The sequence below is a fragment of the Panthera uncia genome, chromosome B4 (genome assembly GCF_023721935.1).
Source record: "Panthera uncia isolate 11264 chromosome B4, Puncia_PCG_1.0, whole genome shotgun sequence".
Taxonomy (NCBI): Eukaryota; Metazoa; Chordata; class Mammalia; order Carnivora; family Felidae; genus Panthera; species Panthera uncia.
The window spans coordinates 125,439,224-125,511,312 of NC_064809.1; positions in this window are offsets into that span (position 1 = coordinate 125,439,224).

Sequence of the window (72,089 nt, forward strand, 5' to 3'; positions counted from 1 at the left end):
TGTTCTGATAAAACCCTGTGATGATATAATTTTTCTAATCAGAACCTTGTTTTTAAGCCATTCAATTCCTTTTTATTTGAGGTTGACTATACAGAAGTTACTTTCCATAGAGTACTACTGTATTTATACGTTCTTCTTAGGAACTCATTTCAGGTCTCCCAAAGAGGCCTTATTTTTGTTTCTTAATGTACAATTGATATAGTTGTATCACTTCATTCTGTATTACTGACATAATGTACTTAAATGTACAACAAATAGAAGGGATTTTAAATCTAGATGTGTAGTAGTTGAGGTATAAGGCTTTTGGGAAGTGGATATTATTAATAGCATTAAGGAGTCTGTTGTTATTGGTTCAGCTGCTGAGTGATGCCATCACTCCAGAGGGGGTGTGTGGTCACCCAATACTCTCAGTTCCCTTCAAAATTTGGGGTACTGGATGCCCCTTTGCCATTTGCTTTGAGTCTGAGTAGCTAATTCTGGGTCAACAGTAAAAGTTCCATTTGCTATCCCGCAACTCTTATTACCTTAACCTAATTAGAAATTATATAAGTCGATAAAATGTGCATGTAAAAGGAAATAGAGCAGTGTTTCCATAAAAACTAAGTTAAATCAGTTGAAGAAAACTTGAAAAGCCAAGTCATTTAAAAATGTTGTTCAGATATGTGTGAGATCATTGTAAGCGGCTGGAAAACAATCATAAAAATAGAGACCGAGCCTTCACCCACACTCCTTCACTCGGTCTCTACATCCTCATCCTGTTTTAACGGATTTGAAACTGGAAATTGAAAGGGAAAGGAGTTTTGTACAAGAAGATTGGGATTTCCAATTTGCAAGCCCCTACTGGAAGAAAGAAGTGCGCTCTACAGCAAAAGGGAAACAAAGGTGTGTTGATATGTTTTAGATTGAAATAAAACCTTTAAGGGGTGCATCTTTCATTTTTAAAGATTTTCTTCTTTCAACTCACTGGTTCTAATCATTCCAGATAACAGGGCTTTCACAGCAGCTCATGGCACCAGCTGCCAGCCTCCAGGCGCCTTGCAGACAATCTCTCAGCCAGTGAAGAATGTCACTGCCTTTCTCCTGCAGCCCCCTCCCCTCCTCCTCTCCTTTCCTGTCCCTTCTTTCCCCACACCGTCATTCTTCCCTAGCAATTGTCAAGCTCCCAGGCTCCTTTTGCATCTCAGGATTCTTGCGTCTGTTTCTGCTGCTGAGTAGCTGGACATGGAAAGCCATGATGACACAGTGGGGTTGGGGAAAGACGTGAGAACCATCTGCTCTTGGATCCCCCTTTGACTTTTTTATTCCCCATGTTTCTTCAGTATCCTGAAGTAGTAAAACAAAACAAAACAAAACAAAAAACAAAAACACCCCAAACAAAACAGATACCTTGTCCTGTATGGGTTAATATTGTAGCAATAGTCCTCACCCAGGATACATATAAGATTCCATTTTTTACACTACTATAATTTTTAATCTGATAAGAGTGGCTGTGTCTATTTCTTGCTCTACATAGACATTTTCTATTAAATTTGAAAGCACTTTGCCCAATTACGGCTTTGTAGTCCTTAGGTTTTATTTCCTTATCAGAGGGAACAAGGAGACAGACCTTCCTGCTATCTGTCTACCTATGTATCTAGTAACCTGACTGTATGCATGCATATATGTGTGTATGTATGCCTGTGTCTGTGTGCCCATCTTCTATAAAATGTAGTGTCTGACACACAGGAAGTGCCTGACAAACGCGTGTCATTTTTATTATCAATGGTGATCATTGCTGATGTAATCAGTTGATAGCAATGGTATCATTGCTAACAATTATTGTTATCAGCTAACACTGGTAACAGTGTTATCAATTGATTGATAATTGGTAATGTTCTGTGTAGCTGATCGTTTGGTCCAATCTGCTATTGGGGGTTTTTGGTTTTGTCTTTTGGCCAACTTCATCTTCTGGTGTCTTCCTACCCTTTAATCTGTATTTTTCCCACCCTGATCCCTAACTCCGAGCCTGCTCTGATCTACGATCTCCACGGGCTCCTGTTTCTTCTGGACTTGTATCCTCCAAGAGGATTTTCTGCTTTGCTTTGAATATGGACAAAAAAATAACACAAACATGCCTGTCCTCAGTGCCCCTTTCCTCCACTCTTCTACCCTCCAGACCAACAAGAATCTTTTGAGACAAAGTCTGAAATGTCACAACTTGCCTGTGTATCTGTGACAAGTATTCACACTCAGGTCTACGTGGCATGGCTGTTGGGCCATGTGTGGAACTAGCAAGGATGTTACTGACAACAGAGAGTTGAAGGCACTTCGGGCCCATCACTCTGGCTTCTTCTTCCACTGCCCAGAACACCCAGCTCCTAGTTCACTGAGGCTGTAGGTATTTTCCATCTACATCTCTGCTGGATCCACTTTGTCTTTCCAAGGCTGCTCCCTTTGTCGGAAGGCTTGCAGGCCTCAACTAGCAGAGATGGTGTGTGTTTTCGGTTTTGGAGACACTTGCTACCAGGACCAGTCTTCACTAGCACATGAGTATTTAGGGGCTCTCTCAGTTCCCGGGAGCATGATGCTCCGGGTCCTGAAATCCATACTATAAATGATAGGAAGGGGCGAGATCCCTTTCCACCAGTGCAGTGTCAATGACTTAAAATGGCCCACTGGTCCTTGCATGCTGTTCTTCAGCTCTCAAGATCCCTCACACATATGCCCCTCAATTCTCTGCCCCTTGCGTTGTCCTCCGGCAGCCATGAGTTGCTTGCAGATCCCAGGGCAAGCCTCACTGCCTCGTAGGGTCTTCCCTTTGCCCAGAAAATTCTCCTCTTTCTTACCTTGCCTTTTCAACCTATCCTCAGTCTCCTTGGCCCGAAACTCCTACTTACCCTTCAAGTCTCAATTTGGATGTCGATTTTCCCAGAAACCCTTCTCTGTTCCCCCAGAGCCTGGTGTCCTGCTTTGCTGCAAGCACATTTCTTAGTATTACAGAGTATTTGTCTTTTCACTTATTGGTCTCCCCCATTAGATAATAATTTTTATCAAATTAAGAACCATGTTTATCATTGTGTCCCCCTTGCATAGAGTGGGAGCCCAGTACAAACTCATGGCACAATAAAGGAGAGGCTACAACTAAGCGCTGTGCTAGGCTTGCTCTGGTCGCTCCAAGTGAGATCCAACCCAGTGGGGCCAGCCCCACTCTGCTGAATGGGGGACGACTGTCCAACTCAGGGCAGAGGCACCTTTCAGCTCCAGCAAATCTGTCCATCCAGGAGAGGCTCCATCAGCACGGCCAGCTCACCCATTCCAGAAAGGCATTCATACCAAGTCGGAGACTAAACACCTTACCAGTGACTGGCACCTGGATTTAGCCCAATAAGGAGAGGAGAGGAAGAGAAACAGACCTCATCACTACAAGGGTATTAGGCTTTGAGACAGCAAATTTTAGGGAATTAAGAAATCTAATCAGCCTGGTGCACTAAGAGGGAATCTGCAAACTCCCGGGTGTGGAAAAAAGCCCGAGTATCCTGAGGGAGATCCTAATTAAAGCACAGCCGATTACAATTCCTCTGAAAACGGAAAATGAAAGGACTAAGAAACATCTGCTGTGGATTCATGAAGGACTGCTCAAGGATGCAGAGTGCGAGCAAAAGAAATCCTTGACAGCCCTGAAGAGGCACAGAGCATGTCTGTTCTCCATTGGGCAAAGCTGGTGGGGGACAGGCCTGGTACACAAAGACAGTGGTTTAGGATGGTTTGGGTCAATGGGGCAAAACAAGAGAGACCACGGTTTAGTGGACATGACAGGGGAAGGCAAGACCCCCTGTGCAGACAAGAAGGGCTGAGTGATCCCTTCAGCCCTCTTCAAATTGCTTGGCAACCAGTGAGCTAAGTCTGAGCTCCACCCTTTAGTGGGAAGGGTTATGCCTGACACCCACTTCCCAAGGTCTCTGTGTGCTTGGCATCTGGACATTCCAGGGCTCCTCTAAATGTCTGGCAGCTAGGCTCAATCTGGTTGGTATCTGAGTCTAAATTGTTTATTTCTTTCTCTGAGGCCACTCTCATGCTCATCCCTTAAAAAGGCAGAGCAGCAGATAGGGGTCCATTCCCTGGAGCCCAGACCCACAGGTTGTCCAGCTGTGCCCAAGTCTAAGCACACCTGGCTGCAGGATGCAGAGATGACGGGAGAGCCATGAGCTGTTGCCCTTCTGCCTGCACATTAAGTGACATCCTGGGCTTTGCCCCAGGCCCTATCCCTGATAGATCTCCAAAGAGGAGAAGTTTAGACCTGATTAGAGTTAAGTGTTCAGCTATCCGCAGTGGAACCTTGAAATGGCTGAGCTGGAAGAGAACTCAGGGGTCCTATAGCTCCACCTCCCACAAATACAGGAACAAAAGTAAAAACCCTGATAAGATTTAAACAACAATTTCATACAAATAGTGATTTGGATGGAATTTCCAAAGGGTGGTACAGGAAATACATACTACTGAAATACAGAGAAGGGTGTAGACCGTGGCCTGGTCTACATCAAGGCAGAACTTTCAAAGGTCAACAAGACTCAGGGGAGCCCTCTGGGAGTGAAGGACAGGACATGAAAATTCCAAGACAGAGAGAGACAGCTTCTCAGACAGTAGCACTCAGAGAAATGGATGGAGCTTACTTAGCCCAATGGTGTGGTTATATCTCCAACTGTTCCAGTAATCTGAGGTATAACAAACTACCCCAAAACGTAGTGGCCTGAAACAACCACCATTTTATGGTAGTCTCCTGTGACATCTTTGCATCTTTGCTCAGGAATTCAGGCGGGGCTCAGCTGGATGATTCTTCTGCTGCACGTTGCATCAGCTACAGCCACACATGCTGGTGGAGGCTGGGCTACTGTAGGGCTTGTTCACAGTATGGCTTGTTCACATGCCTGATGCCTTGATGACGAGAGCAGGCAGGATGGCCTTGGGTCGCTCTCCTTTTCCATGTAGTCTCAGAGTCTGCCTCTCCCAATGTTCTCCTGCAGAGCAGTCAGACTTCTTACATAGCTCTCAGGGCTACCTGCTCGTGTTCCAGGAGACCCACACAGAAGCTGTCAGACTTCTCACATCATAGCCCCAGACATCCCCCGTGTCACTTTCATCACATCCTGTTAGTCAAGGGAGTCCTTAAAACTGGTATGGATTCAAGGGGAGGGGGAGTAGACCTCAGCTCTCAAGCACTCACTTCCGTAACAAATATTTACAGACCACCCACCCAGTGCCAGGCCTTTGCTACCTACTCATGGCGGCTGTAGAAGCGAATCACTCGTGTCCCTAACCTGGGGAAGTTCACATCCATGTGGTGAGATAAAAGCTAGACAAGGCAGGAACTAAATGGCAGAAGGCCGTAGAAAAAAAGTAGCCTGCCTCAGAGGTTGGAAAGCTGTGGCTTTTGGGCCACATTCAGCCTGATACCTGTTTTTATGAATAAAGTCTTAGCGAGCACTGCCATGGTCATTTACTCACATGCTGTCTACGGCTGCTTTTGAGCTACAAGGGCAGAGTCGAGTGAGTAGTGGCAACAGAAATCGTGTGATCTGCAAAGCCTAAAATATTTACTCTCTGCTCTTGACAGAAAATGTTTCCTGAGCTAACTTAAGAAGTGTGGTTGACTTCTAGGAACCATCAGTCCAAATTTGGGGCAATTGTTCAGAATTCTTGACTATGTTTGGATACTGATCCTTGATTTTCCCCTTACTTTCATTTTCAAATATATTTTTACTTCCCTTATGTTGTATATGTTCCATATTATGTATATTCTATACAATTTTATTTATCTAAAGACTTCTTTATGCAAGCTCTGTATTAGGTCTTCCTTGTGAAAGACTCACAGTCTAATAGTCGGAAAACCAAATACAGATATAACTATAATACAAAGCAGAAAACTAGGCAGGAATGTGAAAAAGGAACAAGGTTGAGACTAACCATGTGCCAGGCTTTATGTGTACTATTCATTTAAATGCCATAATAACCTAATGAAATACCTATTAAAAGACCATTTTATAAATGTGGAATTTAAGGGTCAGAGAAATAAAATAACTTCCTTAACCAAGGTTAGTTAGTAGGTGGCAGAATTGAAATTCTGTTATAGATTCATCATATAAGCTATCCACTGAGGTTTTATTTATTTATTTATTTATTTATTTTCTACTACTATATTTTCTATTTCCACAATTTGTATTTGGTTCTTTTTCAAATCTGTAGGCAATTTTTTTCATAGTTATCATACTATTGAGTCTCTTTCATCCTTTTTCTCTTTGAGTATCTTAAACATACATAAGTGGAAGCTGCATCTCCAATCTGGCCTTGGCCCCAAAACTGTCAGAAATGTGGATAAAGTGTAATATACTGAGGGCTAGAAAGGCGACTGAATTTCACTAAACACTGAGTTCTATGTCTGCAGAATAGTGGCTGTTATTTTTTGCTTATTATTATTACCCTTGGTTCTTCCATGGGATGTGATTCTGACATTTGCTCCATCGGCTGGGTCACATTGACATTTATTCCCGCTGTACTTTGTAGTTTTTCACTGCAAGCTTGTCTTCCGTGGCATTTGTTTTCTCTTGTGAATCCTACATGTCCTGACTTATGCAAGCATCCTATTGAGGATTTTACCATTGGCCTCTACGGAGGAACTACAGGATTAACTTGTTCTGGATCAGTCTTTTTGTACATTTCCCAGTTTGGGGTGGACACCATGTGGACAGTGTTACCTTGGATGCCATGCTTCGTGGCAAGGATGGGAGCTTCCATTACTCAGGGCTGACTTCCTCTAGCTCAGGGGATCAGCAGATTCCATTGCTCTTCTCCAAGCAGTGGAAGGGGGTAAAAATCATATGTTTTATTTTTGTTTGTTTTTGATTTCCATGTGCTGATCAATTTTATCTCCCTCTGTGCCATCTTTTCTTTTTTTAAATTTTTTTACGTTTATTTATTTTTTGAGAGACATAGACAGAGCACAAGTGGGGGAGGGGCAGAGAGAGGAGACACAGAATCCGAAGCAGGCTCCAGGCTCTGAGTGGTCAGCACAGAGCCGACACAGGGCTCAAACTCACGAACTGTGAGATCATGATCTGAGCCGAAGTCGGACGCTTAACTGACTGAGCCACCCAGGCACCCCTTCTGTGCCATCTTTTGAATTGAGATCTGTTCAATTATATTTTTATGACTACACATGTTCATGTTAGCTATTTCGTTTCTTTTTGTGGTTATCCTCGATGCTTCACTTAACTTCAAATAGCCCCAAATTTGTCTTTATTTTCTTCCTAAACAATAAAAGGATCACAGGATGTTTTTGTGCTGCTTACCCTCCGATAATAAAATGATGTCCAATTTTCGTTCTATTTAAACCTCACAAAGAGAACATCTGATTTATTTATACATTCCTACGTTGTTGAGATTCACACCTGTTAATTTTTCCCCTTCACCCTCCCTCCTTGAATCCCATGCCTTTCTTGAGGCTCATTTTTCTTCTTTTCAAAATACATTCTTTATGAAGGTCTCTTGGTAGTAAGTGCTTTTTTTTGGTTTCTGTATGAATATGTCTTCGTTTCACTATTGTTCTTGAAAAAAATGGTTTCTCAGAATACATATTCTAGATTGACAAAGATTTTCTTTCACTACTTTTAAGATATTATTCTTTTGACTTCTGGCTTCCATTTTTGTGGATGGTGAATGAGAGGTCAGCTTATGTCCATAGCCCCTTTGATAGTAACGTGCATTTTTGTTCCTGGGATTCATTAGATTGAGCGCACCTCTAAAATTGTGCCTTTTGGTTATTCTGAACATTTCTCTGATGGTAATCTTCACATGGTTTCCATCTCCCTGGTCTTTCTGTTGGCCCCTTGTGGACACTTGTTGCTTGTTTGTTAGACCTCCTTGCTCTATTCTCTGTGAGTCCTTTTCCATATTTCCTGCCTCCTGTCTTTCCAGACTACAATCTTGGTAATTAATTAAACTTATTTTCTAGTTCAGCAAGACTTTCTTCATCTCTGTGTAATCGGCTACTCAATCTATTCATAGTGTTTCTAATTTTCATTTATTTATTATTTCTAAAAGTTCCATTTTATTATTTTTCAATATTTCCTGGTTAGTTTTGATAGTTTTTCTTTTTTGAGGGAGAATGGTGTTTTGTCATACCTTCAATACCCTATTATATTTCTTTAAGTATATATATATATATACACATATACATATACATATACATATATATATATATATATATATAGTTTTGTTTTTAATGTTTATTATTTATTTTTTGAGAGAGAGGCAGAACACAAGTAAGGGGCAGAGAGAGAGGGAGACACAGAATCTGAAGCAGGCTCCAGGCTCTGAGCTGTCAGCACAGAGCCTGACATGGGGCTTGAACTCATGAACCATGAGATCATGACCTGAGCTGAGGTTGGATGCTTAGTCGACTGAACCACCCAGCCACCCCTTTAAATATATTTTTTACACTTATTTTTATCTTCCTATGTCAGTTCCAACACTGAGTCTTTATGAGTCTAGTTCTGCAATTTGGGGTGGTAGTGTTGTTCATGGTTTTAATCTTAATCATACTGACTTGCTCCTATATGTTATGTAATTTGTTACTGTGAGTGCATGTTCCCTGGAACATCATTCTTCAGAGGCCTCTTAGAGGAGGCCCCAGGGGCCCTGGGGGCACTACTACAATATTGGACTACTTTTAGCTACATTTTTGGTTTGGGATATTTTTTGGACTATGTATCAGATATGAATTCTGGACCCGAACCCACATGCAGATAGACTTATGGGTAAGGACGCTTTTTATCTGTTTGTTTTTAGAAAGGGGGGAGAGAGGGGGGGAAGGAGAATGGTGGGGAGGGGCATAGGAAGGAGTGGGAGAGAGACACTCCCAGGCAGGCTCCACACCCAACATGGAGCCCAGTGTGGGGCTCGATATCACGACTGTGAGAGCATGACCTGAGCTGAAATCAAGAGTCGGACCCTTAACCGACTGAGCCACCCAGGAGCCCCAAGGGGAGAGATTCTTGAAGAGGCTTTAATCTGGTTTACCAAGAGACAAACAAACAGTCCAACCTTGCTTTTGGAGAGCAAGTCTTTAAAAAAAATTATTTTTAGGGCGCCTGGGTGGCTCAGTCGGTTAAGCATCCAACTTCAGCTCAGGTCATAATCTTGCGGTCCGTGAGTTCAAGCCCCGCATCAGGCTCTGTGCTGACAGCTCAGAGCCTGGAGCCTGTTTCAGATTCTGTGTCTCCCTCTCTCTCTCTCTGCCCCTCCCCTGCTCACGCTCTGTCTCTCTGTCTCTGAGAAATGAATAAACCTTAAAAAAAAATTAAAAAATAATTTAAAAAATAATTTTTCTTAAATCACTTTTGAGAGTCTTATCTTTAGATATGGGTTCCAAATTCAACTCCCCCGACACCCCAGCCCCCCCACTGCAAGTCCTATATTTTGTCTGCTGTCCCCTGGCTGCATGGATTATTAAAACCAAAGTTCTTGGCTGCCAAGAATTGTCAGCCCTAACGAAAGTGATACTTTCTCTTCGGACTCCTGTTATTTTCCCATCATTTCTAACTTCTGTAGAATTTCCTCATTTGTTTATACTTTACTCAGAGTTTTAATGAATTCTGTCCTGGGGAGGTGTCTCTGGACCTAGGAAGTGAGGTCTCTGTTCCTGTTCCTGAGTGGATATCAAAACCCCAGGCCCAATTTGGATGTTGCCCTCAGCCCCTGCTCACCTCTTGGCTTTAAATTCCCTCTTTTTCGCAGCGGAGAATCCTCCCTATTGCTTTCAAATGCTACTGCATTTTTGTCTTGCTTGTAATTATTTTTGTCCAAGAATTCTGTACGAGAGGCTGGGAAGCACCGTCGTTAAGAGTGCAGTGTCTCATGCTGGACTGCTGTGCTGTCCTGCCTCTGCCGCTCTCCAGCTGTGAAAATTTGGACAAGTAATTTAACCTCTCTGTCCCTTCCATCTCCTCAGTGATCGGGTAGATACAACACTGTGCCTACTGCGTAGAGCTTCTGTGAGAATGCAATGGGTCAATCTACATTAAGCACTTAGAACAGTCCCTGGCATGTGATTTGTGCTGTATAATTGTTAACCAGTGTCAATAGGGTGTGTTTAGACCAGGAGCTAGTCTTTCTGCTTGACTTCAGGCTTTCTGAAGCAGACCTAACTCATTCCAAAGCCCGTGTTCTTTCCATCACACGGGGATGTCTACCCAGGGCTAGGAGAGGAGCTGTGTGAGTCTGGTGGGATGGACCGAGACCGGCTTGTTAAATTGGGGATATAATGTAGAGAGAAACTTGATTGTTAAATAATAAAATGGCGCTTCCTATAAGTAGGGGAATAAAAGTGAGAACAAGGGACTGGGTGGATTTGGAGGTGTTCACATAATGGACCCCTTACTCGGGTAATAAACACTGGTCTTCACGTTTGTGGCAGGGTGGACCTATGGGTGGGGGTTAATTGCCCCCCAGTTTAAATTCATTTAGGTTGGAGGGGGGCAGAATCTCAGGAGCTCAGCACATGTGCCCTTGTGTCTTTGGTAAAGACGTGCACAGTGGCTCACACATCACAGCAGCTCAGTGTGTACTTGCTAATCAGGGAGTAAACACCATTTGAACCTGTTCCTCTTTTCCAGGGGCCAGATGGATTTGTTTTCTATACTCTGATTCTTGTGGTTAGCTAGAAGAACATAGGCAGAGTTAGATGAACTGGCCTGTGAAATTTACCCACGTGTAGAAAAGAACTCAGCTGCTCAGTTTCCTCCGTGGCTACTATACAGGAAATGTGAACTAAGGAGCAGACAACAAAGGCATCTAGTTGGGAGACATCTCTTATTGGGTGACACCAGGGAGGCATTGGGTAATGCTTCATTTTAGATTTTTAATTAGTTATCTGAAAGAGAGGTTCAGTAGTGCTATAGGGACTTGCATGTGTGTTTCACCAGGAAGGATGGCAAATGGCACAGAAGAAGAATGGAACAAAAGGGGGCAGTGACAGCAAACCAGGGAGGGGAAGTGGGCAGACACTTCTATCAGCTGTGGTCAACATGGAGCGCTTAATGGGTAAGCGCTCGGTGAAGCAGAGTCTTCCTTCTTCAAGATATCTGGTCTACCTGTTGGTTCCAGCTCTTTGAACATACCTCCACCCTGTATGATATTTGCATCACTCGTGCCCTAAGGAGCATTGCCCAGTGTAAGTTCTCTGGAGTTGGGCAGACTGGGCTTAATGTCAATTTTCAGGAATGTAATTTTGGATAAATTGCCACCTCCCTGATTGTCTCATCTATACAGTCACGAGGATTGTGGCCAGGATAAGGCTGAGGTGAGTGATGAGCCTAGTGGGTAAAGTTTAAGGGGGCATTTACTCTCTGGGTCATGTAGGTGCAGGGATGCCACTGGCTCGGCCCTGAGAATGAGTGCCACCTTAAATTTTTAGCCCTACGTACCCCACTTCCTCACCCTCATCCCCCAACCTTGGTGATCATCATATCTATGCCATAAGACTGCAGTGACAATCAAATAAAACCACACACACGGGGCACCTGGATGGCTCAGTCAGTTAAGCGTCCGACTTCGGCTCAGGTCATGATCTTGTGGTCTGTGAGTTCGAGCCCCGTGTCGGGCTCTGTGCTGACAGCTCAGAGCCTGGAGTCTGCTTCGGATTCTGTGTCTCCCTCTCTCTCTGCCCCTTCCCTGCTCATGCTTTGTCTCTCTTGCTCTCAAAAATAAATAAAACACACGCACACACACACACACACACACACACACAAATAGTACTTAGCAGAGTGTCTGATCTACAGGAACTGTGAATATTTGGAGCCTTCCCTTTCTTAGCCCCAGTGTTCCAGTCTCACCAGACTCTGGGAAATTGACCCTAGGAATCTGTTAGAAATTTCCGGCCTCTTAAAGGGGAAAAAACTCATCATCCTAGAGAAAACAGATGCCTGTCCTTCTGAGAACAAAGATGAAAGCAGGCTCACAGCATGGGCCCTCTGAGTAGCTGACATTTGTAAACAAGAATATACATTGTTGGATATAGAAATGGGATGTTTTATTATATGTTTTTATCGAGTGGAAACTACTTAGGGCAAACACAGATTGCTCCTGCTCAGTAGCCGCTCCCCAACCTCTTTTTCCTTCTGAAAGAGACCACTTCTCACAACAGAAGCTGAAATGATAGGTGTTTACTTCCTCAGACTCCCTTGCAGCTATGGCAGGAGCACAGGAACCTATCTGAGGGTGTTTCTGGGGAGAGTTTTCTTCCCTAATGAAGAAAGATGCCTCCTTGTCACATGGTGAATAGGTGGCCCTGAGCTGTGTTTTTGAACAGCATGTCTGTTAATATCATAGCATCACTCTGCAGAATGATGCAATTTCTGAGTTGGAATCTAACTTGGAAATTAAGCATTAGTCCCTAGGAAACAAAATTAACTCAGAGATTATTTTTCTTTATACTTTCAGATTTGTTTTATTTCCCGCTCTAGTTTCGGAGTTCTTCTCCAGTTCAGAGCTCATATTTAGTTTTTATTAATTTTGTTTTTGAGAGAGAGAGAGAGAGAGAGAGTGAGCAGGAGAGGGGCAGAGAGGGGGACACAGAATCTTAAGCAGGGTCGAGGCTCTGAGCTGTCAGCATCGAGCCCTATGCGGGGCTCGAACCCACGAACCGTGAGATCATGACCTGGGCCGAAATTGGCTGCTTAACTGACTGAACCACCCAGGAACCCCCAGAATTCTTCTTAAGATAGAATTTGTCCTACCATAACTGGTCAAGACAGAGAAGAGTTTTGACAGGCAGGGAGTAGCATGATGGTGCCTACAGGAGACCAGCCAGGTCTGGAGCCACCAGCAAAGATGGAAGGGAAATGAAGATGGAAAGGTCTGGGCCACTTGTGGTCTGGCCTGAGTCTTTTCTGTTATTCCCTTTGAATGTGAGGCTGGTAATTGCACTGTCAAACAGCTTCAGAGGGCAGCCCGTGGCAACACCATTGAGCAAACACTAGGGAGTTTGTCAGCAGAAGCACAGGCTGGAAGCACTCACGGACACCTGCATATGAACAACACGAGAGATAGTGAAAATTAATAGCATGGTGCTTTCATCCAAGGGTGCAGGGTGGACAATGAGAGGAAATAGTCAACAAAGCCCTTGCTGGATGAGGTCAATTACAGAAGGTTACAAAGATAAGGCGAATTTAGAGCTGAGAATTGAGAAAATCACAGAATTGTGTTTGAGCCACGAAAGGATAGGAGTGATCTTCACATTCAGTGTTTTCTAATTTAAATTGTACATTAGAGGTAAGTGACCCCATTGTGAAAAATGCCTAATGGCAAATATTTTTGGCTTTGTGGGTCATCAGTCTCTGTTGCAACTGCTCAGCTCTGCCATTGTAGCATGAAAGCAGTCATAGACAATGAATAAATGAGCGGGCATGGCTGTGTTCCAATAAAACTTTATTAACAAAAATAGATGGTGGGCCGGGTTGGCCTGTGGGATCTAGTTTGCCAACTCATGCTCTAGGATTCCAGAAAGACGGAGATGTAGCAGCTATACTATGCCAGGCACTGTTTGGACCATAGGAATATACTGACTCTTCCTAGGGTTTTATTATTTCCCTTCTGCTTTTTCAACTTTGACTTTTTTATTTCAATCACTACCATCATCAGCCCCCAACATTAAGCATTTTCTATTGGTCAGACCCAATGATAGGAGTTTTATATATGTGCTATCTTTAAGTTTCAAACAAATCCTCAGTATAGATTTTATTATTTCTATCTTGCTGACTAAGGAAACTGGGGATCTACCTTTTGCCCAAAGCTCTGGAGCTCATAGATGCTGGAGCTAGAATATAAGCGTAGGTCTTTCATATTTCAAAGTACCTGCTCATTCTAAGATGCATTATAGATTCAGAAGAGGGAATCTGGAGACGCACTACCTGGAACCGAATTCTGACTGTGTGACTTTTGACAAGTTATTTGTCTTCTCTGTGTCTCATTTTCCTCATCTATAAAATGGGGACAACAAAAGCATGGACTCCATGGGGTAAGTGATGAGACTTAGCTAATGTAAGTAAATCTCGTAAGGACAATGCCAGGCATACAGTGGGTGCTACATAAGTATTAGCTATGATTGTTCTTATTAACAAGGGGTCCAGACAAGTAGAGGAGAAAATTACACTACCTTGGGTAGAATATCACAGGGGCTCTTATAGTCATTGTAAAGAAATGCTCCTTCCCTGCAGGTAGTTTTGTTCCCAGGGGGGCGTTTGAAAATGCCTGGATTCATTTTGATTGTTATCACTGGGGGAAAGGGGACAGATCTTAGCATCTAGTGGGTAAGGTCCGGGATGCTTCTAAATATTCTACAATGTACAGGGCAGCACTCCCCCCAACAAAGAATTATCCTGCCCTAGATGTCAACTGTGCCAAGTTTTAGGAACACTGTTGTAATCTTTTGAACAATGGAAAAGAATAGGTGGACTGTAGAATGATGTATTTGGGCTCAACCCAATAATTGGTCAGGGCAAAAATGAGATAACCCCTATCTATACAGTCCATGTTCTGAGTTCTTTGTCCTCCATTATATTCCTCCAGCAACAACTGTGGAATGAGCAATGCCAAGCCAGGCTATGGGAGCTGTATGTGTAAAAACTTAGAAGCAGGGAAAATGGACCACAAGCCTTTGATCTGGGAAAAGCATCCTAATCTGTTTGATGTAGACAGTCTCAGTGTGGGGGTATCATGAGAGGCAAGGGAGGAAGGTGGGAAGGGTCCCCGGTGAAGAGCTCAGAGTTGGTAAAAGAGGCAATAGGGAGCCATGCTGGGCATTTGAGCAGAGGAGTGATGCCTCGCTATTAGGAGCAGGGAGGTTCTGTGCAGAAAGATACTGGAGTCTGCTGGATCAGCTGACAAGTGACTGCAATACTCTTTCTGGAAGGTCCAAGGCTCCCGACAAGGTGGACAAGAGGGAAGGGGTGACTCAGAAACCTCATGGAGGGGCCTCTGTGAACCTGTACATGGCGTGTGCTTGGCCTTCAGTCAGAGACAAATGAGGCTAAAGGCCACTGGCCATGCGTGCAAACCTTCTGCACAGCCCTGAGTGATTCGGTGCCTGCTAATGAGGTTTTCTGGAGGGCTGTTAAAGATCATTAAAAAGCAGTTTTTGCAAACTCAATATTAGTTTTTAAGTAGTTAGCAGGGGTGAGCCCTTACCGCTCAATGTTAACCAAAGCAAGTGATGAGTTGCCACTCAGGAAACAGAGGGAGGCAGTACTAATCCCTCAGGTCCCATGGGCGGTGGGGGGCACTTCTGAATCAGTGCTACACCATTTATTTCTATGTGAGTCATAAAAATGCTTTTTGAACACCCTTTCCATTCCTAGAACTGTGCTAATCATTACAGAATAATACTGGTAGCAATAATAGCAATAACAATCATAATTATAATAATGGAAATTTACTGGGCCCTGACCATAGATTAGGAACTGTGTGAAGTCCTTTGTAGAAGCATTCTCCCTAATCCTGCAACTCAGCTGCAAAGTCAGTGTTATTAACCCCATTTTACACAAGATGATAAAAACAAACTCGAAGTCCTTAGAATCTCATGATCTAATAGGAGAAAGTGCTTAAACAAATGGTCGCTACATCGTATAAGACTAGAAATAGGTAAGGTACTCTGTTACTTTCATTCCAGATAAAAGCTCCTTTATTTCCCACAAAACACTATGAGGTAGCTACTAAGATCCCCATTTTCCAGATTGGGAAGGTGAGGCAGAGCACTTCTTTTAAGATTCTTTTTTTAATATTTATTTATTTTTGAGAGAGAAAGAGAGAGAGAGAGAGAGAGACAGAGCATGAGTGGGGGAGAGACAGAGAGGGAGACACAGAATCCAAAGCAGGCTCCAGGCTCTGAGCTGTCAGCACAGAGCCCGGGGCTCTAACTCACAGACTGTGAGATCAAGGTCTGAGCTAAAGCTGGTTGCTCAACTGACTGAGCCACCCAGGTGCCCCAAACACTTCTAAGGAAACATACCTAAAGTTGGGTAACAAGTCAGAACAAGAGCCAGATACAAGCTCAGGTATCGAGTTAGTTAATCCGACCAACACTCCTTTTATTCACCTATCTATTGACCTGACAAAAATATTGCTCTCAGAGACATATTGCAAGGATCCAACCATCTGATTGCCCTAAAATATTTGGCAGAGCACCTGGCACATATCGTGTGCTCCATAACCCCCTCATCCGGGTGTTTTGTTCACACCTTTATCCTCAGTGCCTAAAGCCTCCCAGACACAAGATAGGCAATCAAAAGAAATTTGTCGAATGCATGTGAAAGTGTTGGCTGTCAAACTAGCCATTGTTGTTACTGTGGAGAGATGAAGGGTGACTTTACATCCCAATGTCTGGAAGAGTTTGGTCCGGCTCTGAGGAATAAGGTGTGCTAGAGGCAAAGACAAAGTGGGGAATCTTGTCTGACATAGAATCGCGGGATGGCTGAGACGCTACAGGTGCAAGTCACATCCCAAGCTTGGGAAAGTTCTCTGGAGACTTCTGGGGGGAAGAGATGTATGTGTAGCAGAGGTGGTTGCCATGGAAGCCAACACATCTCCAGCCAAGGAGGTGGCCACCTGGGGAAGAAGACACCTTTGTGCTAAGAACAAAGGCCAGGTTTCCTCTGCAGCAGACATTGCCCCCTGTGTCCTTAGGAGAAAGGCAGCCCATGGGAGGGCAGAATAGACAGTTTTGTTAGGAAATGGAGAGGTCACGGCAGAAGTTCAAGGCGAAGAGTTTTGAGATGGAGGTCGTCCACGGTGTCACACACTGCAAAATTCTATTTCAGGGCTCGGCTGGACAAGGGCTACCCCACGATGCCTGATCCCGTATAGGCATAGGTAGCTGTTGAGTGGACTTGCTGAAGATCAGAGTTAAGTGAACATCCGGGATTTGGACTCCAGTGTCTACCCCAAGCTTGAACCACTGTACTCTCCATAAGTCACCTCTTTTTTAAAATTTTTTTTTTCAACATATTTTATTTATTTTTGGGACAGAGAGAGACAGAGCATGAACGGGGGAGGGGCAGAGAGAGAGGGAGACACAGAATCGGAAACAGGCTCCAGGCTCCGAGCCATCAGCCCAGAGCCTGACGCGGGGCTCGAACTCACGGACCGCGAGATCGTGACCTGGCTGAAGTCGGACGCTTAACCGACTGCGCCACCCAGGCGCCCCCATAAGTCACCTCTTAATAGTTGCAAGCTTTGCCTCACATATCTCCTGGGCGTATCTATGTTTGTGCCCTTAATTCTTCCCAGGTACCATCCTCCACCCAAGTTGGCCAAAATGTCTGCAGTTTTTTTTTTAAAGGATCCAGTAGTCTTTCACCATGAGTCACATCTAATTCTTCCCATCTATACATCATCACATATTTTCTCTTTGTTTTCTCCTCCATAATTGTAACATTGAGCTCATTCTACTTTTTTATTACACAATTAATTGTTTGTTGCTTTTTTGACCCACTTGGGGCCCTTTAGGGCCGGATGGTTCTCTATATTGTGGTGTTCCCCCTTGACACTTAGTGCTGTGCTTTTGACACAACACAGGATCAATAACCCTTGTTAGGTTGAAATAAGACATAAACAGGGTATGTTTCTCTCCATGTATTACCTCCAAACTGGTCTCTCGAGATTTCTGTTGTCTATAGAGCCAAAGTTTTCATAAAATTTACAGGAGGATCTAAAAATGCCCTTGGGCAAACAGAAAGATGCCCAAAAGAGTAGAAAAAGCTAAATGTACATCAACAGGGCACTAGTTGAATAAACCTTGAGATTTCCACATAGCTGTAACAGAGAATATGTTTAAGGACAACAGTGGAGTGGTCTCTGGAATATATTCTGGACCAAAGCAAGTAAATTAAGCAAAGTGGAAAAAAGCATGTGTAATTTAAGAACATGAGGACAAGCATATAAATTATATACATATAAATTATATATATATATATATACACACACACAGACACACACATACATATATGTATATGTGTATATATACATATGTGTATGTAGATATATAATGATAGGAAGAGAAACCAAACACAGATAAGAAAGGTTACGCATATCTATAAGGCAGTGAAGAAACAAGATGAGGGAAACAGGCAGGGTGAACCCTGGAACCAGGAAGACATTTTACATAATTACAAAGCAAAATCAAATCTAGGAAACAGCAGTCTCTGAAGATTGAAAGCAAAGTGAAATAAATGAACGTGTGTGTTCAACAATCAAATTAGAGAAGAATTGTTTCAAATGACTTCAAAATGTAGATGTAGATAACTACATCTCTAATGGCGTGTATTCTATGGATAGAAACACTAGTAAAATAAACGTGGACATCTGCAGTGGTCCTAATGTCGGTGTGGGGTTAATGGGGTTCTTTTTTCTTTTTATTTATTTATTTTGAGAGAGTGAAAGAGTGCCAAGGGGGTAGGGGCGGAAAGAGAGAAGGGGAGAGAGCATCCCAAGCAGGCTCTGCGCTGTCAGCACAGAGCCCAATGTGGGGCTCGATCTCACGAACGGTGACATCATGACTTGAGCCGAAATCAAGAGTCGGTTGCTCAACCGACTGAGCCACCCAGGTGCCCCTAATGGGGCTCTTCTGAGACCTGTGTGTGTGTGTATGCCATGAGATAGATTAAGCGCTTGGGTTAATATTGTCAAGGACCAGAATTATTTGTGTGGCGGAAATGATATGAAGGTGTCAGATTGAAGAGATTAAGTCAAGGCTCCTTAGTCCTGAATTTGATTTGGAAGTTTAACTGTGGCTTGTGATGAATTTCCTCCTATGCAAACAGATCACAAAAACCTTGTTTTCAAGCTTGGACCACTGGAAAGACCTGGATACAATGACCAACCTTGCAGCAGTGAGCGATCTGAGTCCCCATAGTGTGGTCTTCAGATACCACTTCCCAACAGAAGAAACAAGGACTCTCTATCACCATCTAGTATATTCTATATTTCATTCATTAAAAAAAAAGTCTGCCTTCTTCTGCTGATATGTGAGCTCCATGAAAGCAGGGACTATTCATCTCTCATTTGCTGTTGTATCGCTAGTTCTACGAGGTACCCAATAAATATATGTTGAACGAACAAAAGAATGGTATGGAAAACTAAGTGTTCTGGCCACAGAGGCACCAGTTAATGTCTCTGGACACTTCGCAGATTCATATTAACCTAAGTGCGGTTTCTTGTACATGAGAGAAACATCAGAGTCCCCACAAATAGTAAAATTATTGTATTCTGTTCTCTTCCCTCAGGTCAGTGTGTTTCGTTCCTGTCTAACCACCATTCTTGTTCTCAATTCATTTCCCCCAAGGTTTTTAGTTATCTCAGGGGATTCGTGACTTGCGCTTCATAAAAAGGACAGGGGGCTCATTGCTGAAGCTGGAGGAGGAAGGAGTCTCCTCATATCCTCTTTCTGATTGGTAACAGTCACTAGCTGTCAGTGCAAAGAGAAAAAGCCCAGGCTTGTTTGATTCTTGTCTACCTTGGTTTCCACTACCACTGCCCCTGGGTCCTGCACACCAGTACTTTCTGCAATCCATTAGTGGATGGAAGCACCAAGTTACTTGGATGTGACCAGGATTCACAAAAAATATAATAAAAAGAATAGGTGTCCACACTGTGTCAGGAGGTTTCAGTAAGTATTGTTTCCTGAGACTTTTGTTTTGGTTAAGTGTGTGTCATTTGTGGGCTTGTATGTCAGGTCTTGACGTAAAAAGTGTTCTGTATAAATATTCATTCTCTCTAGCTTTCTTCTTCCCTGCCTTCTCCTTCTCCTCCCCTCTTCCTCCCCCTCCCCCTTCCTTCTCTCCTCCACCCTTCCCCCCTCCTTCTCCTTTTCCCTCTATCTCTGCCTCTCTTTCTTCTGAATACTGGAGGAACTTGTTGAGAAAGGATATCTGATTCTTCACTTCCAGATCTCTTCACAGTGCTTCTTGTCATTATAGTTCAAGCCAGCACCTGACCTAAATGTCAGTCACTGTACACAAGGTGTGCTTCTTGGGGAGATTGGTGAGAGGTGCTTCCCAGGCCCCATGCACCCTAGGGACACTGACTGGATAGGTCTGAGTTGAGCCTCAGCATCAGATTTGTAGCTGGCTTCCTGGAGATACTGATGCAGGGTCAAGACCACATTTTACAGATATCCATAAGCAAAAGGGAGAGATTGAATTTGTGCAGGTCTCCATCGAGGCCAACAAACTGTGTCTGACTTGCTCAATGGTCCCCATTCTTACTGGGACCATGAGCGGCTCGAGGTTGACATACCTCATGTCTGAAGAGATGAAGACTCTTGACATTGAAGCAGCTTCCTCTTTTCATGGAAATATCCATTCATCATTTCATCCTCCTTGAAGGAAATCCTACTGTCATTGGCTCATAGAGGACTCATTCCCAGGCTTTGGCTCAGGTAACAGCGTCGTGGCTCTGCCTTCAAAGAAACTATGCCGCTTGATTGTCCAGGAATTGTCCAGCAATTTGAAAAATCTCTTGTGAAAAGCAGAGCCCACAGGCCACATGGTAGATTCTATCAAGAAGGTGGGATGCCACCACGTGGGGGCTCTTCTCAGCCTTGGCCAGCCTTTGAGGTGGCACAACAGATGTTTTCTTGTTTCCTCTGCACACAAAGGTACATTCTGATAATAAAGCAGAGAACCAATGTGGAAAAATCACCTACCTGTTTTTGGGCTTAGAGTTTAGCAGTGCGTGTGGTGGGGCTGGTTGAGATAATAGCTGGGGAGCACTCCCAGATCCTCAAATGAAAAGTGTTTCCCACATACCTTATACTGGTAATGGGATGAATATGTTACATCTTCAGTTATAGTCTTACTAGTGCCCTCGAATTCTCCACTTCTTTGATTTACGATTGCTTCCTTGTAGATATGTGTTACCCCTCAAAACACCAGGAAGTGAAGGAGGTCCAGCATTCCCAAGACTCGTCTTGAACCTCAGATAATGCAAACATATATCATTCACTATTAATATATGTCAGGAACCATTGTCAGCAGATACACACATGTTGATTCATGTAATTCTCCCATAGCCCTACAACCAATACCATTATTTCCCTTATTTTCAAGCTAAGGACTTTGAGCACAATGAGGTCACATGACTCACTCAGAGTCACAGAACTTGTAGTCCTGGAGTTAGGGGTTGAATCCAGGCAATCTGGCCGCAGAGTCTGTGCTACTAACTACTATGCCACATTTCCTCTTAAAAGAGTTTACAGTCTAGTTGAGAAAGAGGGGAGACTTTTCTCCACAGTAAATAAAGTAGCAAGTGTTTTGAATGGAGAAGGGGAAGTGGTAAATACATAGCGTGGATGGAGCACGTCATTAACCAGTGTTAAGGCTTCCAAATTAGAATATGTGTAATTTATTCCGGTGGTTTTATAGTACCCTCCTGGTAAGGTGGTTAATAATAGATCATAGATATTTAGAAGTGTGTCAGCTTCTGCTCACATTTCTGATGGGTGGATCTTCTGGATTGGCTAGACTCAGTGAATCTCAGTAGAGTTTGCTCATATATTTGCATCCAATCAAAAGTTCGTTTGGTCCTAGCAGGTTGGCTGGAGGCTAGCTGGTACTGGATGATAGTAGGTGGTACTCAAATGTCTGGTGATTTGCTGGTTAGGAGCAATGGGGGTAACTGTGCCACAATCTATAATCATCCAGGGGGCTAGCTCAGGAATTTTCATGTGGCAGGCTAGCCCAGCTTATTCAATTGATGGCTTATTCAAGAAGACCAAGATTGGGAAACCCCAGAGGTAAGCCTTTTGAAGAAGAATCTTGGGCTACCTTTCCAATCTACCATAGTCTGCCCTCTGCAAAATTGTTTACATTCCACTCACACACAAAACGTGCTTGTCCCATCTCTGGGTCCTCTACATGTCATCCAATTATAGCATCAGGATCTCCTGATCGCCATCAAGTCCAGATATGGATAAGGTTTCTTGGGTGTGGTTCTTTGAATGTGGTTCCCCTTCATCTTGAGCCCTTGAACTAGTAAAGCTATCTGACCCCAACCCCCCCCCCCCCAAATACCTTAGTAATACGGGGAAGGACAGCCATACAAGTGAAAATAATGGGATGCACATGGCAATCCTGACCCAGAGAAACTCTGAAAGCCCTCCAGGCAGATGCTGCCCTGTCTCCCTACTGTGGACAAAGGAAATGTTCCTTGATGAGGACTCAGGTTAGCTCCTTGATAGGGACTCTGAGTCTATTATTTTTAAAGGGTCCATTCTCTTGGTTTTCGCCCTTACCTTTTGAGATATACTTCCTTTTCCATAAGAAATGGCCCATGTTGGCAGCTGAATAGCTTTCTCTGCTCACTTTATGCCCATGTAGAGCCCAGAGCCTAGACGTCTTTTTGCAGTTTGAGCAATATCAGTCTTACCCAGTTAAAGCTGATGGCTCTTTTACTGATACAAGTCTCTCAACACTTTGTGGGTTTTCTAGTTATCAAATAATAAGTCCACTCCATTTGACAAAAGCTTATCTCTACTATGGGACAATTGCCCTAAGACTCTGATAAGTCCCTTTCTCTAACTAAGAATGTCTGATAGGCAGCTCATCAAGTCTTTTCATGAGGTTTAGAGTTTTTTGGAGCCACATCTTAATTTATTTTTACCTTGAGGCTGTTACTTACTTTGAGAATCTTTTGCCTGCTCAAGACTCGGATTGAGAAACACATTTATGTTACCGTCAAGAAAATTCTGACCCTTCTATGCCTTCTAAATTCTGCTTCCAAAACTGGATAATTTTTCCTTTATCCTCTTTTTTTTTTTGTATCTTTACACAGACTCTTTTTTTTTTTTTTTAATTTTTTTTTTTCAACGTTTTTTTTAATTTATTTTTTTGGGACAGAGAGAGACAGAGCATGAACGGGGGAGGGGCAGAGAGAGAGGGAGACACAGAATCGGAAACAGGCTCCAGGCTCCGAGCCATCAGCCCAGAGCCTGACGCGGGGCTCGAACTCACGGACCGCGAGATCGTGACCTGGCTGAAGCCGGACGCTTAACCGACTGCGCCACCCAGGCACCCCTTTACACAGACTCTTAAATAAGCCAACTGATTCTTTTAACATTATGCCTGGAAGTGATTTTGCCAAAGTCCAAAAGCTTGAGACCCTTTGCTATATTTTACCACGGATGACAGTGTTGATGATTGCCCTGATTGCCCCACTGCTATATAATACAGGTCAACATTTTTTCCTGTTTCTCTTGCACTCCCATCACTGTTTTTCCAGTTTCCGCTAACACTTTGCTCATCATTTTTATCCCTTTCATTAACATTTTCTTTGCTTCTTCTCCAGGCTCCATCCATTGGTCCCAAAGCCAATGCCACATGTATAAGATTTTGCTAATGGCAGCAGCCAGCCTTTAGGTATCAATTCCTGTACCAGTTAGCTTTTGCTGTGTCACAATATACTCCAAAACTTACTGGCTTAAAATAACAACGATTTCCTCAGCTTCTGATTCTGTGGATCAGCTGGTTCTCTTGGTGTGGGTCATCGTGGCTGAGCTCTGCTAGGTTGCTCTTGAACGTGTTGTCAGCTGGCAGACTGGTGACTGAGTGAGTAATCTATGGCCTCACTTACACACCTGGAAGTTTACAGACTTTGAGTTGGGGCAATAGAGGGGACTTGGTGAAGTGTCTGTCATCACCCAACTAGCTAGCCCAGGCTTCTTCTCATGGTAGCAGAGTTTTAAGGATAGAGCAAGCTCCAGTCCATAAGCACTTTTCAAGTCTCTTCCTGCATTGTATTTCATGTTGTCCCATTGGTCAGTCAAGTTATATAGCCAAACCCAAGGCAGCATGGGAGGAGATAACCAAGGCTGAGGTTACAGGGAGGATAACCACGGCAGCCAGTTTTGCAAGCAATCCATCATAATATGGAGAGATGGAAAGATGGAAAGACTTACTTAAAATCCTATCTGAAGGGGGTGCCTGGGTGGCTCAGTCAGTTAAGCATCCAACCTTAGCTCAGGTCATGATCTCACTGTCTGTGAGTTCGAGCTCAGAGCCTGGAGCTGCTTCGGATTCTGTGTCTCCCTCTTTCTCTGCCCCTCCCCTGTTCATGCTCTGTCTTTCTCTCAAAAATAAATGAACATTTAAAAAATAAAATAAGATCCTATCTGAAGGACATTGTCACTGTCAAATTTATTTATTTTTTATTTAAAAATTTTAAGCTTGTTTATTTTTATTGAGAGATAGAGAGAGAGGGGGAGAGGAAGCACACACATGAGTGAGAGGGGTGGGGAGGTGCAGAGAGAGAGGAGAGAGACAATTCCATGCAGGCTGTCAGTGCAAAGCCTGATGCAGGGCTTAATCCCACGAACTGTGAGATCATGACGTAAGCCAAAATCAAGAGTCGAACACTCAACTGACTGTGCCACCCACGTGCCCCAATGTCAGAGATTTATCTCAGTGCCTAGATGGGACAACCAGTTGAAGAAACTCTTTAAAATCTTGTCCAATGGCTCAGCAGATGGTTCCACTCATTGTCACTTACACTTGGAAGACAAGACATACAAAGCAATGGAACTCTAGTAACCTGAGATTTAATATGACCTTTGGATGCAGAATATTTGAGTCAGTGTTCCACTTACGACACCTGGGAGAGTGACTGGCCCAGAGAGTTACTTTCTCTCATGCAAACACACACAGCTGACTTCAGTTACATGGAAGGGTTGAGAATTACAGCGACCTAGCTGGACCATGTAACCTATCTATCTATGAAGGAACACAACTGACAAGGACAGTGGAAGCAGAGGTCACATGTTTGCAGTGAAGGCAGATCATGCAACTTCTTGGCACCTAGAGCTGGATTCGGAAATGAAAATCCTTACGGATGCAGTATCAAAAGTGGCCGTATGGTATAAATGAAATCAAAGCCAGCGTGCTTCAAATATAATGGAAAGATAATAGATGTTGATGGGGGTGAAGGTCCTACTCTGGAAGGAAGCCTACAAATCTACAAATCATGGCAAACATTGTGTCTCTGGGTAAATGTGTTCTCTGTTCCAAACAAATAAATGGCTTGGAAGCTAACTTTTAGGTAGAATAGAGTCCTAAATTGGTGAAAGTCTGTCCTTAAATGTTCCTCTCCCAAGGAATGAGATATTAAATTGTTCCTCTTTGAAACAATGGGATGCGTAATTATTTCTCTTCCAAATAGTCTCATGCTCAATTGTTCCTCTCAAGCAATGAAACATTCAATCAGTCCTCTCCCAAACAATGGAGTGAGCTCAATTGTTCCTCTCCCGAGCAGTGAACCATTCAATTATTCAGGCAAATGCAGCGAAGCTTCCATTTCTAGCAGTACAAAGCAAAGCTGTGACCAGGGCAATGTTTTGGGCCCAACTTGCTTATTTGGAGTCAGGCAAGTTCATGATTATTATCACGATCCTTTGGATGATTTCAAAACTTTCTGAATAAGAGATTTCACTGTCTCCCCTCCACCACCCCCACCAGAAGAACCTCTTAGATTTTCACCTTCTCTTGCCAGCCATGCAGAGTAGGTAAGAATGGCCTCTCCATGTAACAGATGAGCTTGTGGCTCCCATTAGTGAAATGTCACAGTCAAGGTAAAACTGAACAAAACATATCTGATCTGTTTTAGCAGAGCTGAGTTAGTACCACCCAGGTCTATAGGAGACTCACATTCTTGTTGTCTGGGGAGGTGCATCACAAGAATCAGCTGGGTAGTTTCCAGTTGCCCTCCGAGGCTGGAGAACTCCACTCTTCCTGGAGAATTGGAAAGGCTGTACATAGATGACAATGCCCTTGGGCCTTGAAAAATCGGAAATATTCTCACAAAGGCAGAAGACTAGGGAGAACTGGCCCAGGAAGAGAGAAAATCACACACACGGTCTGAACATTCATAGCACGGGATGCCGCAAGCTGTAGCCTCATGTTCAGATATCGGACACCTGGAGCAGTGTGGGGGCACTTGAGTCTGGATTGTGAAGGACCTGCAGTGACATTCTCTAGAGCTTTGCTTTTCTTCTGAGACCCTCCAATCACACAGAAGCCAAGAGAGGGGGCGTGATTGACACAGAGAGCCCAGAGAGGAGTACTGTCTTGGAGATGTTGAAATGAGCCCTGATTACACAGGATGTGGGGACTTCCCTGAGGTCACCGGAACCGATTGTCACACAGAAAAGTGTCAAGTGTGTCCATAAGTGACAAGAGCCAACTCTCTTGCCTGACACCTCTTCCTTTGAACTTCCAGTCTCCAGGTACCTGTTGCTTCTCGAAATTCTTCTGCATGCAGGGAGTGAGACAGAAGCTGCCAGGCGTGCCCATGCTAGAGGGACTGCTGATCTTTCTTGGACATGCGGATGGCATTTGTGGGGATGGAGAGGGCGGGCTGCCTCCTGGAAAGAGGATGGCATATCCAGTTAATGAGGAAATGTAAACAGGTCACGGGATGCAGACATGCTCCCCTTAAACACCTAAAATCATCATTTAGGGGTGACACATATAACACATACCCTTAGTCAAAATGGGGACAAGCAGAAACATATCAAGACAAGTGAACATATAGTATCCTATATCATCACTCAGAACTCACTAGTTTAACATGTGCTTGGTCTTGATTGCATTCTTTTCTATGCATAGACAGCTATATGTACATCGTTTTTTAATTTTAATTTTTTTTTAATGTTTACTTATTTTTGAGAGAGACGGAGCGTGAGTGAGGGAGCGGCAGAGAGAGAGGGAGACACAGAATGTGAAGCAGGCTCCAGGTTCTGAGCCATCAGCACAGAGCCTGACGCGGGGCTCAAACTCATGAACCGCGAGATCATGACGGGAGCCGACATCAGGCGCTGAACTGACTGAGCCACCCAGGTGCCCCAGGTCTTCGTAGATCTCAAAAAAATATTTCAAGCCAAATTCAGATTATACTGGTAGTTCCTGGTTTTGTATTCTGTGTTTTCATTTCACCTTCTCCCATGAGTATTTTCATATGTAAATATACTTTGGAAATATGTAGGATCTTCATTTGTGAATCAAATATCACTGATATCGTGCCTATTTTGGGCCATTTTACACATATTAACTCATTTACCTCTCACAGATATCCTATGAGGTACATACTTTTTTCCCCCATTTCTTTAATCGTGGTAAAATATACGTAACATTTACCATTTTAAGTGTTTGTTTCCGTAGCACAAGGTACATTCTCATTGTTGTGTGATCAGCACTACCATCCAACCATCCCTAGACTTTTTCTTTTTTTTTAATTTTTAATAAAATTTTTAAAGTCTATTTATTTATTTTTTTGAGGGGAGAGAGAGTGAGCGGAGGAGGGGCAGAGAGAGAGAGGGAGACAGAGAATCCCAAGTAGGCTCTGTCCTGTCAGCTCAGAGCCCGATGTGGGGCTCAAACTCATGAACCATGAGATCATGACCTGAGCTGAAACCAAGAGTTGGATGCTTAACTGACTGAACTACCCAGGTGCCCCTCTAGACTTTTCCATCTTCCAAGCCAAAACTGCACCCATTAAACACTAAGCCCCCATTTCACTGCACACTGCAGTCCCTAGTAACCGCCATTCTACTTCCTGTCTATGAATCTGATAATTCTAGGTATAGAATCACACAGTATTTGTCCTTTTGTGACTGGCTTATTTCGCTGAGCATGATGTCTTCAAGGTTCATCCACATTGTAGCACATGTCAGCATCTCCTTTATTTCAAGCCTGAATGGATATACCCCATTAAAGACATGTTTTAAGTTTATTTATTTATTTTGAGGGGGAGAGAGAGAGAGAGAGAGAAAGAGAGAGGGAGACAGAAAGAGAATCCCAAGCAGGCTGCATGCTGTCAGTGCAGAGCCCAATGCAGGGCTTGAACTCACAAACTGTGAGATCAAGACCTGAGCTGAAATCAAGAGTGGGAAGCTTAACCAAATGACCCACGTGGACACCCCTGGATATATCCCATTTTTTAAATCAATTCATAGATAAATGGACACTTGAGTTGCTTCTGCCTTTTGGCTATTGTGAATAATGCTGCTGTGAACACAGAGGTACAAATACCTGTTTGAGTTCCTGCTTTCAATTCTTCTGGTATCTACTCAGAAGTGGATTGCTGAGTCATTTGATAATTATATTTTTAATTTTCAGCACAAATTTAAAATTTATTTTTAACATTTTATTCCCAGTTATTGGACATATTGCTATTTTGTATCAGAGTTCTCTAGAGAAACAGAACCAAAAGGTGATCAATCGACCAATCAATTGATATGAGACAGAGGGGGGGGGGAATAAAGACTCATTATAAGGAATTGGTTCACACAATTGTGGAGGCTGACAAGTCCCAAGATCTGTAGGCAGCAAGCTGGGGACCCAGGAGAGCCAATATTTTAGTTGAGTCTAAAGGCAGGAAAAATTCAATGTCTCAGCTCGAAAGCAGTCTGGTAGTAGGAATTCTCTCTTATCTGGGGAGATGTCAGCCCTTTTTTTTTTGTTTTATTCATGCCTAATTTAGTTGACTGGATGAAGCTCACATTAGAAGGACACTTTACTCAGTCTAAACTCACCCAAACACGCCCTCACAGATACACCCAGGATAATATTTGACCAAGTGTCTGTGACCTGTGACCCAATCAAGCTGACATACAAAAATAATCATCACACATTTTGAGGTAGGTAATATAATTATTGACATTTTACAGATGGAGAAGCTGAGGCAGAGAGAGATTAAGTGATCTGCCCATTGTCGTGCGGTCAGCAATCAGCACAGCGGGGAACTCAACTCCTCTAGGTTAGACTCATTACTGCTCTTGGCCTCTGACCATTTTTAATGCATTAAAATGCATTAAAATATATATATCCCCTCTCTCTACTGTGTTGGACATTTCAACATGAAGACAACACAGCCTCAGACAGCATTGTATATATACATGTGTTTCTATTTTGTTAGGATTAATTTCAAAAAGCAGAATTAAGAAGAGAAAGGGGCATGAACGTTTTAAGGATCTCAATATGGACAGTATTGCCATCCCAAATGGTTTTATTAATTAATCTTCCGCCAGCTACAAATGGTGGCACTGATTTCGCTATGCCTTTATCCACCCTGATTATTTGATATTTAAATGTATCATTGGCAGTTTAATTGGCTAATATGATTTCACTTTTTATCCTTCGAACTATTAGTGAAGTTAAACATTTTCTTCCCCGTTGTTGGACAAATGTACTGCTCCCATGTGTTGATGACCTGATTTCTCTTTATTTTTCTAACTGGCTTCTCTGAGCTTTTGTCAGGGACCTGTGTGCAGTGACATCTTTGCTGGCAAATGACAAGGTAAAAGTAAAAGGCAACTTCTGATGACAAACCTTCTCAGGATGAATCCGTGTGCCCAGGGCACATTCCTAATGAGGTTTTGTAACTTGGCGGGGAATGGTAACTTGTAGGCTGGTGTGTTAGTTTTAGGTGGTCTTAGTTTGGCATTTTCTGGACCAGTGATACTCAGGTGTGGTCTGTAGACCAGCAGCACCAGCAGAACCTGAGAGCATGTTAAAAAATGCAAATCCCACTGAATAAGAATCTCCAAGGCAGAGCCCAAGATAAGGTCTGGATTTTATTTTATTTTTTAAGTATTTATTTTTGAGAGAGAAAGCATGAGCAGGGGAGGGGCAGAGAGAGAGAGGGAGACACAGAATCTGAAGCAGGCTCCAGGCTCCAAGCTGTCAGCATGGAGCCCAATGCAGGGCTCAAACTCGTGAACCGTGAGATCATGACCTGAGCCGAAGTCAGACGCTCAACTGACTGAGCCACCCGGGTGCCCGACAAGGTCTGGATTTTAACAAACTCTCCACATACTCGGCAACAGGGAACAAACTACTGGCAAGTGCTGTCATGGATGAACTTCAAAAACATGATGTTTGGTGAAAGAAGCCAAACACATGGGACAAGTATTGTGTGATTCCATTTCTATGCATGTCCAGAGAAGGCAAATTTATACAGACAGAAAGGATATTAGTGGTTGCCTGGGGCAGAGGGTGGGAATAAGAATTAATTGTCCATGGGCATGAGGGATCTTACTGGGGGCGGGGGGATGAAAATGTTCTAAAATTGGATGAAAATGCATCTAAAATTACGATGCCATTTAGTAAAGTTACTAAAAATCATTGAATTGTACACTGGAAATGGGTGAATTTTATGATATGTAAAATATACCTCAGTAAAGCTGTTAAAAAGCCAAACAAGCTCTCCAAGTGATCCTGATGCTTTACTCTGATTTAGATGCACTGATCTGGGCTCACTGATCTACCCAGTGTTTCCCAAACCTTCTCCATCTGTAAAATGGCAGGTTGCTGCCTCAGCTTCTCCATCTGTAAAATGGCAGGTTGAAGATAAGCTTCACCTGGAGTGCTTGGTAAAAACAAGAAACCAAACCAAAACCAAACAGATTCCTGGGCCCCTACCTAAGCCCTACTGAATTATAATTTCCATTGGATGGGCACGTATGGGCATAAGGACTCTTGTCATTCTTCGGTCACCATTGGGAAAACACTGAAGAGAATTTAAAACAATCATTCTCAACCTTGGCCATACAAGGCAACCCTAGCTTTTAAAAATACAGATGCCCACAGAAGTTCTAATTTGGGGGGACATTAGGAGTTTTAAATTCTACCCAGCTGATTCAAATATGCAGTCAAGTTGGGGACCACTGCTAATGGTGATTACTTCTGGAACTTTCCAGCTCTTGTGTCTGTTACTCCTGGGATAGACTCAATCTTCATGGCTAATCCTCATATTCTAGGGTGGCTGCTCAAATTCCAGGCATCACATCCATACTTGAGGAAATAAGGTGGAAGAAAAGAGACAAAGGATGAGCATATCCTCTTCCTTTCAAGAAGCCGTTACCAAGGGCGCCTAGATGGCTCAGTTGGTTAAGTGTCCAACTTTGGCTCAAGTCATGATCTCAGTTTGTGGGTTCAAACCCTGTGTCAAGCTCTGTGCTGACAGCTCAGAGCCTGGATCTTGCTTTGGACTCAGTGTCTCCCTCTCTGTCTACCCCTTCTTGGCTTGCACTCTGTCTTCGTCTCTCTCTCTCTCCCTGTCTCTCTCTCAAAAATAAATAAACAAACAAAAAAATAAAAAAAAAAAAAGAAGCAGTTACCAACTACCTGTATATCTTCTTTGGACAGAACTTAGTCACATGGCCACACCTTTCTACAAGGAAGGTTAGGAAATAGAGTCATTTAGTTGCGTAGTATTTGCTGCATTTTCTTGCCTTTCTCACTCAGTGATGCCTTTTGGAAAGCTTTCCAAGTCCTTAGGTAACTTTAACTCATTTTCTGTAGTTAATGGTAGGAATGCCCACAGTTTACTCAGCCATTTCTCTATTGACAGACATTCACTTTTATTTCCAGTACACTGCCTCTTAGAACACTACTGAAATGGACACCCTAGAATTCATGTCTTCATGTACTTAAGCTTTTATTTCTATAGGCATGTACCCTGAATTGAAATGGCTGGATTGAAGGAAATATGTATTATGAAATTTAATAGATGCTGAACACATCGTTTTCTACAAATGCTATGGCCTTCACATTTCCACCAACAATACATAAACGTACGCTTCTCAGTTGATGCCCACTGGCAACTCCCATATTAATCAGACAGGAGCCATAATAGTTTGATACTTAGTATTCTTCTTCCTTTTTCGTGGCTTTTCCTGGGCATTTTTCATTCATATGGTATTGAAATTCATGTGGAAATGGAAAACTTTTCAATGGAATAGAATATCCACATGTTGATCCCAAAATACTTGAGAAGTTCAATCAGTAGATGAAAGAAAGGTAATTTAAAAGGGATTGATTATGGGGCGCCTGGGTGGCTTAGTCGGTTGGGCGGCCGACTACAGATCAGGTCATGATCTCACAGTCTGTGAGTTCGAGCCCCGCATCAGGCTCTGTGCTGACAGCTCAGAGCCTGGAGTCTGCTTCAGATTCTGTGTCTCCCTCTCTCTCTGCCCCTCCCCTGCTCATACTCTGTCTCTCTCTGTCTCAAAAATAAATAAAAACATTAAAAAATAAATAAATAAAAGGGATTGAGTATGTACCTGGGAGAAGAGAAGAATGGATTCCCATAACAGGCTGTTTTAGTCTCCTCAGGCTGCCATAACAATATACCATAGATTGGGTGGCTTACACAACAGAGATTTATTTCTTCCCAGTTTTGGAGGCTAAAATGTCCAAGATGAAGGTTCTGGAAGGGCTTGGTTTCTGGTGGGGATTCTCTTCCTGTCTTGTAGACAACCACCTTCTCATTGGGTCCTCACATGGTGGAGAGGCAGATCATTTCTCTCATGTTTCTTATAAGGGCACTAATCCTGTAGTGTCAGGACCCCATTCTTAGGACCTCATTTAACCTGAACTACTCCATTTGGCCCTACTTTCAAATATGTTACATTGGGGTTTAGAGCTTCAACATATGAATTGGGGGGGGGCATCATTCAGTCCATAGAAAACACTACAATAATAAATTCCATATAGATTAAAGTTTTAAATATATATTAATATATTTAAATACATATATATGAATGAATAAAAATCTTATAAAGTGTCCAGGGAGCTACATGTACAATCTGCTCTTGAGAACTTCCTAACCATAGTTACAGGTCCAGATGCTTTAAAAGATAGAAATATTTGACTACATAAAAATTTAAAACTCTGCATGATGAAAGATACCATAACATAATCAGTGGACAGAATTAATAAATAATAGATCTGAAAAAGTTTAATATTGCTAATAGATCAAGACATGATATCTATAAAATAAAAATGTGCTTAAAATTTGACAAGGAAAAGATAACACAACAGGAAAATTGATTTGAAAGGGCAGTTCAATACTTCACTCTTTTTTTTTAATTTTTAAAGATGTTTTTTATTTATTTTTGAGAAAGAGAGACAGAGCATGAGCATGGGAGGGGCAGAGAGAGAGGAAGACACAGAATCTGAAGCAGGCTTCAAGCTCTGAGCTATCAGCACAGAGCCTGATGCAGGGCTTGAACCAGTGAACCATGAGATGCATGACCTGAGCCGAAGTCAGACGCTTAACCCACTGAGCCACCCAGGTTCCCCTTTTGCTCTCTTTTTTATTGAGACCTAACATCCAGTAAAGAACTCAGTGAATATATATGTATACAACTGTGTAGTTCCCATACTGATCAAAACAGAATACCATCAACACCCCAGAAAATTCCTTCCTACCTTTTTCTAGTCAATACCACCACCCCAGAGGTAATTTCTGTTCTGATTTCTATCAACCATAGAATAATTTGGTCTGGGGCCACCTGGGTGGTTCAGTCAAGTTGAGCATCTGACTCTTGGTTTTGGCTCAGGTTGTGATCTCACAGTTCATGGGTTCACATCCTGCATTGGGCTGTGTTGACAGTGCAGAGCTTGCTTGGGATTCTCTCTCTCTCCCTCTCCCTCTGCCTCTCCTCCACTGTGTGTGCTCTCTCTCTCAAAATAAATAAATTTAAAAAAAACTTAAAAAAAAAGAATAATTCGGTCTGTTCTTGAAGGTCTATGAATGGAATCATATAATATGTACTTGCATCCATCAGAGTCCAACCGGAAGATGGAAACTACTAGCTTCTTTCATTTAAGTTAATACAGGTAATGTGAGATTCATTCATGTTATTGTATGTTTGGATGTTGTGTTCCTTTTTATTGTTTATTTTATTGTTCTGTACCAAATATACCAAATTTTATCACTTTGTCTGTTAGACATTTTGATCATTTCTAAGATTTGACTGTTATGAATAAACTGCTCTAAAAATTTTGTACATATTTTTTGGTGGGCATATACACTCATTTGTCTTGCGTATACATACATAGCAGTGAGATTTCTTGGTCACTTATGACCCTTGCCAAAATCTGGAATTGTCTTTTTAGTTTTAGCTAGTCTCATGGGGGTGAGTCACTCTCCTATTGTGATTTTGAGTTGCATTTGCCCAGTGTTGAATACTTTACATGGGCTTATTGGCCAGTTGAATATTGTCATTTGTGAACTGCCTATTCAATTTTTTTTTGCCCATTTTTAAATTGGGTTGACATTTAAAAAAATACACTTTCTGGTGATGAGTCCTCATCAGATACATATATTGAGAATTTCTTCTAGTCTGTGGCTTGGCTATTTACTTTCTTATCATTTCTTTTGATGAATAGTAGTTCTTAATTTTAATGAGGTACAAATTATCTATTTTTCATTTATGATTATTGTTTTCTGTCCTATTTTTAAAATTTCACATTCCCCAGGGTCATAAAAATATTCTCCCACATTTTCATCCAGAAATTTTCTATTTTTGCCTTTGATGCTTAGGAATGTGATCACCTCAAATGAACTTTTGATGTGGGATAGGAGTCAAGGTCCTTTTTTTTTTCTTTCATATGAATATCCAGTTGTTTCAGAATCATGTATTAAAAGACCATTCTTCCCCCCGCCCCCAAATGAGTTGCATCGGAGTGCACGCCACAAATTAAGTGCATTGTATGTGAGGATTTATGTCTCACATACATTTCTATTGTCTTTCATTGTTCTATTTATCATTGAGCCAATACCACACAGTCATAATTACTATAACTTAATAGTGATCGTTGAAGCCCTCCAAATTTGATCTTCACAATTTTCTTGATTACTCTATGTTCTTTCCACTTTCATGTAATTTTAGTATTAGCTTGTTAATTTACACACACACATGCATGTGCACACATACCACTTCTGGTATTTTGATGGGAATTATTTTGCATTAATCTATACATTCGTTCAAGGAAGATTGACATCTTTATCATAGGAAGTCTTCTAAATTATAAATATGGATTATCTATTTATTTAAACACACCAATGTCCCTTAGCAATGTTTTAATTTGTTTTGTTTTGTTTTTTTGGTATGGAAGTGTAGCACTTCCAGGATTTGATATTTTTGATGCTGTTGTAAATATTTTCCTTTTTAAAAATTTTATTTTTTAATTGTTTGCTGTGGCATATATAAATAGACCTGATTTTTGTATACTTATATTGTTTTCATTGACTTTATTAAATTCACTTATTAACTCTAATAATTTCTTTGTTGGATCCTTTGGATTTTCTCCTTACAGAATTTTATGAATCATTTTCTGGGAATAAAGATAGTTTTAGTCCTTCTTTTTGAATCTTTATGACTCTTATTTCTATTTTTTTTTTTGTCCTATTGCTCTAAGAATTCCAATACAATTGGATAAATGTCACCCTAGTAGAAATCTTTAATCTTGTTCCCAATGTCCCATTTCACCATTAAGTATGTTAGTGGTAGGTATTTGTTGAAGACATCCCTTATCAGATTGAAAAACTTTTTCAATTGAATTTTTCTTTAAGATCATGAAGGGGTATTGAATTTTATCAAAAGCTTTTTCTTCATCTTTTGAAATAATCATATAGTTTTTGTCTTTCTTCTGTTTATGGTGAATTATAGGACTGATTTTTTAATATAAAATCAACTTTGCCTTCCCAGAATAAATCTTACTACATGATTTTCTCCTCCCCCTCCCCCCTTTTCTTACTATTTATGATTTTTACTTCTATGTTCACAAGAGAGATTGACATGCAGTTTTTCAATAATGTTTCTTGTAATCTTTATTTTTTCAATGTGTTCCTGGAACAAATAAAAATAGCCACTGAATTAGACTGATAATATTCTGTTTTGGATTGTTGCTTCTGTGTTCATGAAGGATATTGACCTTAATTTTTATTTCTTAGAATGTTGTTGTCAGGCTTCAGGACAAGATTATAGAGAATTCATAATACAAGTTAGTGAGCATCCTCTGTTTTTCCATTATCTGGAAGAGTTTTAAAAAGATTTGTATTATTTATTCCCCAACTGTCTGATACCACCCACCAGTGAAACCATTTAGCTATAGGATAGCTCACATTTTCCATTTCTTCTAGCAAGAGTTTTGGTAAATCATGATTTTCAAGAATTTGTCCATTTCATCTGTTTAAAAGATTTACTGGCCTAAAGTTATTCATAGTATACTCTTACCTTTAAATGTCAGTAAATTCTATAATGATGTACCTGATTATTCCTGATATGTGTAGTTGTGTATTTCATATTTTCTCTTTGTCTTGCTCCATTTTTATTTATGTGATTAATATTTTCAGGAGTTAACTTTTGACTGTGTTACTTTCTCTATCACAGGTCTTATATTTTACACTGTCTTATAGTTTTTTCTGCTCTAATTTTGTTCCCTTTCACTTTCTTTAGGCTTAATTTATTTTTTTATTTTTCAAGTGTATTGAGTTAGAAGCTTAGATAATTGATTTTCAACTTTTCTTCTTTCCCTAATATATGCACATAAATACACACTTTCCCTCCAGGTTCTGCTTTAGCTTCATTTCACAAATATAGATATTTAGTGTTTGAGATATTCAATATTCAGATGAAACTATCTCCTAAATTCCATTCTAATTTCCATTTTGCACATGGGCTGTCTGAGATGTGTTATCTAATTTTCAATCATTTGAAGATTTTCTAGTTATCTTTCTGTGATTGAGTTTTAATTTAATTCCACAGTCATCAGAGTATACACATTAAGTTATTGCCTTCTTTGGAAATTTTTTGAGATGGGATTCCTAGCAAATAGTCTGGCCTGTTTTGATGAATGTTACATGTACACTTGCAACAGATACATATTTGGTGTGGTTGAATGTATTCAGTTTGGTCCGACTGGTCAGATTGGCCACATGGTTCTAATCTTCTATAGACTCACTAATGTTTTCTGATTGGTCTGTGATTATTGGCATGCATGTGTGACAACTTACAACCCTTGTGTGGTTTTGTGTCTCTCTCTCCTATTGGCTCTGCCTACTTCAAGTTTATATATATTAATAGTATATTATGAAGTACTTTCAACTTGAGGATAGCTGTATATTCCAATTAAACTTACTCTCTTGTTATAATATGTTCCTCATTTTTGGGGCGCCTGGGTGGCTCAGTCGGTTAAGCGTCCGACTTCAGCTCAGGTCACAATCTCGCGTCCTTGAGTTCTAGCCCCGCGTCGGGCTCTGGGCTGATGGCTCAGAGCCTGGAGCCTGCTTCCGATTCTGTGTCTCCCTCTCTCTCTGCCCCTCCCCCGTTCATGCTCTGTCTCTCTCTGTCTCAAAAATAAATAAACATTAAAAAAAAATATGTTCCTCATTTTCACTCATCATAACTCTTTCCTTGCAGTTGCCATTCCTTCGTATTAATGGAGCTACGCCTGCTTTCTCTTGCGTAATGTTTGCTTAGCATTTGCATATTTTATGACATATACTTTTCCATCCTGGCAACCTATCCTTTATGTTTAAAATGTGTTTCTTGGGGCTCCTGAGTGGTTCAGTCAGTTGAGCCTGTGACTCTTGATTTCGGCTCAGGTCATGATCTCACAGTTGTGAATTGAGCCCCAAGTCAGGCTCCACGCAGAGCATGGAACCTGCTTAAGATTCTCTCTCCCTCTCTGTCTGCCCCTCTAGTCCACTCTCTCTCTCTCTCTAAAATAAAAAAAAAAAAATAATTAAAAATAAAGAAATAATTAAAATGTGTTTCTCGGGGTGACCGGCTGGCTTAGTCGGTAGAGCATGTGACTCGTAATTTCAGGGTTGTGAGTTCAAGCCCCACATTGGGAATGGAGCCTACTTTAAAAAAAAAATAAAATATGTTTCTTGTAATCAGCACATAGGCACATCTTGTGTTTTGTTTTTGTTTTTGTTTTTGTTTTTTTTTGTTGTTTTTTTTTAATTTTTTTTATTTATTTATTTATTTTTGGGACAGAGAGAGACAGAGCATGAACGGGGGAGGGGCAGAGAGAGAGGGAGACACAGAATCAGAAACAGGCTCCAGGCTCCGAGCCATCAGCCCAGAGCCTGACGCGGGGCTCGAACTCACGGACCGCGAGATCGTGACCTGGCCGAAGTCGGACGCCTAACCGACTGCGCCACCCAGGCGCCCCTTGTTTTTGTTTTTTACTTCGGTCTGACACCCTTTTAATTGGAGTATTTATTTATTTAAATTTAATACCACTACTGATATAATTGAGGTTAAATTGATCAAATTTATCATCTTGCTGTTTTTTATGAGTCCTTTCTGTTCTTTGCTTTATTACTCCCTGTTTACTAGTTTTGGTATTTATCATGTGCATATTTTCCTTCGTCTGTTTTATCTCCTCTAATTTTTTTTATTGTTTGTCACCTTCAGAACACTGCTACATCTTTTCTGTAGTTTAACTCCACTTAGCCTCATCCTGTTTTTTGTTGTTGTATGTTTCCCTCAACACATGCCTGCTTTCTAAGAGGCATTGTTACTATTGTTGCTTTAAGCCGTAAATATATTTGTTAATGTGACCCATATATTTATCCTCTCCAATGCTTGTTCATTCTTTCTTGAACTTTCATGCATCTGTCTGGAATATTTCCCTTCATTCTGGAAAGCCTCATTCCTGGTGTAAGCCTACTGGTCACAGATGTTCTCAGTATGTGTTTGTCTGGGGATGTCTTTATTTTATCTTCGTTTTTGAAGCACAGTTTTTCTGAGTAGAATTCTAGCCTGGCCGTTGTTTGGTTTGGTTGGTTGGTTGGTTGGTTGGTTTTCCCCAGAGCTTTAAAGAGGCCATTCTTTTGTTTCTGGCATTCCTTGTATCTGTTGATGAGTGAGTCACCTTATCCTTTTTATTTCTCTGAAAGCGATTTCTCCTTTTTGTTTGCAAGTTCGCGATTTTCGCTTCCGCAGTCGTGGTCAGTGTGAAGTTCTAAGGCGGCTTGAGGTGAGTGAGGAAGACGCTGGGTAGCAATGTGGTTGTCCTTGTCCGCATCGAGACTGCCTCCCTTTGTGAGAAAAGGGGTGAGCTCGGTGGTCTCTCAGTTTCTGCAGGCCAAAGGTCAGTGAGTCCCTGGGTCAGCAGGATGGTAGAAGGAGCATTGGATTGGGAGCCCAGGAACTTGGCTTAACGTCTGAGCTCCTTCCCTAACTCCACCTGTGAAGTGGAGGACTTCAGAAAGGGGGACTGTGGTTGCCCGTTCCCCTCACTCCAACCATCTGTGGTCTGAGGTCAGGGTCATTAGAGTCATCCTGTTGACAGGGGACTTCTGCAGCACTGGACCAGTGATCATGGAGGCTGGATTCTGATTCTAAAGTGTAGTAACTAGAAGTTAGTAGTGAAGATAAGAATGCCAGCTATTCATTGCATGTCGGTGTTATTGTAGCCTCTGTGCGTGGACTTTGCCTGTGCTATCTAACTTAATCCTCAAAATAAACCTCCACGTAGCTTTTATTACTTTCCATTTTATAGATGCAATCACGGAGCCACAAGGAAGCTGAGGAACATGCCCCAGGCCACAGAGTGAGGAGGAGGAGGAGGAGGAAGAGCAGAGACTGGAGCCCAGGGAGTCTGGCCCCAGGGCACCCCCTCCTCTTCCTGCCTTTGCTGACACTTCATCATCTCATAGTAGAATCATTATAATGGATCGATGGGTGTAGTCTCTTAAAATTTACAAAGCATTTTAAAATTCTGTTCGTTTGATCGAGTGCTCTTAACATTGGTTTTATTGCTTTGATTTTGGAACCGAGAAAACGGAGGATCAAAACAGCTAGGGGACGTCGCACAGATTCACAAATTGGTCAGGAGCAGAGACATTACTGCAACGGGTGCCCCTGACTCAGAGTTCAGGGATTTCTCTGCAGCTTGGCAACTAGCTCTGTGAAAGGAGAAATAATCACCTCCCCGTGGCATGCTTCACATATGAGAATGTGAGAAGCTGTTCCGGAAGGTGTAAAATGTCTTATGAACATGTGTCCTATGGCCTTGGGTTCAAAAGCAGGTCCCCATCTTGCTTGTATGTGGATCTGTCCACAGCACCTTCCAGCGCGCTCCTTAACGTGCCGCAGATGGGGAGTGACTCAGGCGGCCAATCTTCGTTCCCGCTGGCGCTTCAGCTGCTCGAGGCTGTGACACCCTGTGGGTCCCGAGTGGTGGGGCGGACATGACAAGTTAATTCTGCAGCAGGCTGGGCTGGAGCAGGCCTGGCAGCCATGTAATGAGAGGGGCCCTTGTTGCTGCTGCTAGCGAGGGCGAAAGTCACATATGACAAGTAGATTATCAGAGACCAATTGTATTAGGAAGGAAGGAAGTGAGAGCTCCTGGTTTCCCTGGAGAACGGTTCTGTCCACCTGGTGTGATTTGGTAGCAGGGGGAGGGGCTGATCCAGGAGGAACCAGACAGGCTGGTGATTGCTTTCTCAGAGGAAGATTTCAGGAAGTTTTGATGTTGCCAGTTGCACAAAGTAAATCTCAGCGATGATGGCCCCTATGTTTTTAGGGTTCACAGAATCACGTAACCCATAGAAGCTTCTCAATGACTGACACCGAATCCTCAGTACCTCCTGTCCCTTTGGACCTTGATTCTTGAATCCAGTCCTCACCCACCCCAACCCTGTGACCCACACAGCCAGTGACCAGTAAGAGGGAGTGGAGAATATGGCATCTCCCTTGGTAACAATAGTATCTAGAGGATGCGGTCCAGTTCACCAAAGTCTTCACGGCTGAATCGCAATCTCCTTAGAATTGTCCTTTCCTCCTGCCCCGCTCCAGTTCTGTTCTGATTTGTACCTGAATTGTGACTCAGCTCTTCACATTTGGGCTTGCTGGTTGACTTCAGTTTGCCTAGGTTGGCTAACCATGAGCAGTAAGGGTTTTGCTTTGACTTGCCTGGTCAGCTGTTTTCTTTCCCAAGTCCTCGATAAGAAACCTCAGTCTGGCTCTCACCCCTTGTCACCCGGATAACACCACAGTCCACTGAACTGATGCTTGACTAGGTGTCCCGCCCAGGCACCTCACAGATCCTGGGCTCTTCCCCAGACCTGGGGGATATTTGTTACAGAGTTAACTGATCTTTACCCAGTGACTTACCCAGGCTACAGAAAAAGGAAGCGAATGAGGATTCGCCCAGAATCAGAGTTGAGGGTAGTAATACCCACACTAATACTATTTCTACCACTGCCTCTACGACTACTTATAGTAACAACTCCCAATATATACTGAGCACTCGTGTGCTGGCATAAGCACATTACATAGGGTGGATCTGTTATTGTCCCATTTTACTGATAAAGAACCAGAGGTGTAGAGGCTAAGTAATTTATCCAGGGTCAAAAGGTAGTCCTCACTCCAAACAGAGGGAGTGAGGAGTGTGGCAACATGGCCCCTTGTTTGAGGCCCGTGTTGATCCAAAGTGGGAGGAGAAGAGAAGGAGTCTCTAAAAGTAATAAGTCAGGAAGGAGTGCTGATGTTTCCAAGTAATGAAAATCTGCCTCAAGCTGGCTTACTGGCACTGACCCAGAAGTGGAGAAGGTTTCAGGGTCTGTTTGATTTAGGGGCTCACAATGGATGTGGGGCCACAGCTCCAGTTCCCCCCACCTCCCTTGGTTCTTCTCTCCTTTGTAGTTTGGCTTTCATCTCAAGCTGACTTCTTATGTTAATGATACAGATGCTGACAGCTCCTGGGGCTACTTGGTTCTTCACTCACATCTAGGAGCAGGGAAATGGCCTTTCATCCACCAACCAGTGAATAAAAGTCTTGCACCTTGTTCTCTTTTGACAGCATAAGTCCTGTTCCCACAAGAGGATGCCACGGCTGGTGGTATAGGCCTAGGGACAAGGGCACAGGATTGGGGTGACTGAGTTTGCAACCCCTGGATTTTGTGATCTAATGAACCCTTCCAGCTCTGGCATTAAAAATATCTAGAAAAATCCATGCCAGGGTACCTCCTTCCCAGCCATCTGGTCATCTCTGCAGTTCTCATTCCCAGGAAGTGACTGCTCTCTGTCTGCCTCCTCCCATGGGAGGTGGGGAGAAGAATGGAGACAACGGTAAAGGGAGGGAGCAGACTGGAGAACATGGGTTGCTCTTGCAGTCACTCACCCAGCCTTTAAAAGGTGATCGGTATGGGATGCAACTGAGGTCTTTTTCTGCTTGGTGTCTTGGGGGTTGAAGGAAAGAGTAGGTGTAGGAAGTAGATAGAGCTTATGGGCTGCACCTAGAGCCACTGGTGAGCTGTAGGGGCTCAGTGTGAATGGGTCTATAGAGAACTTCATCCCAGGAAGAACCTCAGAATGCCCTCTTCAGTTCTGGCTGTATGCTCCCTCTGGCCACTGGACCAACCTCAGATCACAGGGAAGTGGAGCTGAGGGCCAGGCTGCCATTCCAGCAGGAAAAATGCAAGAATGGAAGAGCGGGGGCATAACTTAGTCTCGAGCTGACGTCTTTCGAAGGCTGGGGCCTCTTAATGTCCTCTCTGTTCTCTGCCTCTGCTTCCTAAAAGCCTCCTGTTTCTGATCAGGTGCTGGGTTTGAATCCGAACCTGGCTTTGGCCCCACCCCCATTGTTGACCTAATTTTGTCTTTAAGTTCCCTAGATTCGTTCCCTTTAGGCTCATCTTTGACTTCTGAGTTTGAATTCCCTGCTGTTTTCACTACTTCTGGCTACCCCTGATAGGGATCATAATAACAACAGGCACCATTTACTGAGTTCCTACTCTAAGCCTGGAGCGTTACAGACATCATTTTCACAACACTGCAGGTTGGTTATTATTACTTCCATTTTACTGTGAGAACACAGAGGCTCAGAATGCTTATATAATTTGCCCAAGGTTTCTCAGCTTGTTAAGTGGCAGCATTAGGGGTCAAAACCATTTCTGTCTGACTCCCACATTCTTTTTCTTTTCACAGCACTCTGCTATATCTCACAGAGCAAGTGAGAGTAGAGAACCAGGTTGGAAGACTGTATCTTCAGGTTGGAGTGGGCAGATGTACAAATGGCCCCGACCCCACTCCTTAGGGTTTTACCTTCCATTTGGGTCTCTTTCTGTCTGGTTCCTCCTGGGACACCATGCCAAGCCTCCAAGGGCCACAGCGTCCCTTTCAACAGTTGAGCCCAAGCTTGACAAGACTCTCTTTTCCTCCATCCCTTTAACACAACTGAGACAGGCTGATATTTTCAGAAAGATTTTTTACTAAACACTAAGGGAAACTGAAAGGAAATAATTGCAGCAAATACAGGCAGTATAAAAATAGCCAACTTTCCAAATACACATTTCTGGCTCTAAGAATCACAGTGGAAACAGCAGAAAGCTTTTCTGCTGCCCAAACCTGATGCTAAGGAAGCTGTCTTCCCCTCCCCCCCCCCAAAAAAAGCTGCTACAAAGTCCATTTTAGGGGAGCTCAGCTACATGCATACCTCTGGTCAGGGATCTGACAGGTCTGTTAAGAGTCTGGCAGGAGAAGAATGAATAGGGCGGGGTGTGGCTGCAGGACCCACATCTGCCTGTGTAATCTCATCTGGTCCTGTGGCCTTGATTAGCACCTATATGCGGGTGCTGCTAGCCCAGACTGCTCCCAGGAAGCCTCTGGACATCTCTCTGCTTTGATGTCCCATGGACTCCTCTACACTTGAACCCCTCATTTATCTTCTCTCGAAACACCTTCCTACTCTTCCACTAGATGGTCACCACCATCCAGCCAGTGTGCTGTGCTAACACCAGGGCTTGGAACACATTCTTCTCTCTGACTGGAAGACCCCTGTCCCAAGCTCTCTTGCCTGCTGTCACCTGTTAGTCTTAACTTGGATGTAACTAGCTCCAGAAGGTTTTCTATACCCCGTAAAAACTGGGGTTAAGTGCCTCTCCTATAGGTACTGACTTATACTTATTACTTATACTGTCTTCTAGCTTTTAGGATTTCTGCCCAAGAGCAGGAATGTGTGGGGAAAGCAACCATGTCCTCTGACTCACTGTGATAACACCATATATGATCATAGTGCCCGGCACAGACTGGTAGCACTCAGGAAATATCTAATGAATAGATGAATCGATGGAAGCATGAATGAAGATGGGGTGACCAGGGCCCTGGGGGGGAATGATGTGGCTGCTGTAGGAAACAAAAGACCAATCCATTTAGCAATCATTTCCAGAATACCTCTTCCATATTCAGCTGTGTGATTGGCAGTATGGACCCAAGAGACAGGGCCGGTCTTCTCTCAATCATCATGAACTTGACCTCAGACCACTTGGCTCTTGTTACACTTTCACTGCTGTGAATCTTCCCTTTGAGCAGGTCTGAGGGGCTCGTCTGGCCCACTTTATAGCCACAGAATTAAGTTTTAAAAGAAAAAAATATTCATCCCTTCCTTTCCTCTCCTCTTCTTTCCCTTCATTTTTCTTACCTTTTATGTCCCGTCTACTCCTTTCCTATTTAAATGAAACCCATGCCATGCCTGTGTTTCTCCCTACTTTCATCTTCCTCTTTTAATTCATTTGTGATGCTCCAGATCTCACTTTTATTGTGATTTATTTAAGAATGCGCTGGTGGGACCAGGGCTAATGCATTTCTGAAGGTGGTGTGTTAGCATCCTAATTGATTACCCAGCATCCTCTGTGACTAACCCACTCCTGTGGTTGTCCAGGCAAGGAGGGGCTGGTGAGCAAAGCCGCCCAAGAGTTGGAAAAGGATTAGTGTTAATTCCTCCCAGACACCTCCCTGTGATGCTTCTCGGTCAATAAGAGATTATGTGGGGAGAAGGTTTAAACACACCCATGCTTCTTCTCATCAGCTGCTAATCCCCTCCTCTCGATTCCCACAGCAGGTGCAGGTGTGGGGCCTGAGGTGTGGACCCGCCAACGCAAGCAGGGCCCTCCAGGGCCTTCTTCCTTGTCCCAGACCCATTGTCAGGAGAGCCCCGAGCAGCAGAGGCTTCTGGTGGTGTTTTCAGACAAATGGGCCCCTGGGATGTGTGATCAGGAGCTGCTGAGTGGTCTCGTAGGAGGGAAGGTGGACAAGGAGTGGGTGTATATAGGTACAAGATGGGAAGAGAAAGTAGGAGGGCAGGCGAGTTCTCAGCAGCATGGCATCACTGTCATGTTTGGCAGCCTCAGGGGTTGTGGCCGACAGACTCTAGGGTGTTCCCTGTGAGCCTCACCTCTGGGTGTTCTCACCCTTGTATGATCCCCTCCTTCGGTGTGGCTGGGCCCTGTCACTTTCTTCTAACCAACCATACATAGAAGGTGATGAGGCATCACTGCTGGGATCATATTATGGTATGGAAGTCTCATTTTGCCAGCTGACTCACCCCACATTCTCTTTCTCCTTCATCGTGTGTGTGTGTGTGTGTGTGTGTGTGTGTTTCTGGCTTTGAAGAAGCAAGGCTCCTTGAGTCCTACAGCTGCAGGGAACCGAATACTGCTGACACCTGAACGAGCTGGGAAGAGGATCTCTGGCCTCAGATGGGAACTCCACTCTGGCTGACACCTTGTTGCAGCCTGTGACCCTTAACTACAGGACCTTAAGCCATGCTGGGACTCCCAATAGAATAGCATAGAAACTGTGCTCTCGGGGCACCTGGGTGGCTCAGTCGGTTAAGCGGCCGACTTCGGCTCAGGTCATGATCTTGCGGTCTGTGAGTTCGAGCCCCGCGTCGGGCTCTGTGCTGACGGCTCAGAGCCTGGAGCCTGTTTCAGATTCTGTGTCTCCCTCTCTCTCTGACCCTCCCCCGTTCATGCTCTGTCTCTCTCTGTCTCAAAAATAAATGTTAAAAAAAAAAAAATTAAAAAAAAAAAAAAAAGAAACTGTGTGCTCTCTTAGGCTCTGCTAAGTCTGTTGTAATCCGTTCTGGTGATGGAAATCAATAGTGATAGAAAACAAATAGAGTGGCCCCTTCTCCTTCTTGCCTTGAGCACCAGTGGACACTTTTATCTTTTTCCATCATCAGAAAAGTCTCTCGGAAAAAGACAGTGAACCCATTCATACAGGCATGAACTTGACTGACCGCAGCTTGGGTTGCTTCTCTCTCAATGGAGGCACCCACACACAGATGAACCTTAACACCTGTGGCTTCTTGTAAAAAAAAAAAGTCTATTAGTGGTGCCTGGGTAGCTCAGTCTGTTAAGTGACAGACTCTTGATCTCAGCTCAGGTTATGATTGCACAGTTTGTGGGTTTGAGCCCTGCATCAGGCTCTGCACTGACGGTGTGGAGCCTGCTTGGAATTTTCTCTCCCTCTGTCTCTGCTTCAATCCCACTCATTCTCTCTCTCTCTCTTTCAAAATAAATAAATAAACTTAAAAATTTTTTAAAAACTCTATTGGGCATTAACACCTTATCAAATATATAAGGAACTCATGCTAATCAATAGCAAAAAAACAAAATAAAACAAAACAAAAACAAAAAAACCAAAAAACTAATAAATCCGATTTAAAAGTGGGCAAAGGATTTGAATAGATATTTTTCCAAAGAGGTTATACAGATGGCCAACAAATACATGAAGAGGCACTCAACATCACTCATCATCAGGGACATGCAAATCAAAACTGCAATGAGATATACCACCTCACACCTGATAGGATGGCTATTATCGAAGAAGAAAGGAAATAACAAGTGTTGGCGAGGGTGTGGAGAAATGAAAAGCCCTGTGCACTGTTGGTGAAAATATAAATTGGTGGAACCATGATGGAAAAACAGTATAGAGGTTCCTTAAAAGATTAAAAATAGAACTACCACGTGGTCCAGTAATCTCACTTCTGGGAATATTTCCAAAGAAAACGACATCACTGTCTCAAAGAGACATCTACACTCCCATGCAGTGCGGCATGGGACTCCTATTATTCATAGGAGTCAAGACATGAAAACAGTCTAAGTATCCATTGGTGGCTGAATGGACAAAGAACCTGTGATATATACACAATGGAATATTATTCAGCCACACAAAAGGAAATTCTGCCATTTGCAACATTGATGGACCTGAGGGCATGATGCTAAAGGAAGTAAGTCAGACAGAGAACAACAAATACTGTGTGTAGCCTGTCACTTACACGTGGAATCTGAAAAAGCCAAATTCATACAGAGAGTGGAAGGGTAGTTACCAGGGGCAAGGGTTGGGGAGCTGAGATGTTAGTCAAAGGGTAGGAAATTTAGCTATAGGATGAATACATTCTGGGGATCACTAGTACACAGTAGAAAGACTGTATTGTCAGGACTGTGCTATTTACTTGAAAGCTGTCCAGCGAGTAAATCGACACCCACACAAAGGTCATTATGTTAGGAGGTGGAGGTGTTAACTAACTTTATTGTGATAATCATGTCACAATGTATACCTGTATCAAAATATCACATTGTACGCTTTAAACCGACAGGCGCTGCATTTCGATGATACCTCGGTAAAGCTGGGGACAAAAAAAGGGTTATTGGTCCTTTCTGTTAGTTTAGATAGTTCAGTGTGTTTGAATCCTGTCCCCTTTTTGGGGGTGGGCAGTTTGTGGCAGTACTTTGAATGTTTCATTCTTTCTTTTAAACTATTCTTTACTTGGCTGGGCTTTCAAGATCTGCTATTTAGGCTCCATTAGAAGGGAAATTACTTTCATTGTCAACTTCAAAACCCCTTTCTCAAAGCAAATCCCCTTTAGGCCAGAGTGGCTAGCCTCAGGCCAGAGGCTCCCTGCTCCCTCAGTAGATTCCCAGTTAAAAGACAGCCCGGAAGCCAGAACCTCTCTGGAAATGAAGGCCGCTTTCTGAGAGGGAGCAGGTAGGAGCGTTGGTTTTTGGACATCTGGGTGAGAACAGCTTTCACTCTTTCTACTTAATTTGAAGGAGCATGGTCTCTGAAATCAGACAGAACTAAATTTTGCCATCTGTGAGCTATTTACTGGCTGTGAGTGACTTACTTAACGTCTCTTGTCCTGTTTCTCTTTTCAACATACGATTTTTGTGAAAATTGAATAAGGTAATGCGATAAAGAGTTCTCAGCACCATGGCCAGCCCCCAGCTGTCAGCCAATACTTGTTCATTGTGTGTGTGTGTTTCTCCTCTGTCTGTGTGTGTAAGGGGAGGGGTGTGAGAGAGGACAAGGACAGAAGTTTCTCAGCGATGAAATCCTCAATCTCAGAGCAGGAGGGGCTACTTCTCCTTCACTCTGTTTCCCTGTGATTCCTCTCCTCTTCCTTCTTGCTCCTGAGTAAATCCATGAAGTGCCTAGGACAGTGCCTGGCCATAAATGCTGGTTTTGCTGCTGTTGATGTATTTCTATTATAATTGTTGTCATCACCACCACTGTCTTTACTGTCGTTGTCATCGTCAACATCATCACCATCATCATCTCCTCCCTCCCAGCTTACCCTCCCTTCCGCAGAAGAGGTAATAGACTTGTACTTTTTTTTGTAATGCTGAGGCTGGGAGCCTGTGTAAATTACATTTCCTGAACTCCCCTGCCATCTGGCTCCTTGTTCAATTTTATCAATAAGGAGACACTGTCAGAAAGGGAAGGCTTTGCATTGGCTTCTTCTTTTTCTGCTCTTGGCAGCATCTCTGGAGAGGGCTGCTTCGCACTGGAATGATCCCGGTGTCAGACACAGCACCCGATTCTTGGCGATCAAAGCCTCAGAAGGGGACGTCCTTCCATGTGTCTGCCATCATCAGCCCTTCTCCATGGGTTGAGCATGGACTGGGGCCCGCTCTCCTGGGCAGTTTCTGCGCTGACCAGGCGGCATGGCTACAGCACTGGTGTGAATGCACCCTGGTCTCTGCCTGCGCCATTCCCCCACCCTTCCTCCTGCCCTAGGGTGCTTGCTGCTTCCTGCAGTTTTTCAGTCCCAGGTCATCACACCTTCTGCTCTTTGCTTTCTCAGCCTCAGCAACACTTTATAATTCATTACTTGGATTGCATCTTCTCTTTTCAAATTTCCTATTTGGATTTCTGTTTTCCTGCATGGACATTGACTCTTAAAGGCAGTGACTTCTATCTATTCCCCCCACAGGAAGAGGGATTACAAGTAGTTTAGTATCAGAGCTCTTAGGGTTAACTGCTTTCCAATGCCTTCCCGTCTTAGAGCACCGGCAGATGGAAATTAAAGCCACCTCTTAACTCACTTTCTCAAGGTTGTAGAAGGAGAAAGGGAGTATATGCATCTCCCTTTTGCCCTCCCCTCTGGATGTCCATGGAGATCCCTGAAGCTGATTGTTTCATCCACTTTTATCAGTGTGGGTCTTCAGAATGCCAAGAATCATTTCACCCATTCTTGAATTCTAAATTCTTTTAAACTTTTCCTCCTCCCTCCTTACTTCAGCATCTGATATCTGTCTTTCTCCTCGTCCATCATTGTCAAAACAATCTTGAAGGAGCGTCCTTCACTATCCACTAAACTAGCTCCTATAATGATTTTTGAAAAGCTAATATTACTGAAAATTCTACTCCATGATGTAGGCAATATTTTTCAGATGAGAAGACTGTGGCGTGGAAAAATTTATCATCTGCCCACGATCACTGAGATAGTAAGTGATGGAGCTGTATTCCAAACCAACTCTGCCTGATTCCAGGCCTCATACATTTAATAACTATACTATTCTACCCTCCACCCACCCACCCATCCATCTACCCATCTGATGGTTAATGAGAGTTTAGTACATGCTGAGCACTGTGACAAGCACAGTAATGGAGAGTTGGAAGGCTCAGCCCATATTACCTAAAACACCACAGAGGCAGTTATGTCCAGAGCCAGCCCTGAGAGAATGGGCAGGAGGCCTGGGGATGGAGTGATGAGTAAGGGGTGAGAAGGTGAGAAGCAGAGAAAAGAGACAGGGTGAAGATCAGCTGTGAGGTGAGAAGCGGGTCCAGGTCAGCTGCAGAGAAGCCATAGGAGGCCTTGGTCTTCTCTTTCTGCTCTCCAGAGAGCTGGGGTGAGAGCCTCCATCGATGTTCTAGAACCCCCAAACTGAGAGCATGTTCTCTTTGATATGGCATCAAAGTTCTCTCAATATCTCATTTCTATTTTTTTCCTCAGGCTCTTTTGTTACTTTTACAACAACAATTAAATAAACTGACTAATGAAATAACTAACTTAACTACTATACCTTTAATCAAATTTTAATTTTTCTGGGAGAAATAGTTAAATGGGCCCATATTGATTCAGTGTAATGTCACTTGAGGGAATCATAAGTGTCACACCATTGGGGAAGTGAGTAAGGAGTCATTTTTTAAAAATCTAGATAATATTCCAAAGGGTATGAACTTTCTGAGAGAAGAAACTCTAACTCACCTTCATGAATCTTGGTACAATCTCTGACACATTGGGGAATCTGTCTGATTCCAAAGCCCTGAAGTACCTTCTGCCTGAGTCATTCTTTTCCTATATCTGTATATGTTTATTCTGCTCTGTGCCAGTTAGCATAGGCTAAGTTGTGCTATAGTAACAATTGTGCCCCCAAATCTTTAGTGAATTAGAACAGTGATTCTCAACATGTGGTTCCTGAACAGCAGCATCAGAATCACCTAGGAAATTGTTAGACATGCAGATTCTTTTTTATCTTTTTTCCCTTTCCTTCCACTATGTTATCTGTTGTGTTTCTCAAATTCCACATGAGTGAAATCATACATCTGTCTTTCTCTGACTTATTTCGCTCAGCATAAAAACAGAGAGGGAGGCAAACCATGAGAGACTCTTCAATACAGAAGACAAACTGGAGGTTGCTGGAGGGGAGGTGCGTGGGTTATGGGCATTAAGAGGGGACACTTTTTGGGATGAACACTGAGTGTCATATGTAAGAGATGAATCACTGGATTCTATTCCTGAAGCCAAGACTACACTGTAATGTTGACTAATTTGAATTAAGAAAAAAAAATGCAGATTCTTGTCTCTCCCTTAGACCTACTGAGACCATCTTAGGATGGGGCTGATCAGTCTTTGCTTTACCAAGCCCTCTGGGTGTTTTTGTGCACACTAAAGTTTAAGAACCACTGGCTTAGAACAGTAAAGACTTGTTCCTTACTTCCTTACAAGAGCACTGGGGGTTGTCTGTAGCTCTGTTCTACATCATCTTATTTTGCCAGCATATGGAGAAGGCCCTGTTGGGACTGAAAAGAGAGACATGATGAACCAAGAGCTAGTTCTTAAGACTTTGCTCTGAAGTTAGGTATCACTTGCTCTCATGTTCCATTGTCCTTGGCAAGTGAGAAGGGAAATGATGTCAAGACATATAACCCTGTCACAGAGAGGGGACACATAAGAAGGGAAATAGGACTATGGTATTAGTTTTATTTTATCATTTCTCTCTAGATTTACAAATGATAGTAAGAGTACTGTCTTGACGACATTTTTCAAGGTCATGGAACAATCATAATTTTTCCCATTGTTGAGATTGCATTGTTCATGAGACGAATGGTCATTTTTATGGTTCTGCACTACTGTGCACCCCACAGTTAACAAATTAATCTGTAGTATGTCAAGTGGTAAGAAGCAAAATGAAAAGAAATTAAGCAGGGTAGGATGGATGGAGCTATTTTATATAATGTGACCAGAGAAGACTTCTCTCATCAGGTGAGCCTTGAGGAAAGATTGCTAAGAAGTGAGGGGATAGGTGAGTGGTACAAGAGAAGTCCAGGAAGAGGGTAAAGTCCTTCAGGTGGTGATATGGTTGCTATGTTGGGGAAACTAAAGAAACATCTGAATGATTGGAGCAGAGTGAGCTAAGGCTTAAACTGTTCGGCCATGACTCGTAGTGAGACGTAAATTTTATATGGGGACCCAGTACACACACACACACACACACACACACACATGCACACACACTCTCACCAAATTCAGAGTCTTACAAAAGAATACTCACCTTTACTATATGCAGTGTTCTGTAATATTGTCTATTCTATTTTATTAAAAAATTCTGGTCATGACTACGTAAACTGATTACATAATCTGCCAGTAGTCAGAACCTACAATTACACTGGGATAGACTGAGAGTGTTAGGAATTAAAATCAGAGAGGTAGTGGGTGGGTGGTGGCCAGAAGATGGGCTTTTCACATTCTTTTTTTTTTTTAATTTTTTTTTTAACGTTTTATTTATTTTTGAGACAGAGAGAGACAGAGCATGAACGGGGGAGGGGCAGAGAGAGAGGGAGACACAGAATCGGAAGCAGGCTCCAGGCTCTGAGCCATCAGCCCAGAGCCCGACGCGGGGCTCGAACTCACAGACCGTGAGATCCTGACCTGAGCCGAAGTCGGACGTTTAACCGACTGAGCCACCCAGGTGCCCCTGGCTTTTCACATTCTTGAAGGGGGCTGAGTAGGAAGGCTAAGAGAACACTTATTGTTGAGGAATGAGTTATGTTTCTAAAACATGATCCCAGCTGCTCTTTGGAGAATGGAATATGATAAACCAAAGGTGGAAGGACAGAGAAGAGTAAGAGACCATTGCAACAGCCCAGGTGAGAGGTGAAGGTGGCTTGGGTCAGAAGATTGGTAGAAGAGATGGTGAGAAGTAGTCTGATTACAGACTTACTTCAAAGCTAGACCAAACAAGACTTTCTGATGGTTTGGATGTAGAGTGATAAAGAAAGGTGGAAATCGGGGCGCCTGGGTGGCGCAGTCAGTTAAGCGTCCGACTTCAGCCAGGTCACGATCTCGCGGTCCGTGAGTTCGAGCCCTGCGTCAGGCTCTGGGCTGATGGCTCGGAGCCTGGAGCCTGTTTCCGATTCTGTGTCTCCCTCTCTCTCTGCCCCTCCCCCGTTCATGCTCTGTCTCTCTCTGTCCCAAAAAAATAAATTAAAAACGTTGAAAAAAAAATTAAAAAAAAAAAAAAAAAAAGAAAGGTGGAAATCAAGGATCATTCCAGTGGTTTGGACTGAGCAACTGGAAGAATAGAGTTACCATTTATTGAGAAGGGTCATCTGAGGAAGAATTAGATTCAGAGAAAAGAGTGGGATCAAAAGTTCAGGTTGGGGGCATGTAAACTCTGGAGACAACTAGGTAGAGAGGTCAAAAAGCCAACCTTATATTTCAGTGTGAAATTTAGTGCTGGAGACATGCTCTTTGACTGATTAAGTTTATGAGTGGTGTTTAAAGCCCTACCAGGTCGTATTACCCATGGATGTTAAAGACGTACAGAAGAAGGAGCCCTGAAACACACCAAGAGTTGGGAGATGGCAAAGATGAAGGGAAGCCATCAGAAGAGTGAGATGGAAAAGTAAAAGGAGGACCAAGAGTGGGCAGAGTCCTTCACAAAGGTTGGAGTTGTCATGTGTATCAAAGGCCACTGATGGGTTAAGAGTTTAGGACCTAGAATTGACTGTTGGATCAGGTGATGTGGAGGTAGTTTGGTGACCTTCAAAGGAGCCGATTTAATGGGGTTGGTGCAAAACATAGCCTGATTGGATTGGGTTCCTGAGAGAATGACAGGAGGTGAAGGAGAAACAGAGGGTAAGGAAAATTCTTTTGAAGAGTCTCCCTTTAAAGGGGAGCAGGGAAAGAGATGGTAGCTCTTAGGTAGGAGGTCACATTTGGAACCGTGACAGTATCTTTCAGCCACCAGGAAAAGACCAGGGAAACTTCAGAGACTTTGGCCAGAGACCTTACATTGGTGAGGTGCTGAATTTATTAAGCAAGTACTAACAATTCTAATACTAACTCCTGGCAAGCAATCCGTTTCCTGTAACCGCACGCATCCTAGAGGAAATGGCACCAAGTATATGCTTCCATCAGGCTCTTGTTCCTGGAAGCAAGGCCATGGAGTTTGGGGGTGTGGGCACGGGAGTGAGTTCCTGGCTTGCTGACCAGCTGCGTATTTGTGGGCAATTATTCAACACACATGAGCCTCAGTTTCTTCATTGGAGCAATTGCTTTTGTAACTGTTGTGAAGCCGTACGTTTATTTAGAGAATGAGATGAGGTAATTCTTAAAATGCACTTACGCTGTGCTTTCAAATTATAAATGTTCAGGGGCGCCTGGGTGGCTCAGTCAGTTTAGTGTCTGACTTTGGCTCAGGCCATGATCTCATAGTTTATGAGTTCAAGCCCCGTGTCGGGCTCTGTGCTGACAGCTCAGAGTCTGGAGCCAGCTTCAGATTCTGTGTCTCCCTCTGCCCCTCCCCTGCTCATGCTGTCTCTTTCTCTCAAAAATAAATAAACATTAAAAAAATTTTTAAAAGAAATTATAAATGTTCAATAAATATAGGTCATTATAACCTTCATTGAACAGTGCTGGTTAAGGAAAACGCTTTGTACTTGCCCAGTCATTGGAAGACCTACAAAAGCCAGCTCTCCCTGGCCTCCCCGGTAGGGCAGGGAGGACTGAACAAGGATGACCTTGAATAAACTTCTAGATCAGGGAGCAGGGCCCAGAAGAGGAGCTGCTGAGCTCTGACTCCTGGACATTTTCCTGCCAGAACAATAGAGCAGCACAGCATCCTTCACGGCCATCTCCACCCCTCCCCCGGCCCGCCCCCTTTGATGGAGTTATTCAGTTGTTCATCACGCCACAGTGGCCACCAGAACCTCCGAGTTCTCTTGAACCTCCACAGTGTATTTACTGCTGAGCAATGCTGCCTCGGAACAATTAAATCAAATGACAGTTGTCAAAAAGCATTGGCACTTCTTTGGCCTGTGATCGCCAGACTCCACTTCCTTTGTATGCTGGCACCTGGAATCTGTAATAACCTGCCTGGCTCCCTGCCTCCATCTTTCTCCGATCCTCTGCAGCCCAGGCCATTTATCCCCACAGCAGGCCGGGGCTGCCTCAGGTTCTGGAACCAACCAGCTTATTCATCCGAGGAGGAATAAAAAATCCCAGATACTCAGACTAGCTGAGGATCTCATTGTGACCTGTACTCCAGCCCTAGAGCGAGCCTGCCTCTTGTTTCTTGTTCCAGGTTTTGCCTTGTCAAAGATGAAAGCGCTTCTCCCAAAGCCCTTTCAGACCAGCGCCTTCTAATTTTGCCTTCCTCCTTTCTCCCGCTGAGGCCACCTTACCTCCAGCTTATGCTCAGACTTCCCCCTAATCTCTAGGGCCTGTTTTGATCTGAGCTAGGAAAGGCACCACCTCGGTAGAGTTCAGGCATTGCTTTAGAAACTTTATGTATTTTATTCCTTTTATTATTTGCATCAGTCATCTGGACAAGGTTAAAGCAAGACTGATGACTTTCCCAGGGGCACAAAATGTGGTAAGAGAGAGAGGATTGTGTTTTGAGGGAAGGTAAGTATTTGGGTGTGAATTACATCCAAATGATTCACCTCCCACCCTCCAAACTTTGCTTTCCTTTTGCCCTCTACTCAGGAGTTCCTCATCTGGTAAGTAAGTTCTAGAAATATGACTAGGCTTGGTATTTTAGAAGGTGGTTGACTGCCTAGCAAAGGGATGATAATGGCTTCTCTCTCTCTCTCTCTCTCTCTCTCTGTCTCTGTCTCTCAGACTTGAATGTTATCACTTGGTAAATGTGGGGTTTTGCCCTATTGGGTCAGAGTAGATCCATCCCTGACAGGCATCAGGTGAACATCTCTACATTCTCCAGGTAAATCTGCCAGAGGGCAATGCCTGTGGCTTTGGGTACAAGCCCAACAACAATAAAATTTTACTGACTTTTCCCATTTGTCATTGTCCCTTGTGAGTGTCTCTCCCTTAGGATGAAGCCAGGATGGCTAGATCTGAATATTGTTTTGGGTTCTAAGGACCAAAACTTTATAATGAATTCCTGAACATCATGTCTGTCAGACTTCAAATCCAGGGCTCTGAATGTATAAAACTATCTATAACACAAGGCATTAAATGCAGCAATGAAGGCCTTTCTGCCACCAAACAAAGCCCCAGCTCTGATGGGATCTCCTATGTACAATAAAATGCTAAGCGTTTGCTCAAACATGCCTTTAATCCCAGGCAGAAAATTCCATCCACAAATTTCCTCTGGATATTCTACAATGGCTTCAAATTTCTTATGTTTGGCTGAATGAAACACCATCACTTCAATACTGGGAAATACAAAGGCTTTTCAAAGGAATGTACTCTACAAGAACTGTTCTTTTTATTTTATTTTTTTAAACTCCAACAGTTGACTTTCAATATCTGATGTTCGCAATTGTAGTTAGCAATTTCTTTACGTCAGGCCCATACATTTCTGTGGCAGGAGAGAGAAGAGAGGGCTTAGGTTTATTAAAAGAACAGTAAAACTGTCTCTGAGACATTGCCCTGTGCTGGGCTGGTTGTGTGGAAAATGAAGACGCGGTCAAGTCTGAAAGAGGTCACTCCGGGTTTCAAAGATCTGTCCCTTTGTAGAAACCGAGGAATTGCTCATCTGTGTAGAGATTTCCCTCCAAATCTGCACTGAGCTCACCCTCAATCTTCATGCTGATAGGCTTAGTCCACCTTTCTAGCATTCCTCTGTGGCCCCCCCTTAGCACTGATTTTCTGCACCACATCCATCGAAAGCCATTTCCTGAGAGATTCGGGATAAGCTCTTTTCGGGCCAAATGCTCGTCTTGCTTCTGCGATGGAGATTCTGGCCTGAGCCCAGATCCCACTCCTTTTCGTATCTGAGAATGGAAAGCATGGTGGGAAGGGTGTGGGGCTCAGAGGAAGAGTGTAGTTGTATCTCAGTCTTCCTGTCCCATGACTTTGGGTAGGGTATCGTCTGGCTGATGTTATGTGCTACCACAAATAAGGCCCCAACTCGAAGAGACAGTGTAGCAGATGCTTCTTTTTGGTTCATTTACCAGTTTCACATCTTTGCTCCTTGTTACTGGCTAGTCTTCCCTGTGGTGGTGACTCAGGGACTCTGACTCTGCCCGCCTTGGGACTGCATCCTCCCCTGGGCACTCAGCGTCCCTTTCATTCTGTCTAAATATGGGGAAATGGAGGGTGGAGAAGGTATAGCTACTCCTTAGCCAACACAGGCTGGAGGTGACGCACATACCATCAGTAAGATGTTGCCGTGGGGCCCCAAGGGGGTGAAAAGTGAACTTGATATGTGATCTTTGGCAGGTGAGCTGCTTTCAAGCAATAATCTCTAGTATTGAAGAGATAACAAAAATCTTTGGTGGGCAGTTTGCTATTTCTAAACCTCTAGAAATTTCCATTCCTTATCTGAGAAATGGAGCTCCTGGAGAAGTTAAATAAATTGTCCAAGGTCACGCAGTTGGCAAATGATGAGGTTAATACTACAAGCCATATCTCATAGCTCGTATTCCATATTGTTAGTACCTTACCTGATGGTATCATAAAAACGTTTCAGGTCATTCTAGACCCTGTACCCTCCACTTTTGCCTCGTAGCTTAATAATAAACTTAGGAAAGACTATTTTGAGTTGACCAACATCTATCTTTATAAAACAAAGAGATAGAGGGGCACCTGGGTGACTCAGTCGGTTAAACGCCTGACTCTTGACCAGCTCAGGTCATGATCTCACAGTTCGTGGGTTCAAACACCACGTTGGGCTCTGCACTGGCAGTGTGGAGCCTGCTTGGGATCCTGTCTCCCTCTCTCTCTCTGTCCCTCCCCTGCTCGTGCTCTCTCTCTCTCTCTCGAAATAAATAAATAAACTTAAAAACACACAAACAAATAAACAAAGCCAAAGAAATAGATGATAGGGTCCAGTGGTGGATTGAAGAATATCTCCCCAAAACTCAGGTCCACCCACAACCTCAGAATATGACCCTATTTAGAAATAAGATCTCTTCAGATATATTTAGTTAAAGATATCAAGGTGAGATCATCCTGGATTTAGGGTAGACCCAACATCCAGTGACTGGTGTCCCTGTGAGAATACACAGAGACACAGGGAAAAAAGCCATGTGAAGACAGGAGCAGAGATTGGAGGGACACAGCCACAAGGTAGGAAATACCAAAAGTCAACACAAGTTGGAAGAGGCAAGGAAAGATTCTCCCCTAGAAACTTCAGAGGGAGCATGGCCCTGCTGACACCTTGATTTGGGGTTTTTGGCCTCCAGAATTGGGAGACAAAACATTTCTGTTGTTGAAAGCTGCCATGTTAGTGGTTCTTTGTTATGGCAGCCCTAGGAAATTAAGGCTGGCTCTTCACAGAGGAACAAACAGGGGGACCTTCCATTTCACCCAAAGGGGAGCTGCGAACAGGAATTCCCCAGAGCAAGAGGCTTTGGCCCGAGGCAAGGAAAGAACAACACATGTGTTTAACCTGTGGTAAATCATGTCCATTTCTGTGAGCCTCAGTATCAGATGAGGAATTTGCTTTAGCAGGCACCAGAAATTCGGGAGCCAGTCAGCATCTGGATTTGGGCTCTGGATTCAGCATCTCAGGCAAATCTTCACACTGTAGCGCTTCTCCTACTGCTGAGAGAACACACACTTGAGTTTCAAACCTCAGCTCTGCCACCGTTCTCTTTGTGTGACTGTGGGCCAGTCAGTTAATGCCCTCACAAAGCAGAACATCTCTGCCCCTTCCTTGTAGAGCTCAATCCTATCCTACATGCAGAGTGTCCTTTATAATGCTGTCACACAGTAGGAACTCAAATTAGTCTGGCCCCCACTGCCAATCTGTGCCCCTGATTTTAGCTGGGCATTTGTTCATTACCTATTTTCAATAGTTTTTTAGATTTTAACCTCCATATCCTGTCTTCGTAAACGACGTTTTCTTTTCTTTTTAAATATTTATTTTTGGGAGAGCAGAAGTAGGGGAGGGGCAGAGAGAGGGAGACAGAGGATCCAAAGCAGGCTCTGCATGGACAGACTGGCAGCAGTGAGCCCGATGCGGGGCTCGAACTCGTTAACCATGAGATCATGACCTGAGCCGAAGTCAGATGCTCAACCCACTGAGCCACCCAGGTGCCCCTTACCCCCATATCTTTAAGGACCGTGCCTGTCTGGGTCACTGTTTTGTCTCTAGCACCCACCTGACAATATTGGTGGGATAAAGAATTGAATTTGCCTTGCACCTGATCTAAGTTCTTAGAGAATATGGGCTCCCATTCTCTTATTTACTTTGTATTCTCTCCAGGGCTCCCTTGGAACTGAGCGAGAAAATATGCTCAGGGAGTATTGTTTTGATTGAATTATTATGAGAAGGAGTGAGAAGGCAAGGAAAGTTCTTTGGGTTCAGAAAGAGAAGAGTTTGAGGTGAATGCATTTTGGGACTTTTAATTGTCGAGGACGGATGGCTCTCAGAATCAGAGAGCTTCATTATCTTTTTAACTTGTACATATAGAGATTTATGAGAGTCGGCTTCGATGAATGTATTCAGGATCATTGACTCCAAAGAAATTGTGAAGCACAAACCATTTTCTCCTCGGAAGGACAGATTAAAAGGTCAGTGCTTTTAAAGTCAGTAAAAGAATGTGTTCTCTCTCTCTCTCTCTCTCTCTCTCTTTAAAAACTTTCTGGGAGGGGGGGCATCTGGGTGGCTCAGTTGGTTAAGTGTCTGACTTCCACTCAGGTCATGATCTCATGGTTAGCGGGTTGGAGCCCCACATCAGGCTCTGTGCTGACAGCCCAGAGCCTGGAGCCTGCTTCCAGATTCTGTGTGTCCCTGTCTCTCTCTGCCCCTCCCCTGCTCACGCTCTGTCTGTCTTTCAAAAATAATAAATAAACATTACAAAAATTTAAAAAAAATAAAAAATAAAAACTTTCTGGGAAGAAGAGTATCGGAATTCACAGGGACAGAGTGAGTGTTGGCACTCTGCTCTGTTCCCAGAATCTCGGGTTCTGACGTCATGTCCCCAGTAGTGCTCTGCCGGTCATGTCCACGTCTGTTCTTCCTTCTGAGCAGAACATGGTATCAGCACGAGGGGGAGCTGACCACTCAGCAGTCACTGAGGGGGGGGGGCAGGGGCGTGGGGAGCCCTCAATGGCTAACTGGGCAAATCTGAGGGCGGTGGCAGTCCCTGAGTGGGTGCCAACTGGGATTTGTTTCAACAGTGTGCTCTAGCCTTCAAAATAATGGATATGCTAATCATTTCACACTGTATATGAATATCAAAACAACACCTTGTACACCTTAAATATATACAATTTTTATGTGTCAATCATACCTCAAGAAAGGTAGAAAAAATAATGCATTAGCACACATCTACTGAGGTCTTGTAATGTGTGATATTAAGCACTTATAAATTTTTTAATGTTTATTTATTTATTTTGAGAGAGAGAGAGAGAATGAGTGGGGAGAGGCAGAGAGGGAGACAGAGGGAGAGGGAATCCCAAGCAGGCTCTGCATTGTCAGCACAGAACCCGATGTGGGGCTCGAACTCACAAGCTATGAGATTATGACCTGAGCGGAAATCAAGAGTTGGATGCTTAAATTACTGAGCTGCCCAGATGCCCTGATGCTAAGTATTTTAAACCACCACTTTCATTTAATCCTCATAATTATGCAGCAAATTAGGTCCCATCACTATCAGCTCTCTTAATTTGACAGGTGGGAATATGGGACTCAGAGGTTAAGTAACATGCCCAATGTTGCACAGCCCAGAAGGACAAAGGTAGACCTTGACCCTCAGTGTTTCTATGCTCCTGACACTGAGAGGAAGGATGGGGTAGCTCAGGGCCAGGAGCTAAACCCATTGTGCTAGAGGCCCCGATTCAAATGGTTTCACATCCCACAAAGTTCAGAGTCAAAGCTGAAAAGGCAGGAGACCCAGCATCATGTCTTGTCCCTTTTCTGTAATGCCTTAGAGTCCAAGGTCCAGGACACTGGCTGCTAACAGAGTCTGGAGAATGGGGTTTCTAGAGCACTGCCCATGGTGTGATCCAAAACCACGCTGGGATGGGATCCTCTCGCACCTGATTTTGACCTTCTTCACTGATGTGTTTTCCAAGTCCAAACTCCTGCCTGGCCAAATTCAAATTCCTTTGCAAGGTATCACTTCTACCTCCCTAAGTTCTGGACTGCAGATTAAGGACCCACCCATTTCATGACCAGCTGACTTGGTCTGAGGCCAGGAAGATCCGGAGTTATAGTTTTGGCATGAAAATAGAGCATCCTCGAGGCTTGTTGGGGTTAGAAGCATGTAAACTGATTTTAGGGGAAGGAGTGCTGTGCTGCCCTGTCCATCTTGGCAGAGGTCTCTGTATTGGACTCAGTCTGTCCCAGTGAATAAATCAAGGGTTACTTTGCTTTCTGGCTACAGCCTATGTATGTTTCCCCATCAAGGGCTTAATGAAGTGATTATTTACTGTGAGCAAAAAGTAGAAAGTCTGGAGGTGCATTGTCTGGATTTAAACCCACTAACTGGGTGACCTCAGGTTGGTTTTTTTTTGTTTTTGTTTTTGTTTTTTTTTTTGGTCATCTGTAAAATAGATGTAATAGTATCTCCTACTTTCTGGAAGTTCACATTTTGCCCCTTCGCTTTTACAAAAGACCTATATTAGTCCAGTAATGACTTTTTCCATAAAAGCGAAAGCCCTCTTTAGATTGCTTTCAGATAGCAAAAACATGTAGTAATGTAGGTCGTTTGTAAAAGTGAGGGGGTTCTACTTTTGTATGGGGTGCCTGAAGCGTCCGAATTCAGCTCAGGTCATGATCTCGGGGTTGGTGAGCTCAAGCCCCACATCGGGCTCTGTGCTGACAGCTCAGAGCCTGGAGCCTACTTGGATTCTGTGTCTCCCTCTCTCTCTTTGCTCCTTTCCCACTCACACTGTCTGTCTCTCTCTCTCAAAAATAAATAAACATTAAAATAATTGTTTTAAAAAATATTTATTTCTTTTTGAAGGAGAGAGAGAGAGAGAGAGAGAGAGAGAGCATGAGCTGGGGAGGGGCAGAGAGAGAGAGGGAGACACAGAATCTGAAGCAGGCTCCAGACTCTGAGCTGTCAGCACAGAGCCCGCCTCAGGGCTCGAACTCATGAACCATGAGATCATGACCTGAGCCAAAGTTGGTTGCTTAACCAACTGAGCCACCCACGTGCCCCAAATACTAATCTTTATCATGGTTTGTTGTGAGGATTAGGTGAGTTATTTCATGTAAAATGTGCTTAGAGCAAGGCATGACATGTGCTAAACATTCAACAGATATTAACTGGGATTATTCCGCGGACATGATGTAATTTCTGACTTGGACTGGGAATTCAAATCTGACTTGGGTTCACAGCTTAGTTCTGCCACTTCTGAGCTGTGTGATATTTGCTGAGTCCCTTAGCCTCTCTGTGCCCCAGTTTCTCCCGACTTGTAAGCTGAGCTGAATGCTGCCCTTTGATAAACTTTTTCCCACCCATCATGCCCTTGGGCATTTTCTTCATCATCCTCTGCCAGACCTCTCCTTTCCCATCCTGGTTCCCGCCATGGAGAATCAAGGCCTGGCAGAGAGCAGTGAGCAGTTCTGGGCTTATTTGGGGGTCAGGCCAGCCTACCACTGTGGGGGCGGTTGGTGTTGAGGTCAGGTCATGTAAAGAAGGTTATATGTAGTAAGGGGAGGTAAGATATTTTGAAACAGAAGGAGTTGAAGAAAGAATGTGGAGGCTCAGAGGGCAAGGCTGTCTTGCTGTAAGAGGATCATTTGCCTTTTATCCATGTATGTCTCAAAGTCTGTGACAGGGTTCCTTAAGATCCCCAACACTGGCCACTGGTTTCGCTCCTACTTCTTTTACTCCATTTTGAAAGGGAAATGCTGCTATTTATGTAGAAACTGGTCAGTCAGGCTCACTTTGCTTTCTTGGCCATTCTGTCTTTCAGGGGGTCTTGGCCTGAGATCTGGTGTTCTGACCTCCAAGAAGAGTCTTGGTGAACAAGAGGTGGTGGAATTTGAGTTGGGGTATCCTGCCTTCTCTGAGGGTACACACCAAAATGGTTACTCTGGCTCAGTTCCTACCACAGAGTCCTTAGGACTCTAACCCCACCTGAATCTTTCTGTCCTTCTCAGGAGTCCATGAGGAACCTCATAGGGGCTCACCACTGGCTGCACCCCCCCACCATTTTCTTCCACCTCCTGGCACTTGCTAGTACTTCTTCCCTTGATGCAGACCCACTAAGTGACCCTTCAGCTGCAGGGTCACCCTCTCCGTCTCAAAGCTATTGATATGAGGTAATGTTCCACCTCCTTAACAATTGAAATTTCTTCTTCTCCAAAAGTCATCAAGTGAATACCCAGGGATTCATCATCTATTTCGCCCACATTGGCCTCCTCTCACATTGGGTTATAAAGTTTTGGTTCCTACCAAAGGACTCAGAGATGTGGCTATTTCATCAGATCTACCTTATTGTGGCATCAGCCTGCTACCCCATCATACTACTTGGTTTCTTAGGACTTTGGCTCAAGTCCCTAGACTAAAAGTCATTGGTTATATTCACATCTGGCTTGATTCTGGCTTTTCTTTGACCTTCGTCTATTCCTTCTACCAATTTCTATAAAATAAATTTCTCTCAAATTGCTTTGTCCATTAGGGATGCCAATCAGGGTTTTATAAGGTGTCTATGGTAAGTACTTGGGTGCAGTTTCCATGAAGCCAGGAACCATGTTTATTTCAGTCACTGGCTATGTCCCCGTTCCCTAGTAGAGTACCTGGCACATATTATAGTCTCCGCAAAGACATGTTGAGTAAACTAGATATTTTTCCAGATGTTCTTCTCTCTCTTCCTAACCCAGTGGACTCGTTCTTATCCTATAGTATTTGAGCTAAACCTCATCTCTTCTTAGAAGCCTTCCTTCACTCTCTCAAGTCTGATTAAGACACTTCTCCTCTAAGCCCTCATAGGAATGGGCTTGCCTGTGCATGGCCCTTTGCTCAAAGAACATAATAATTTATTTACATGTCTGTCTTATGCAAGCACCTTAAAGTCAGGAACAATATTTAATTTGTCATGTCTGATAAATGAAAAAAAAAGAATGAATTAATGTGTGCCTTGGTCCCTAATCACATCACATGTTCAAGCATTGACCCTCTCAGGTGCTTCTTGATATCCCATTAGTTATTAAAGCAGAGATATAACTTGCTGTGAATTCAGATGGCACCAGGTCCTGAGTTTTTGTGGGACAGGGGCCGAGATAGGACTCAGGAGATGGAAACTCCTGACTTCCACCTAGAAGAACAGCCTGGCCCATCCTGAAGCATGTATGGCTTCTAGTGAGGGGCTCCAGCAATACAGCATCAGAGAAACTTTGCTCCTAGACTTGCTCTGGCCCTGGCACTCCATTTGAGTGATGTGACCAAGAAATTTCCTGTGGCCTAGTTCCTGGCTCATGGTGTTGCATTGCGTTTTACCTGGGGGAAAGGATGCCCATCCTTTTTTTTTTTTTCCCTGCACAAAATTTGTGTGTTTTAAAAAATGGAGTTCTGATCATCAAACATATTCTTGTGAAGTGGGTCCTAGCTGCCTTTGCTTAGGGTGCCCAGATGTCAACCATCAGCTGTGGCCTCCAGCCTAGATCCCCAGTGTCACCCCCACAGGGACTCCCACATCTTGTTGACCTGCCAGAAACATGACCGGTGCTTGCCTGGGGGACCCGGTTCCTTCCAGGTTGACCTGAGCCCGGCAGGTCTGGTCCTCATATTCTGTTTTGACATATCTCAGCCCCATGGAGAGAAGGAGAATCGGACACAGCCATGGCTAGGAGGAGGAGGAGGAACGACTCTTTGCCCCCAGTATTTTTTTTTAAGTTTATTTATTTATTTTGAGAGAGAGCAAGCAGGGGAGGGACAAAGAGAGAGGGAAAGAGAGAGGGGATCCCAAGTAGACTCTGCACCATCAGCATGGAGCCCATGGGGCTAGAACCCACGAACTGTGAGATCATGACCTGAGCCGAAACCAAGAGTGGGGGACACTTAAGTGACTGAGCCACCCAGTGCCCCTCCCCCAGTAGTTTTGATGTCAGCATGGACAGGCCAAGATATTCTGACTGGGAGAGCACCCTGAGGCCCAGTCATCTCCATTGTCACTGGGATAACATTAACAATCCTTTGTTTCTGGGGAGCACTGGGTTTTTCCTTCAACATTTTCTAGTTTTGGGGGTTTTTTTTCATTCACAAAAGCCTTGAAGAAAAGGAAAGGACAAATGGTTTTATTGGTTTTATTGTGGAAATGTGGTCCACTGGTCAAGTTGTACTGTTCTTTTCTACCCTAGGACTCGGACAGTGCATGCTGTTCTCCCTGCATGCACTGTCCTCTCCTTACCTCTCCTCATTGTGTTTTATGTCTCCATTCTACTCCACCTCTCCATGCTTCCATTCCATCCCAAAGCTTCTTACCGATGTGACAGTAGTGTCTTAGAACAGCCAGAAGCTTTTCGGTTGAGACACTGGCTCTACCTCTTACAAGGTGCACGATATCACATCTCTCAGCTTCTATCTCATTATCGTAGGATGTGGAGAGCAGTATCTAGTCCATATGGGGAGGGTTAGAACTGCATCATGGGACAAAAATGAAAGATTGTTCCACATACACAGGTTATGATTATTATTATCATGTGCAAGGCCACAATGCTAGCCACTGAGGGTCTCTGTGGAGTCTTGCAATTCATAACAAGGGACACTGGGACCCCTGGGTGGCTCATCTGGTTGAGCGGCCAACTCTTGGTTTCGGCTCAGGTCATGAACTCATGGTTCCTGAGATTGAGCCCTATGTTGGGCTCTGTAATGACAGTGCTGAGCCTGTTTGGGATTCTCTCTTCCTCTCTCTCTGCCTCTCCTCGGCATCTGCACGCATGGACTCTCTCTTACAATAAATAAACATTAAAATATATACATTCATAGCAAGGGACACTATTAGTGCCCTTGTTGACTTTATATGGCACAAATGTGTTAAGTCTTATGAAAAGTATAACGTACAATGAGAGGAAATATTACACCTAACCTGGAGAGTGTATGTGTGTGTGGGGGGGGGGTGGGGGCTGAGTCTGTATGTATGACTGAGAGTTTCACGGAGAAGGGAGCATTTGAACTGGGGCAGGAAGCAGGATGACATTTTGTCAGATAGACAGGAAGTGACAGCAGAAACTTTAGGTAAGCTACTGCATTTCTCTGAGCCTCCCATCTCTCAAATGTAAAATGTAATGTAAAATGTATAAATCACATGAAAAATACTAATGGTGAAAATGCTTAGATAGAACTCAATTTTGCTTGGACCTGTTCTAAGTGAAGCATACACATTATTTCTTTTAATTTCCACAACAATATTCTGGAATCATGTACTATTATAATTTCGACTAATTTTATAGTCAAGGCTCAGGTAACACCAAATGGTTAAATAAATGTCCACGGGCGCACAGTATTATGAAGCACTGGGATGGATGTGAAATGCTCACACAAGGCCTGGGGACTCCGGGGCCCCATGCTGCCTTCCATCAGGGAGACAATGGAAGTAGGACTCCGATCCCAGAACATGCTCCTTCTTACTCTGGTCACACAAATGCTTAGTTTTCCCCCACATGAGTTCTGGAGCCCGTTCCAGAGCCTGGTGTGGTACATCAGCCTAAGGAATATCTAATGAAACATTTTTGTTAAACTCTGTGTAAATGTGCAAGGGCTTCCTAAATGCTGATTTATAATTAGAGGGCATCCAAGAAAGAAGATTCATCACTTGCTTCCTAAATATATATGTTCTGTGAGCAATTCTACAACAATGTGGAAAAGGAAGAATAGGAATCAACAGTCCCAAACTCGCTCCAGTCATAGCTATCCCAAGGTAAGAATGTGGAACCCACTGGCAGAAGAAATGAAAGTGAACCCCCCATGGAAGAGTTCTGCTCTGTGTTCAGATACTCACATTGGCTGTTTCCCTCCTTTCCATTCCTAACCTGAATGAGGTTTGGAGTTGACCTGACTGGGAATCGGATGCAGGTAACAGAGGCTATGGTAGATAATTTCAGCAGGAATTATTTCAAACAGAGTGGTAGAATATTTCCAAATCTTTGGGAAGGTTGGAGCAGCAGCCATTGGGCCTGGGGCTCCGCACAACAACATGGCGGAACCAATGTGCCCATGGAGCTGCTTCCTCAGCAGCATCAAGAATTTGGGGAATCAAGAAGTTCCAGGGCAGAAACTATTGGCTCCGGTGACAATACAACTGAGTTACCGTGCAGGGCTCAGTGAACTGGCTGTGGCTGCTTCTTCCGAGCTTGTTCAGAGGGGCTCTCCTGGTGCTGGGCATGCATGCCTTTAAAGTTCTGAAGCCCTGCCCTGTGACCTTGACTATACTGCTGTCTTATGGGTGACCTTGTGGAAATGATTATACCCTCTCCATGCCTCAGTTTTCCCCATCTGTAAAGTGTGCATAATAATCCAACCTGTCAGGTTTTTGTGAGACTTCAGTGAGAAAACTCATGGAAAGAGCCCAGCAGAGTGCTAACCTCTGCTTAGTTATTCCTTCCTTTGCTTGATGACACGGTATGGTTTCCTGATTGTTGAGCTTTGCTCCCAAATCCTCAAATACTCCCTTCTGCCTGTCAGAGGCTTACAGTTTCCACATGATGCTCATAGATTGTTAGAGCCAGAAGGGAATTAGTTAGGATTTCATCATTTTTAACACCCAAGCAGCCCGGTAGCTATTTCCCCCTGGGATCTAATGTTTCAGAAGGCTATGTCTAAAACAGTGCATCTGTTAAGCAATAATTAATTTGTACTCATGCTTTTAAAAAACCAAAGGCATTCCACAAAAAGACCTTCTGACAGGCATGAATTAATCAGTTTTCCTACATTGAATGAATATAGTTTGAGTCTTAAAAAAAAAAAAAGAAAAGAAAACTTGACATTTCAGTTTGCTTGAGTGGCCTCACTTTGGGTTCATGTACAATTTCTATTTGGCTTTTGTAACTGAATTTGCACATGCACTCTTCCTGTGAGAACCAGCAGGCCAGGGATCTGTGTACATGATTGGCTTCTGGCCACTTGAGCCATGTGAGGGGTGCCCACTGAGGCTTGTGAACAGAGTGGGGGAGGGGAAAGTTCTTCAGTCGGAAGTTGAACTGTAGTTACTCAAGGAAGGTAGAAAGAGTGATGGAAGGCCATAATCCAACAAAGGCCCTCTGTTCTAGAACCTTCCATTCAATCTTCACAACAAGCCTGTGAGGTTGGCATGTTATTGTCATTTTACAGATGAGAAAACTGAGGCTTAATGGGGACGGGGGTGTCTACATTTGCAACAGCAAGGGCTTAAACAGGTCCACATTTGGTAGCTACATTTGTAGTGAGCTTAGCATGACATGTAAAGATGACAGATGTCAGATGTCAGATCACTAAGCTGTACACCTGAAGCTAATGTAAGAGCACATGTCAACTATACTCAAATAAAAAAAAATTAAAGAAAAGGAGGTCCACATTTGCACAGAGGTCCAAGTTAGCCACAGGGCTGGGTCTCCTGGCCCTGTGGTGGGTGTTCTTTCCACAGGCTAATGCTCTCCTGCTGATACTCTGGCCACCAGCCTGGCCTCCTTTGGCTCTTTCCCTCCTGCCTGGAATTCTTCCTCCCTCTCTCCCCCTTAATCTCTAGGCTCGGCCTTTCTTACCAGAGAACCTCTGGGGTCCAGACTGCTTCACAACAGAGGCACAGCCCAAGTAGAGGCCTTTGGAATTTGCCATAGCTACAAGCCCAACAGCTTCCCACTGTGGGTTGGGAAATAATTATTGTCAGTAATTAGAACTACATTACTCTCGTGAAAACACACAGAACTGCAGCACCAGCACCGTGGCGTCTTAGATCCCTCTGTCCCAGTTGTCTTTCTCTCTCTCTCCTCTTGGCTAAGACTACTATGACCCCCAGAAGTTCCCCCTCCATTCCAGACTCCAGGCACGGGTCCCAGTCATCCCAACCTTAGACCTACTGTGTGTGAGGCGAGGAGGCTGGATTTCTGAGCTCCTGTCTCTCTAGATGGTGAAGCAGGAGGAAAGCTGGTAACAATAACAGCGGCCGCTCATGGCAGTCAGACAGAAGGGAACAAAATGCAGCTTCATGTGCAGTGGAACTGTAAGGGCTTACAGTCAATGGAGGCATCCTGAAAGTTCACAGGCCTGAGCGAAGACAGGAGTGGAAGAAAGGAAGGAAGGAAGGAAGGAAGGAAGGAAGGAAGGAAGGAAAAGGGAAGGAAGGAAGGAGGGAAGGAAGGAAGGGGGGAGGAAAAGAGGAAGGAGGGAAGGAAGGAAAGAGGGAGGGGGAGGAAGGAAGGAAAGAAGGGAGGAAGGAAGGAGGAAGTAAGAAGGGAAGGAAGGAAAGAGGGGGGAAAGAAGGAAGGGGGGGGAGAAAGGAAGGGGGGAGGAAGGAAGAAGGGAGGGAAGGAAGGGAGAAAGGAGGGGGGAAGGAAGGAGGGAGGGAGGGAGGAAGGAGGGAAGGAAGGAGGTGGGGAGGAAGGGAGGAAGAAAGGAGGGAAGGAAAGAGGGAAGGAAGGAGGGAAGGAAGGAGGGGGGAGGAAGGAAGGAGGGAAGGAAAGAATGGGGGGAGGCAGGAAGGAGGGGAGGAAGAAAGGAAGGAGGGAAGGAAGGAAGGAAGGAGGGAGGAAGGAAGGGCTTCTATGGCTTCCTTTCTGATCATGGCAGGACTACAAGGCAGTTTCAGAAAATTTAGAAAATAGGGAAAAGTACAAAGAAAGAAATAAGAATCATCCCAAATCCCAATATGCTGAGGTGATTGGTATGCGTATTTGGAGTATTTTCTTGAGTTAGATTTTTGTCTTCTCTCTGTCTCGCTCTGTCTCTGTGTGTCTGTCTGTCTGTCTCTCTCTCTCTCACACACACACACACGCAAGCACACGCACGCATGCATGCACAGAGGATAATTTGGTTCTTCCCTAGGCTCGTCAGGAAGTACCAAGTGGTATATCAATTTGCTTCTGCCACCAGCATATGGAGGGTTGACTTGCACTTGCACTGACAGGGAACGAATGAGCATTTTCCCTCCCAGGGGTGGTCTTTAGGGCTGGAATTTTCGCCACAGAGAGAGGAGCCGTCCTCTGTAGAGGGAGCTGGGGAGACTGCCTGGAGGGAAGAAAGAACAGTGCTACCCATAATGTTTTCTGTACTGATTCTGTCGCTTTGAGTTCTCCGGCCACCTTACGGAGAGGAACCAATACTCACTAATGGCCCTAGAAGCCAGATTCCATTTGGTTCAGAAAGAGAATGCATTCCGAAAGAATGTATTTTTTAAACCTGAAATTTAGGGGGTAAGTTCATGCTTGCTACCATGATGTTCTCACTGGGTGACATCATCCTGAGTGTGCAGGGCTGTGTGCAGCCTGTGTGCGGGGCTTCCTCTGACCAGTTCCAGTGCACTTCCTCATGCCCTTCCTGGGCTTCCCCGGTCCTTCCCCAGGAGCCTGTCTCTGAAGGTCGGCTGGGCAAAGTTGGGACTGACACCCGTGGCCTCAGGAAAGAAGGGGCCCCTGGGAAGCCTGCTGGCTCCATTAAGTTCTCACGGGAACTCCAGGGGCTGACAGAAGATTTGTTACTAGAGAGAAGGCCGAAGATGGATGATGGCTATCACTGCTTCTGCAAAACACAGGAATCTTATGTGTCCTTGGCTCCCCTTAAAAAGAGACTACAGGCCCCAAATGGAGTCACTAGTGTTAAGCCTTTGTCACCAAATGAACACTCAATACCTAATTTAATTACAGTTTCAACCTGTTCCGTGAGTGACCTCTTAAACTGGTCAATCTGGGCTCACCTGATCAGAGCCAGTGAGGTCATCTGCCTGATAGACACCTGCCATCCCCTAAGGGAAGGTGACTTTGCCTGGAACAATCCAGTCTTTGCTAGTAATTTCCTCCCCCCACCCTCTCTTCCTTATAAAAGTCTTTCATTTTGTGCAGCTCTTTGGAGCTCTTTTCAGTTTGCTAGATGGGTTGCTGTCCAATTCACGAATGGTTGAATAAAGACAATAAGAACTTTAAATTTTACTCAGTTGAATTTGGTTTTTTAACACTCTGCAATTAGGAGTAGGGCGACCTTGTAAAATTTACTTAACTGCTCTGTGCCTCAGTTTCCACTTCTGTACAATCAGGGTAATAGGAGGGCCAACCTCAAAAGAGGAGTCTAAAGATTAAATGAGAAAATACTTCTCATGCATGAGACATAGTAAGTGCTCAAAAAATACTAGCTGCTAGACCATGTTTCTCTTTGTTTTCTTCTGCCTCAGTAAATGAGACTAGTATAAACCATCATATGCCTATGATACTTTAATGGGAGCCACCAGGGAGGTTAATAATTTTGGGTGCCCTCTTGGAACTCTGGCCCTTTCTCTCCCACCACAAAAACAGCCTCATTGTAGGCTATTTGGTGGCTTGCCCTCCAACCGCCCAACCCCCATTCATCCTGGAGATCATCCTAAGGGATTCCTTTCCTGCCCCTCCCACCCCCTTCAAGACCCTTGTAATAAGCTCTCATATGCCTTCATGCTCTCTGCATTCCTTCCCAACATGAAACAGCCACTAGGAAAATAGCTGAGCGATTACTTGATTAATATATCACTAGACCATAGAACCACTATAACAGGGACCACTTCTGTTTTTCTCACAATTGGTACCCATTGCTGGGCACAAGTAGGTACTGGAAAGAGAGTTTAATACGTGGTGTTGGAACTGTAAACGAGAGGAGTGTTCCAGTGAGGAAAGACTTGCCTCTTCTCTCTGTTGGAAAAGAGACTCCCTTGGACAGTGGTCCTTTAATTATTAGGAAATAATTTTGTTACATGCTTCAGTGTTCTCATGTTTAAGAATCTATGCCCCCCCCCCCCCGCCACATTTTCTCCCTGTTCTCCCACTTGAATAATACATACTGGACAGAGACCCAGCTCCAGAAGTAGGAACTAAATTCCCTTCCTTGGGCGAGAGAGAAATGTAACAGGAGATAGGAGCTGTCAGGGGGTAAGTCATGGATGGTCCACTTAATGAGAGTTTTTGCTGGCTCCCTGCTTTCACATTCCAGCTCCAGAGGAACCTGGGCAGGGGTTTTCTCATCACTCTTGATACAGATGTTCTCTCCCTTCTGTTAACTGGAAGCTGAAGGTAATTACTACCAGAAGCACAGCTCCGCCAGGCACATTAGGCTGGTGGAGACTTCACTGGGCTGCAAATCGTGACTCTAATTAGGCAGTTGCTGATGCAGGGAGCTCAGAATCTAGTTTAAAGTCTTGCTTAGGCCTGGAACATCTTCCAACTATAAGTGGTCTGAAAAGGTTTGGGAAGAGGAAGGAAGGGAGGGGGATGCAGATGGGTTGAGCAGGGAGTTTGTGTGGATGGAAAAAAAAAGGGTTGACAGAGAGAGAAGACAGAAAGAAGACATAAGGAAGGAAGGAGCCTTCCACCTTCACACTTGATGACTAGAAAGGGCA